Source organism: Hypanus sabinus, unplaced genomic scaffold, assembly GCF_030144855.1.
Source record: "Hypanus sabinus isolate sHypSab1 unplaced genomic scaffold, sHypSab1.hap1 scaffold_238, whole genome shotgun sequence".
NCBI classification, from domain to species: Eukaryota; Metazoa; Chordata; class Chondrichthyes; order Myliobatiformes; family Dasyatidae; genus Hypanus; species Hypanus sabinus.
In genome coordinates, this window is record NW_026780497.1 from 507333 (window position 1) to 579421 (window position 72089).

General features: G+C 43.7%; 1 non-coding gene across 1 annotated transcript; it reads right to left on the reverse strand.

Annotated features, from left to right (window-relative positions):
• Window positions 1-38457: 38457 nt before the first annotated feature.
• trnal-caa (transfer RNA leucine (anticodon CAA)) lies at window positions 38458-38571 on the reverse strand. The gene is made up of 2 exons: window positions 38534-38571; window positions 38458-38492 (listed from the first exon to the last, which is right to left on the reverse strand). It is a non-coding gene; the product is annotated as a tRNA-Leu (tRNA).
• Window positions 38572-72089: the final 33518 nt, after the last annotated feature.

The window sequence follows — 72089 nt, forward strand, 5'->3', positions numbered from 1 at the left end:
GAACAGTGGATTGATGGGGATGTACATGTTAACTTGTGAGACTATGTTTTGAAGTTCAAAAACAAACTACAGCAGTCCTATAGTCTAGCAAGACATCTGAAGAAGAAAAAGAAAAAGGAACCAGTCCCGAATGCATGTGTTCAGTATGTTGAAGCACCGATAACCCCACAGGGTTCTGAACATTCTGTTGAGACTCAGTTAAGGACTGAGAGGTCTGACTGACTTAAGAAGGGATTTGATTATTATATATCTGATGGGTTTGTATTAGTAAAGGAAGGGTCTGCGAAGGTACCAGTGAAAATTCTTCAAGATGCTGTGGCTTCTCCGTCACTTATATGAGACAGCGTTCTAAAGTTTGGTGATGAGACTGACACTGGTGAGGTAAATCTTATTAAAGGCTTTGGGGGCGGCGTGGTTTCTGTGCCATTGCACAAGGGACCTTTACAGTCAGGGTTGATTTCGGGACCTGCTAAGATCAGATTATGCTCCAGTTTACTGGTGGAAGATGTTACTTTGCTGTTAGAGAATGACCTGGCAGATGGTAAAGTTGTTCCTGCAGTGCAGTTGACAACTAAGCCAACCTCTGTCGACCCACAGATGGATTTTAACATTTATCCTTCCTGCGCAGTAACTCACAGTATGGCTAAAAAGTCTGCCGACGCAGACAGTTCTGTGCAGCATGATTCTGATACCCATGATAGCCAAAATCGGGATTCAGATTATGCTGACTTGTCAGGGACTTTTCTGCCTTCAGTGTTTAAACAGTATTCATGTAGACAGTCTGATGAGAAAGATTTATCCCTGTCTAGGAAGGAGTTTATAGCAGAACAGAACCGGGACCCTGAGATTGAAGCTTTAAAAGAAACAGCTCTTTCTGATGATGAGATTAAGAAAGTGCCAGTAGGGTATTATCTCAAGGATGGAGTGTTAATGAGGAAGTGGATGCCGCCTGCTATACCTGCGAGTGAGGAATGGCCAATTGTTCACCAAGTTTTAGTTCCTAAAGTTTACAGGACTGAAAATTTAACTTTGGCCCACAGTATGTACTTTGGTGGCCATTTTGGAGTGAATTATACTGTAAAAAGGATTATGAAGGAATTTTACTGGCCTACTTTGAGGAAAGATGTTGTGATCTTTTGCAGAACCTGTCACACTTGTCAAGTTGTGGGTAAACCTGATCAGGTCATACCAATGGGCCCACTCCAGCCTATACCTGCATTCGGTGAACCCTTTTCCAAAGTTATAGTGGGTTGTTTTGGCCTATTGCCAAAGACTAAAGGAAGCCATCGGTATTTGCTAACTATTATGAGTACCTCATCCAGATTCCCAGAGGCACTACCTCTCAGGAATATTAAAGCTCAAACTGTGACAAAGGCTCTTACCAAGTTTTTTACTTTATTTGGTTTGCCCAAAGAAATCCAATCTGATCAAGGAAGTAATTTTACATCTGGATTATTCCAGCAGGTAGTTTGTGAACTGGGAGCTAAACGAATTACATCGTCTGTGTACCATCCAGAATCACAAGGGGTTTAGAAGGATTTCATTCTACCCTCAAAACAATGATTAAGACATACTGTGTTGAAAATGGAAAAGACTGCGATGAAGGAATACATTTGCTTTTGTTTGCAGAAAGAGAGTTAGTACAGGAATCACTGGGCTTTAGTCTATTTGAACTTGTATTTGGTCAGAGAGTGAGGGACCTTTGACCTTGTTACAGGAACAGTGGATTGATGGAGATGTACATGTTAACCTGTCAGACTATGTTTTGAAATTCAAAATCAAACTACACCAGTCCTGTAGTCTAGCAAGACAAAATTTAAAGATTTCTCAAAACACAATGAAGTTTTGGTTTGATTAGCGGGCTTGTGAAAGAAAATACCAGGTGGGGGATAAGGTGCTTGCTTTATTTCCAATGTGGGTGAATCCACTTAAGGCGAAACTCAATGGACCGCAAGAAATAATCTCTCGTTAACTATGTGAATTATGTTATTAAAAGACCAGACCAATGTAAATTAACACAGGTAGTACACATCAATAAGATAAACCCTTATGTTGACAAGCAGGCACCATCTGTGAGTGTTGTCAAAACATATGAACCTGGCAACCCTGAGAATGAAACAGTTGACTCGTCCGAGACTTTTCACAAGCCAAACACTGTCCCAGTTAAGCTAATGAACTCGGTTGTTCAAGAAATCATTGATAACAAATTGGCTCATCTGCAGCCAAAGCAACAACAACTGCTGAAGGAATTAATTCTGAAGTATAAAGATTTATTTCCTATCGTTCCCAAGCAAACTACGGTCACAGTATATGACGTAGATATTGGTCAATCCAACCCAATTAAACAACACACATATTGCATGAATGTAGAAAAGTGTAAATTGGCTGAGCAAGAAATTGAATATATGCTGAACAATGGTATTATTAGGCCTGTGATTATGGACTGTGCCTCTAAGAACCATGTCTGTAAAAGAGAGAGAGAGAGAGAGAGACGAGCACAAGCAGCTTGTTACAGAGACAGATAGAGCGGAGGGCCTGCATGATGGACAGCTGGTGTTCAGCACAATGGTATTTAAAGGAGCGTTGCTGTTTGTTTCATAGGACAGGCAGACACACAAAGGCTAGTGGGAAGAGTTGTCACTGAAGTTTTAAATGCCCTCGCGTGTGGGGTTGAGGATCGGTTATGATGAATCGGTCTGTGACTATTAGTGCATGTGAGAGCAACCCTGTGAAATCTGCTGAAAACCTTTGCCTGGGTTGGTAGATTTCACTTGAAGATGAAGCTCTTTAGTTGGTCGCATTTGACTAAATTGGAAGATTCGGAGAACATCGACACCTGTTTACTTGAATGCCAAATTTCTCACTCACTTCAATCCTGTGAACTGAACTGAATATCCTTACCACACCAGCGTAAGACTGTATCATTTACCGCCTAAGTTTGGGACATATATATTTAAAACTATATATGCATAACACTGCTAGATTTTGCACTGATTATGGAAAGGTAAATGCAGTAACAATAACAGATGTCTATCCTATCCCTCAGTTGAATGATTGCATCGCAAGGTTGGAAAAGCTATATTTCTAACAAAGATTGATCTGTTGAGAGATTATCGATGTGTTCCGTTGACGGACGGAGGTAGAGAAATTTCTGTGTTTGTGACACCATCTGGGTTGTACGAATACAATGTTTTGCTGTTTGGAATGAAAAATGCCCCAGGAACATTCCAGAGAATGATTGATTCTGTAATTCGAGAGTTGGAACACACAGATACCTGTTCTACTGACGTAGTCACTGGGAGTGACACTTCGGAAGAGCATATCTCTGCAGTAGAAAAGCTGTTTGACAGGCTTTCCCAGGCCAGCCTTACAGTTAACTTAGCTAAGAGTGAACTTGGCCATGCCACTGTGACCTATGATGGCTATGTTGTAGGTCAAGTCAAGTTGGCTTCTGTTCAGGCAAAAGTCCAGGTAATTTTCTGAAGTTTCTATTCCGACTGGTAACAAGGCTCTTGGAAGGTTTCTGGGAATGGTTGGATATTATTGTAAGAACTTTGTAAGAGCTTTGCTGGCATCGCTCTTCCGCTGACTAATCTCCTGAAGAAGGGTGACAAGTTTGTTTGGACCAAGTCTTGTCAGGAGATTGATTGAAAATTATTATTTGAGATTAGGCCAATCAATGTAATGTCGTCAACAAATTGAATTCACAGATTTGAGCTGTGAGTGGCGACACAAGTCGTGGGTGCACAGAGAGTAAAGGAGGGGGCAAGGAGACACCCCTGTGGGGTATGTGTGCTGACGGTCAGAGAGACAGAGGTGAGGGAGCCCATTCTCGCGATCTGACAGGAAGTCCAGGATCCAGCTGCACAAGACAGGGTGAAGGCCGAGGTCTGTGAGCTTCTTGTCGATACGTCACGCCTTCGTATGGCTACTGCTCTGCCCATGACCGCAAGGAACTGCAGAGAACTTAGGAGAGCCGAGAACATCAGAGAAACAAGCCTCCACTCCATGGACTCTTCCTACACTTCCCCTGCCTCGGAAAAGCAGGCGATGTACTCAAAGCTCCTCACAACCTGGACATTCTTGCTGCAAAACCGCTCTCCCTTCAAGTAAGCGATACAAAAGCCTTAACGCGCGTACCACCTGGCTCAAGGTCGGCTTCCTGTCTGCGGTTATAAGCCAAATGAATGATAAAATGAACTCGGCCTCACAATGTAACTCGACGTGACCCTGCACCAGATGTCTATCTGCACTGCACTTTCTCTGCAGCCATAATGCTTTGTTACAGTTATTGTCTTGTCGTATATCAACTCAATGTACTGTCGTAATGTATTGATCTGTGTGGATGGTACATCAGGCAAGATTTTCACTGTAGCTCAGTACACGATGATAATAAACAATATCCCCATTTTAATTGTGTGGAAATATTAGACAGACAGAGCTTCTGCTTTGGAACCACAGAAGGAAACTTAACTATTGCCTTTTCTGAGGAATACCAATAAATAGAAAATGCTTCAATCTCACATTACGGTCTCTGCGGCAGCGGTAGAACCTAACTCATAACAATAACCAAACCAGAAATGTGGAGGATTCATGTAAATCAGTCCATGTTTATAAACACTAATTTCTATTCATATTCCTCCGGCCTCACTGGACAGGAACACTGAAACATCAAGTGAGAGACAGCAAGAGGAGGCCATTCAGCCCCTCTAACCATCAACAAAATGGCGGCTGCTCTCTCATCTCACCTGTTTCTGCACAATGCTCATTTCCTCGATCCCTTTGGTCTGCACATTTCTGCCGGCCTCTGTTTTATGTGAGGACGATCACCGAGTCTTCACTGCCCTCTGTCGTGTGTTTTTAGGGACATTCCCCACCCTCAGAGTGGAGACATTTCCCCTCATCTCAGTCCGGGACAGTCCATCCCCTTTTTCAGAGACTGGGATCCCTGGTTCAACTGGTAATGATGTTGTGCATATCAATATGTTCACCTCTCAGTCTTAAGTGAAAGGGTTATCGCATTTGATCTTTCTCCATATGATGACCCCACTACTCCAGGGATCAGTCTGGTGAATCTTCATTGCACTCTCTATCACAAATACTCTCTAACCTCTTTGTTAATCCTCTACGGAATTAATTTCCATCTTCTGCAGCCCCGTGTTGCCCCAACCACTCATCTCCCACCCCCGTCACTATTTCCAACTTCCCACCTCGCCCCTCACCTGGATCCACCTCTCACTCCCCAGCTCTTGCCCCATCCCCACCCCTCACCTCCTTTCTCTGACTATTTCCCGTCCACTCTCAGTCCAGAGGGAGGGTCTCAGCCCAAAATGTTGACGGTCCATTTCCCTCCACAGATGCTGCCTGACCCACTGAGTTCCTCCGGCAGTTTGTTCTTTCGTCTGTATAACCCGTGTTAGTATTGGGAGCGGGATTTTACACCATATTCCAGGTACAGTCTCAACAAAACCCAAATAATTGTCACTTTGCGCGGACCATTGGCTCCAATTGCAGGGTAACAGTGTGCCGGTGTTTGCCCCCCAATGTGGTGAATCCCTCTGCTCGCCACCACCATGGGTTTCAGTCATTTCCAGAGATGAGCCCCTCCTGTCCCCACCGGGACAAACATCCTGTCCGCCCCCCTCACACCATCTTCATCCTTTCAGTAAAATCATCCTCCTCTCTCCCGGAATCGCCGATGGGCCGAGCGGTTTCCTCCTACCTCTCAGTGATACATCAGACTCCGGCCTCAGGAGATGCTTCACAAACTCCGCAACTTCCCTTGGACGGAAATGGAAATAAATCAGAAAGCGGACATTTACTTTGGGATTTGTTCCGCCCTGACGGGAGATTGACACTTTAGTGGGAAAGTTTCCGCGAGGCAATGTCCACTTGGCTTGTCTGCCTCCATTACTGGTTGTAACCAGTGATTGACATTGCTTCGCATCAATGGGAGTAGCGCAGCCCCTGAAGCTTTGGTTTACAGCGGTCGGGGTGGGGACGGTCACGCGATTGGTGGCTCAGCCGTTAAACCGATAAAGCTCGAGCTCACCAGCGTGTCGGTGATGTAAGACACCACGCACATGAGGGCAGCCCATGTGTGACGTCAGGCGCGTGAATTCGCGTGTGTGACGTCACCTGTGTGGGAGCGCTTGTAATTAAAACACCTGAATGGACGTTTCTGATCATTCCAGTGGGACAACAACATTAATCTCGGGTTTCATCACTGAATCCAGTGTTGTGAGATGTAAAGTCCCCTGATATGTGTCCGGCTGTGCCGTGTTGTTGGTGGAGTGGGCAGCGTGGTGTTTGTCTCGATTCGGGTCACAACACCAGAATTGCCAGCGGGGTCCACACACAGTGTATTAGTCAACAGAAAACCTCTCGTCCCTGCAGTCTTTGTCCCTGGTAAACTCAACATCCTGACACTGTGGACCATAGACACCCCTTCCTCTCAGAGTCAGGGAATCACTCAGACAGCTGATCACTGAGAGGAATTATATTTATTGGTCATTAAAGTTCGCCCAGATTCGTTTGGACAGATTTGATATGGAGCTCGGGGTGTCACAGTGAAAGGGCCGGACGGCCGATCTCTCTCCGTTGTACAAACATCTTTCCAGGTGAGGCGACACTTCACCTGTGAATTTTCCGGGAACGCCTATTGTGTCCGCTGCTCCCGATGCGGCCGCCTCTACACTGGTGACACCAGCTCCTCCGCAGTTGTGCGGGGTAGGGTTGTTTTTTTGGGGGGCGGATCGATGTTATTGTTCCGTTTTGTGCGGGAGGGGTGGGTTTTGGGGGTTGATGATCGGGATGCCGTTCTTGTTGATGTGGGGGGTGGGGTGGGAGTTTGATTTTTCTCTCTGAAAGACTTTCATGCTCTTTCTTTGTTTTGTGGTTCTCTGGAGAAAAAAAAACGCAAGAGTTGTTTATGGATACCTGCTTTGATAATAAACTGACCTTTGAACTATCCGCTCCCGGCGGGACTTCCCAGTGTCCAAACATTTTCATTCTGATTCCCATTCCCATTCCCGTTCCGACGTGTCAACCCATCGCCTCCTCTTGTGCCAAGTTAAGGCCACCCTCAGGGTCCAGGATCTGCACCTTATATTCCGTCTGGGTAGCTCCTCCCCCTAACCTGATGGCATGAATATCAATTTCTCCTTCCAGTGAACACTCCCCCTCTTCCTCTCTGATTTTTCACGTCCTCTCACGTGCTTATCACTTCCCTCTGGATTCTATTTTCTTCAGCTCTTGAGCTTTCCCATCCACCTGGCTTCAACCTATCACCATCCCGGCAGGCATTTTCTCGCCCGCCCCGATTTTATTTAGATATTTCCCCCATTCCATCTCAATCTTGAAGGAGGGTTCAGCTGGAAACGTCGACTGTCGACCCTTTTCGATCGATGCTGCCGGGTCTGCTGAGTTCCACCAGCCTTTTGTTTGTGCTGAGCTGGATTTCCTGCATGTGCAGACTTTGTCACGTTTGTGATTTGCCTCTCCGTTGTCCCACACGCCTCCGGGCACTGGGGGCGCTGTATGGACCTCCGACCACTGGTGGTCATGTGTACCTCCGACCGCTGGTGGTGCTGCGGAGAACATCCTGATAAACGCATGCGCACTGCCGAAAGCAGCTGTCGTTGGCGGTTCACCGACTCGAGCGGGGGTGAGTGGAGTTTGATCCCGGCGGGTTTGTGTAAATCCGGGCCGGTTGCATTGGGAAAGGGCCGGGCCCGAGCTCTGCTGGACGGCTGGAGCAGGGGTGCAGTGCCAGTCTTTTAGCTACCAGAGCTGTACGAGGGGTGATTGATAAGTTCGTGGCCTAATGTTATACAGCTCTTGGTACCTGCACTCTTTGAGTCATTTTGCAGAAAGTTTGAAGTTAATCAGTTTTGTGCTGTTTCCGTTGCAGATAACTGAAAATTGCTAGGTTTTGTAAAATTGACTCCTTTCATCTTAGGCCATGAACTTATCAGTCACCCCTAGTATGTCACACCCAATTTGTGTACCTGCTCCTTTCGTGTACTGGGCAACTTCCTTGTCCCATTCATTTGATGAGCAGGTACCCAAATTGGGGGTTTGTATATGTATGTGTGTATGTGTGTGTGTGTGCGTGTGGAAAGCTGCCGGAGCTGTACGAGGGGTGATTGATAAGTTTATGGCCTATGTTAGGAGGTCTAAAGTTATACAGCTCTCGGTACATGTATGTGATGTTCAACTATTTGAGTGATTATGAAAGTTTGAAATTAATCACTTTTGCTGTATTTCTGTTTCAGATAATTGAAAATTGCAAGGTTTTCTAAAATCGACTCGTTCCACCTTAGCCACGAACCTGTCAATCACCCCTCTATGTCACATCCAATTTGTGTACCTGCTCATTTCATATACTGGGCAACTTCCTTGTCCCATTCATGTGATGAGCAGGTACACAAATTGGGGGGGGGGGGGGGCTTGTGTGTGTGAGTGTGTGTGTGTATATGAATAGAGCTTTTTATAATGTCAAGCACCAAACCAAGATGAAAGAAATATATATGATTTCCAGAGCTCCACAGAAATACAGTGATAAATAAGACATTAACATGCTTATAACCAATCAGTGCATTTCAGTATATAACTGGTACAATAAAGCATATAACACTTAATTTAATAATAATACAAATATTGCACAGTTGCATTCACTAATTATCATAAAATATAATTATCAAGCAAGTGAAATAACATTGTTTGCTTAGAAGCCATAAGGTTGTTAGTGAGAAAAATTTACTTTTGTATTAGCGAGTAATCCACGGACCACCACAGTCATGGCTCCAGGATTTCACCAAAAAACTATCGAATGTCTTATCTTAATGTTATTGGTAGTATTTTCCTCACCAGCCACCAACCCCTCTCCCTAACCCCAGTTTCCTTAAAATTCCCTCTATTTAATATGCGGCCGCTGTTAAATTCCCCGCTTTTTTTATTTTGACGTATTTTCTAACAGAAGTGCTGGAGTGGTGCTCCGGTGAGGTCCGGAGGTGCTCTGCACCCCTGTTTAGATCCAAGTAACATGGACCCAGGGATCAAGCTGACCGGGTTTACGAGGTGTTGAGCGAGTATTTCTGGTCTGAGATCTAGTGTTTTTTTTTCAGGAGTTCCTTTGGAAACGTAGCTGCTAATCTGAGGAGAGAATGAGTTTGTATTCCATCCTGTTCTGTGTTTGAACCAGTAGAAATAGACATGGGGGTTCAGTGTTCGAACTGTGTTTGGGAATTCCTCCTCGCTGTTACTTGTCTGTCAGACAGTAGAAATCAAACAGAAACTCAAGTTGCTGGAAATCTGCACTTAAAATGAAAAATTCTGAATCCAATCTGACAAAAGATTGTGAACCTGAATCGTTAAATTTGTTGCTCTCCCCACAGCAGTTCCTTACCTTTTGAGCGATTCTGGTGAATCCAGTTTCTTTTTATTCCATTCACTCTGGAGTGGTTTAAATTTCCTGATGGTCTGTTATACTTGGGAATGTGTTCAGTAAACTTGTCGCGAACAAGGTTTACAAGAATAGTCTCAGGGATGATCGGCTTTATGTATGAGGAGCATTTGATGGTTGTGGACCTGTGCTCAATGGAGTTCAGAGGGACAGTGGGGTTGGTGGAGGGATGTATGGTTAAGTAAACCTACCGAATGCTGAAAAGCCTGGATACAGTGGACATGGAGAGGATGTTTCCATTAGAAGGAAAGTCTGTGATCTGACAGCACAGTCTCAGAATAAAGATGCTTCCCTTTAAAACTGAGATGAAGAAAAAAAAGTGGCCAAACGATGTCTGATCTGTGGAATTTGCTGCCGCAGAGGTTGGTTGAGGCTGCCATTTGGGTATATTTATGGCAGAGATTAATATATTGATGATAGCTAAGTAGGTTCAGGGTTGCAGGAAGGCAGGAATATGGTGTAAATATGGAATAAATCTCAGCCATGGTTGAGTGGTGGGGCAGACTCGATGGATCGAATCACCTAATTCTGTTCCTGCATCTTACATCTTACCATGACAGAACGATTACTCCTTCCTATCCCATATCAGTTTTTGTGATGTGTCAGGGACAATTACAGGTTTGTTCACTGAGATCATTACATTTGTCTTCAATATTTAGATTTCAGTGAGAAAAAATACTTTGTTCTCCTTTGTATTGTTAACGTGCTTCATTATCATTTATGTTAAAGTTAGACCTGCGGTGAGAGATTTATTGGAAGAAAAGCCCACAAAACTGGAAGCAAACCACGACTGAAGACGAGGGAACAGCAGCAAGTGAACCAGCACGAGGACTGAGAGCACCGACTGGAGAGAAACCCTTCTGACTCAGGGTTTCCATTGATTCAGTCAGGAGCAAGTCTGGTGAGTCTCATTTACTCAAACACTGGTCCTTTAGACATTACATACCTGTAAAAGGAAGGTAGGGAATATTTGGAGTGAGCTGAATGACCAGAAATACCAGTTATACCTCTATCAGACCAGTTGCAATCATTCCAGGTCTGGTAATGTGCTGTCAGTATCCCAGCTCTTTAAAGTCCCTCACATTCCCTCAGTGTTTGCTCATTTGAAGAACTTGTATCTTCTGAAGTAGCTTTTGGTCGGTTCTAAGTGTGGAGAGGGAAAGAGGGGTGTTTATATTTACTATCCTGCAAAAGGAGGTAATTGTTTGCAATTACCTGCTGCAGACTCACTACCCATACCCTGTACATTCTCAACCAGATTATTGACATAGATGACAAGTAGCAATGGGTGTCACCCTGGGGAGCTCCAGGAGGCACGGGCCTTGACTCCAATAAACAGCCTCCCATCATCACCATCTGCTTCCTACCATCGAGCTGTTCCCAGACTCTGGGCTCTGTGACAAACACAATGGTAGCAGCAAGATTATACAGTGATTAATATAAAGAGAGATTTGTTGCTTCCTGAAAGCTGTCTGATGCAATGGACCAGATCCGTCCTTGCTCACAACGTGATCTGTCCTAGGACTCATCCTCCCGAGTCACACTGTATCTGATAACCCACATCCCCAACCTCCCTCCACCCCGCCAGTAACCCCACAACTTTCCCACCATTTACCCCACACCCATACACATAAACAGATCCTCGTTACCGACATCCACTCTCATTGCTTGGGGAACCAGAACTAACTGATCCTCCATTCCCGGAACAGACTGTCCAGCCGTCTGGCTCGGTCCTGACTCTTTCCCACTGCAACCGCCCTTCGATTTACACAAACTCGAGACCAGCTCCTTCCTCATCGCCGCTCAACCAGGCTCAAAGCTCGATAAGGAGCCTCATGTGTGGCACCTTATCAAAGATCTGAAAATCCAAGTACACAATATCAACCAATTCTCCTTTGTCTACCCTGCTTATTATTTCTGAAAGCATTCCAACAAATTTATCAGGCAAGATTTTCCCTTGCAGAAACAATGCTGACTCCGTCCTATTTTATCTTGTGCCCAAACTCACATCCTTAACAATCGACTCCAACATCTTTCAAACCACTGTCAGACTAAGTGGCCTATAGTTTCCTTTCTTCTGCCTCTCTCCCTTCTTGAAGAGTGGAGTGACATTTCTGAAATCTTAATGGGTTGAGCTCAGAAATTGCAGGGGTAAAAGGACCCTGATGGCAGTTATCTACAGGCCTCTAAACAGCTGCAGTGATGTGCACTACAAATTACAGCAGGAAATAGGAAAGGCTTGCCAGAAGGGCAGTGTTATGATCATTGTGGGGGATTTTAACATGTGAGTGGATTGGGAAAATCAGCTCGACACTGGATCTCAAGAGAGAGCATTTGCAAAATGTCTACGAGATGGCTTTTTAGAACAGCTTGTTGTTGAGCCCACTAGGGGATTCGGCTGTACTGGATTGGGTATCGTGTAATGAACCAGAGGTGATTAGCGAGATGGAAATGAAGGAAGCCTTAGGAGGCTGTGATAAGTTTGACTCTTGGTACAGTCACTACTTCCCACTTGATAGGGTGCACACTCATTATGGTCAAACCAACAAGTAGTACTAGCCACTGCTGGAGATGTAACTCTTATCCCCGGCCATAGCTTGGAGGGGTCTTGTGGAGGAGATCTACGTCTCCAACACTCAAAGCAACACTATCCCCAGTCTCGCCTTCCAGACCTGGATATGGTGCAATTGACAATGCTACCATTACGGCTATCAGAAAACACCAGAACTGAATTGACTGCGCTAGTATTCAGGGGCACCACTGGCATAGTCTTACCCTGTTGGAGAATTCGGGCACATTCCCAATGTGCTCCCCGCTCATCTTGCTTAGCATAGGTGTGGCAGAGGGACAGGAAAGTGTTAATCTGGGGGCCTCCCGAGACAGGGGCAAGTTCCCTTAGGGTCAATAAAATTAGCATTAACCAGTACATTTTTCTGTCATTATCAGTTCTGCCAGTAACGTGTTTACAGTCCGTTTGATGTATCCGCCGGAGCTGCCCTTCCACCATCACTGCAGGAGGTGTTGTCAGTAGCACTTGATACAGTCCTCTTCACCTCGGTCCCAACTTCTCACGATCCCAGTTCTTGAGCGGGACAATTCTCTAGGCTGGATGGTGGAGTAGTCACCTTTAGTTTGGGGTTCGTCCTCCCGATAGGCCTGTCGTACCTGTGAATGCAAGCTTTGGAGAGTGTTAGTTAATTTCCATAAGTATTTTCCCATCTCCTCCCCCAAGGTATGTATATCCAACGTTGCAGGTAAGCGCTCAGGGAGGAGTGGCAGACAAGGTCGGGGTCCCCATGGGGTTTTCATGGGCTTCCTGTAGATGATTTCTGCCGGTGATAGCCCTGTCTAACTTGATGGCGTGATTCTCATATGGAATAGGACTAAGGGTAAAACCTTCAATCAGGTCAATCCAGTTTCTTGTGTAAGTTTTGCCAACTTAGCTTTCAAAGTACAAAGTTCCACTGTGTCGCTACGTTCAGATGATGGGTGCAGTGGAACTGCTGTTTTATAGCAAGTTCTTTACAGATTTCCTCATTTATTTTGGCCCATTGTCCTAGCTTATCATTTCTGGAAGTCCATAGTGAGGAGTTATTTCTTTTAGCAATATGTTCACAACAGTCATAGTGGTATCATTAGTTGTAGGAACAGCTTCAATCCATCTGCTAAATGCATCTACTATCACTGAGCAACACCTATAACAATGTACTCAGGTGATTCTATAAACTGAAGTTACAAACAAGAAAAAGGTCCACCAGGCAAGGGGATAGTTCCCGAACCACAAGGCATCCCCTTCCCAGCATCTGTTTTTTTTTACAATTTAAGCATGCTTTGGCTGGTTTTTCAGCTGCTTTCTGGAAGTCAAGATTCTAATAATGTATTAACCATTCCCTCCTTGCACAAGCGTGTACAATTATGTACATAATCTATCAAAATAGGTACAAACACAGAGGGAACACAGACCTGTCCCGCAGGTGTCACCGATAAATTGGTCTGAGGTTCCAGGTGGCAACCCATTTGGGACCATAGTTTGTGCTCTCCTTCAGGGTTGTCTCCCTGTTAGTTACGTATTTCCCCCATGTCTGGCATACCCGTGCTTAGATTTTGACTAATAGGAGCTTGCTGGGTTCCCCAGGGGACTAAAAGTGTGGGATTCAAGGCTGTCTGTTTGGCCGCTGCATCAGCCCTAACATTACCCTGGAACATCTCATCACACGCCCCAGTATGGGCTGCACATTTAATAATAGTGAAAACTCGAGGTAGCTGTCGAGCGGTGAGTAAGTTGTTTACAAAGTTAGCATTACTAATGGGGTGGCCAGAGGAAGTCAGGAATCCCTAAAGCCCCGTAGTCAGTTCCTAACGGGAGTCCATGTAAAAGTCCACACTTTAGTTTGTTGCTAGGACACAGGCAGGAGTCAGAGCAAACAGCTCAGCCTTCTGGGTAGAGACAGCTGATTTAAAAGAGGCCTGCTCAATTACAATGGCATGCAAAAGCTTGGGTACCCCGTTCAAAAATTTCTGCTACTGTTAAACAAGTAAAAGTTGAACTGATTTCCAAAAGACATAAGTTAAAGATCACACATTTCTGTAATATTTTAAGCAAGGAAACTTTTTTTTTTAATTTCCATCTTTTACAGTTCCAAAATAACAAAAAAGGCAAAGGGCCTGAAGCAAAAGTTTGGGCACCCTGCATGGTCAACACCTAGTAACACCCCCTTTGGCAAGTATCACAGCTTGTAAATGCTTTTTGTAGCCAGCTAAGGGTCTTTCAATTCTTGTTTGGGGGAGTTTTGCCCATTCTTCCTTGCAAAAGGCTTCTAGTTCTGTGAGACTCTTGAGCCATCTTGCATGCACTGCTCTTTTGAGGTCTATCCACCGATTCGCAATGATGCTTAGGCCGGGGAACTCTGAGGGCCTTGGTAAAACCTTCAGCTTGCACCTCTTGAGGTCATCCATTGTGGATTTTGAGGTGTTTTTAGGATCATTATCCTGTTGTAGAAGCCATCCTCTTTTCATTTTTTGGCTTGTTTACAGACAGTGTGATGTTTGCTTCCAGAATTTGCTGGTATTTAATTGAATTCATTATTCCCTCTACTAGTAAAAGTCCCTGTGCCACTGGCTGCAACACAAGCCAAAAGCATGATCGATCCACTCCCCGTGCTTAACAGTTGGAGAGGTGATCTTCTCATGAAATTCTACACCCTTTTTTCTCCAAAGATATCTTTGCTCATTGCAGTCAAAAAGTTCTACTGTAACTTCATCAGTCCACAGGACTTGTTTCCAAAATGCATCAGGCTTGTTTAGATGTTCCTTTGAACCTTCTGAATTGAACTCTGGGCTCTTTGGCTTTCACCCAGGGCAAACCCAGACAGTGATATGGGGAAGCACCAGTTCTGTCTGTCGCCAAAGGAAATCCGGAACTTCAGGCAGTAATGCGCTGACCTCTTTTCCTTTAACCTCTCCAATCACCGTGACTGGGAACTTCTGTCCCTCGAGGGGTGCATAATATTGGCTTTCCTCAGTTCAGCACCTTGGAGGGTCAAAGCACAGAGTCACATGAGGGTCGGCCGCTGGCAGAAGGGGTTCAAACGCAGATAAAGTGCCCAGCACTGGGGGGGAGGGGGGGGGTGTCAGTAACTGGGGAAGATGTCCTTGTTCACTAGTCCCAGGGTGATATCCTCGTCCACGCAGAGAATCTCGATTTCCAACGGACAGAACAAGTCTCTCTCTGCTAGATTACACCCCGACTGGTGGTGACTGTAAATGAAGCCTCACACTGGGTGCCCTGGAATTCCACCTGCAGTGGCTGGGTACATGAATACATACGTGCCCTGCCTTTGAACCCAGACAGTCCATTTTTCTGATAGCTGTTTTCCATTTTCTGAAACCATTTCCTGATCGAGAGTGGATGTGGTTGCCCCCATATCAATAATAAATGGAATTCCAGCCACTTGCAATATTACATTGGGCTCTTCCTGAGGGGTGATACTCATGGTTGGAAGCATCCTTGTTTGTCAATTTCTAAACGGGCTGTTGCCCCCACCGGTTCCTTGGTATGTTTTTGTTCCCATTTCTGTTCCCCAGATATAGCCCGCTCATGTCCTTCGTCCCGCTGAGCCTATTTACCTGTTATATTAGTTCCTTTCGGGGTCGATCGGGATTCGAAAGTCGGGTCAAAGCTTGTCACATTCCATTTCAGTCTTTGTCAGGCCAATCCATATCATTTGTTTTAATCATGTTGGCTAACTTAGTTGGTAAGCATTGGAGCAGTTAGGCATTAAACGGGAGGGACGGATTCCCATCTTTAAAGACTCGGTCTCCTGTGAAAGTGCTCAGCAGGCCATAAATCGCTCCCAATAGACTGGTCCCGATTCTCCAGGCTTAGGTTTTCTTTGACGTACTTTAGTGATGTTTGAAGGTTGCTGGAGAGCCCTTTCCAAGGCTTGAATGATCCGGTCTGTCTGTTCATTCTCATCATGGATTCCTGCCTGTAACTCCGGATAGGTTTGGTATCTCAGTTCTGCCTTCCGTTTCCACCCCTCATCAGCTGAGAGAATCATGCAGCAGAGCGAATAAATCTTGCGGAGTCGTATTATGCACTCAGCATCACAGTCACTGTCCTCAAACAGGGTCGGTATGCCAGACATGGGTTCGGGATCCCTTGTTTCACTTATCACTTAGAACTTCAAACTGATGTTCTTGCCCTGCTCTCCTATCCAGGCCGGCCTTGATTTGCTTAGGTTGTTTTCCATACTCTCGTTTTCGGCGCCCATCCACCCATTCATGCTCCGCTTTCAGCCTCTCCCAACCTTTGGCGTTCCTTCGGCAGTGCATACCTCTAACGCTTTGTCACATGCATTATTCCACCAACTTGCTAATACTATACTGTTCCACTTTGCATCGGCCTTATCCTTCCATTCCCTTTTCAGTAATTCCCACTTCTTTCCACTGTTCTTTTTCCATATCAAATTTACTGCTTGTTCTCATGAGGTAATATCCCAGGCTCCCCCCCGGTGGCCAGATTTTGTTTCCCAATTTCTTACTCAGCGCTGCACTCAACATTCACAAATCTTTTCCCTTGTCTGGAAAACTCTCACACATATTGTGTTTGGCTGCTCTTGTCCCACCCATATCACTCGACTGCAATTGACCTCTGTTCTTTACCCGGCACAAAGCCTTCTGCTCAATTAACAATCAGATAAATTTACACGGCTGGCAACTCCTGTGAAATTGATAAATTTACCTGGGACCTCCTCCTGCCCACTTACTAAAATTTACCCGGCCCATCTGCCTCCTCAGTAAAATTTTGCCCACCTTATATGAGTCTCCCAACAGATTCTTTCCCGGTCCCGTCAAGGTATGTGATCAGCTTGGGAGAGGGACCGTACCTCGAAAGGAACTTAACGGAGAATGACAAAATACCTATTGGGCGCCTGGTCGGTCTCCGCAGTCCCCAGAGTGGTCCAGCCACTTACTCAGCCCGTCTGCATGGCACTCCCTATATTGGGATCCTGTTCGTGACACCAAATGTTAAAGTTGAATCTGAATAAAACACGAGAGACCAGCTATTGTCACCACAGTTTATTGCGCATTCTCCTGTAGGAGTTTGAGACCCAGTTGTCAAAGGGAAGGCATGTATGCAGTCAGGTTACAGTCGTGTATTTATACATACTAAGCCCCATACATTACTATTTGCAAGATGTTATTTGAACTGGTATGCTCACCAAGTCTGTTGGTGCAAAACTTAATTACTTAGATAAGAGAGTTCATAAAATGAAGGTTTTAATTGCAGATGCACGTGCTGTTCTGTCCTTATCAGTTATTCCCTTTGCAAGGCCCTGACTTAGTTACAGACAGATGTTCATTCCTGTCCTTTTCAGCGGGTCCTCCTCCCTTTACTCAAATATGGGTACAATGTATAATGTTATCAACTAACAAGGATATAATGTATAATGTTATCAACTAATAAGGGTACAATGTATAATGTTATCAGTTCTCAGTGTGTCTCTCTGCAAGCCAGAGAGAACTGGGAATGTGCCTGTCTTAGTTAACCGCTGAAAACAGAGTTTACTTAAGTTCCAAAATTCCTATTCAGTCCCAATTATTCTTTTAGCCAGAGGTTACAAAGGTTCAAAATGATTTTGTTATATATCCTCAATTCCTCAGGAGTGCTCAGGGGAAATACTCATGTTACCTGTGGTTATTGTGGCGATGCAGAAGTTGCTGGAGAATTTACAAGTGCGAAGTGATATTTGGAAATCTGACATTTTAAAGTGTAATTTAGCAAGCAAATCGCATATGGACAAAGTGCAAAAGCTCTGGTGAGAAAAGTTTTCATTACCCGTTACAAGCCTGCTACATAGGTTGTGTGAGAGTGCAGATGAACTTGATCTAACTCAGAGATCAAAGTTCTTATGGACAATGCTTTGCTAGCTGTTAAAATAAATACCTCTCTATATAAAATACACTGTGCACATGTTATCACTGGGTAAAGAAATGCACATTATGAGATTTATGTGCCCACTGGTCATTGCAAGTTAGAGGGGACATTGGTGGGAAGGTGGGGAGTCCTCCAGTGTCCTTGATGCCCTCACCTACAAGATGTGCATCCAGCTGCAGCCTGTAATCCTGCACTTTAAGGAGTTGGAACTTGAAACGGATGAATTCTGGATCATCCAGGAGTTGGAGGGGGAGATAGATATGACGTGAAGTGAGATGAGTTACACTCAAGGTACAAGACACAGGAAACTGGGTGAAAGTGAGGAAAGGGATGAGGTTAAACATTCCTCACAAAATACTCTTGTGACCATCCCACACAACAACAGGTGGACCACTTCAGAAACTGTTGGGGATTATTAGCAGAGGAAAGTCAAATGGGTGATAGGGGATTCGTTAGTTAGGGGAACAGAACAAGAAGGAATGAATATCCTCGTGGTAAGGCTTTCTAATGCTAGTGTGGGGGGAGGGGTGATGTGATTAAAGTAAGTTGTAGTGGGAACGGTAACCAGAATGACAGAACAGATAGTGGAGAGGGTTAATTGAATTGAATTTATTGCATACATTCTGCATCTACATGAGTAGTAGAAATCTTCACATTATGTCTCTGTTGAAAATGTGTCATTTATAGTAATTTATAAAAAATAGTATGTAGATAGGGCAGTCAATATGACATAGAAATCAATTAATCAGTCTGATGGCCTGGTGGAAGATGTTCTCCCAGAGCCCTTTGGTCCTTTTGCTGTGGTACCGTTTCCTGGATGGTAGCAACAGGATCAGTTTGTGGTTGTGGTGAATTGAGTCCTCAATATCCTTTTATCACACCTGCCTCTGCAAATGTCCTGAATAGTGGGAAGTTCACATCTAGAGATGTGCTGGGCTGTGCGTACCCCTCTCTGTAGGTTCTTGCAATTAAGGAAAGTGCAGTTTACCAGGCAGTCATTCAGCCAGTCAGGATGCTCTCATTTGTGTTCCTGTAGAAACTCCTTAGGATTTGGGTCCCCATCCCAAACTTCAACCGTCTGAGGTGAAAGAGGTGCTGTTGTGTTTTTATCACAACACAGCTAGTATATAGAGACCATGTCAGATCCTTGGTGACCCTCTCAACCCCAGATCCATTGATGCCAATAGGGGTTAGCCTGTCCCCATTCCTTTTGTCATCCACAATTAGCTCCTTTGGGTTTGTGACAATGATTGAGAGGTTGTTTTCTTGACACAAGTCAGATGTTGTTCAGACCTCAGACAGAGTCAGCAATCAAATGGTTGAGCATGGTGCGATGAATGTGCTGAGCTGTGTATATCACAATGCAAGAAGCATCGTAGGAAAGCCAGATGAGCTCAGGACAGGGAATTACGATATTGTAGCCATTACTGGGACTTGGTTACACCCAACAGTCTGAGATATTTAGAGCAACAAATTTGTAGAGAGATCGCAGACCATGCCAAGAAACAAAGGTTGATTCAGTTGGTGATTTTAACTTCCCAGATATTGACTGGGATTCCCATACTGTGAAAGGACTAGATGAGGCAGAGTTTGTCAAATGTGCCCTTAATCAGGACGTAGAATTCCCGACGTAAATTGTGCAATAAGCTGTTAGGAAATAACCCAGGGCTGTTGACAGAAACTAGTGATCATAATGCCATGAATTTGAAAGTAAATATGCAAAAAGTGGTTGAGATTCTAAACTGGGGAAAGGTCAATTTTGATGGTATCAGAAAGGATCTGACAAGTGTGGTTTGGGACAGGCTGTTTTCTGGCAAAGGAGTACTTGTAAGTGGGAGGCCTTCAGAAGTGAAATTTTGAGGGTGTGGAGTTTGTATGTGCCTGTCAAAATAGAAGTTGAAAGGTAAATGGTGCAGAGAACCTTGGTTCTCAAGAGATATTGAGGCCCCAGATATTTTGTTCCTCTAAATGCCTCAGACTGTTGGGTGCTGCCAAGACTCCTTAACGACTGACTCATTAATCATCATTCCAATTCCTGAGCTCATCTGACTTTTTTTTTGTCGTCTTCTGTTGGTTCCTAAAAGATTCCCAATAGTTTTTGCTCTTTTGTTTGCCCTCTGTTTGGCTTCTCATTTCAGCCATGGTTGTGTCCTCCTGCCTTTCCAATGCTTCCACTTCTTTCGTAAGTATCGATCACTCAACTCCCAATGCCAAAAAAACATTTAAGCTGTCGAATGCATCTACCTGCACCGGGACCATCACCCTCCATACCCCTACCATCCAGGCTCCCATCCAAACTTCTTTTAAATGGTGAAACCGAGCTCACATTCATCACTTGTGCTGGCATCTCATTCCACACTCTCGCGACCATTTCAGTGAAGGGCTTTTCCACATGTTCCTGTTAAATTTTCACCTTCCCCACTGACCCACTACCTCTGGTTGTCATCCCACCCAACCTCAGTGGAAAGAGCTGCTGGCATTTAACCTATGGTTTTCCTCATAGTTTTGTAGACTTCTAATAAATCCTCAAAGCAATGTGTAATTTCCTTGTTTATGTTTAGAGCATTTTTTTAGGTGGATAAGATGATGAGGGGCATTGATCGTGTGGATAGTCAGAGGTTTCTTTCCCAGGGTTGAAATGGCTAACACAAGGGGGCATAGTTTTAAGGTGCTTTGAAATAGATACCGAGGGGATGTCGGGGGTAAGTTTTTTTTACAGAGTGTTTCAGTTCCTGTGGGACCAGGCAATGAGCACCGATGCGGCTCATTGGGAACAGGGAATAAAACCAATGGAGAGAGACAACTGAGCCAGATCACAGGTTGGAAATGGCAGAACTGCCCCTATGTTATAGATTCAGGAAGAGCATCAGAGAGTGTGATGGTCATTCCAGATACCAGCACTGTGCCCAGTTAGAAGATGATTCCTCTCTCCAACTTGGATTGAACTTTACTGTAACAGTGTGATGTCAGCTCACACCTTGCCAACTCAACTGATCTCATCTGAAATGTTGTCCCACACCCATTGATCGATTTTGTATATGTTTTTACAGGTTAAATATGACAAGGAATTTGTCTATGGGAATCTCGAACACAACACGCCAGTTTTGCTGTCTCTGTCCAGATATTTAAGAAGAGGAGCAAGGGATTCACTCAGTCATTTCAACTGAAGGTACATCAGCAAGTTCACACTGGACAAGGCCATTCACCTGTTGTAAGTGTGAGAAGGGATCCAGTCAGTTATCCCACTTGTGGACACACCAGTCAGGTCACACTGGGCAGAGGCTGGTCATTTGCTGAATTTGTGGGGAATGGTTCACTCGATCATCTAACCGAATGGCACACCAGCATGTTCACACTGGAGAAATGCCGTTCACCTGCTCAGACTGTGGGAAGGGATTCACAAAATCATCTCAACTACTGAGACACCAGTCAGTTCACACTGGGCTGAGGCTGGTCATTTGCTGAATTTGTGGGGAATGATTCACTCGATCATCTAACCAAATGGCACACCAGCAAGTTCACACTGGTGAGCGGCCGTTCACCTGCTCTGACTGTGGGAAGGCATTCACTATATCATCTCACCTACTGAGACACCAGCAAGTTCACACTGGCGAATGGCCGTTCACCTGCTCAGACTGTGGGAAGGGATTCACTTGCTCATCTAACCTGAAGGAACATCAGAGAGTTCACACTGGAGAGAGGCCATTCACCTGCTCAGACTGTGGGAAGGGATTCACTTCTTTGTCCCAACTGAAGGTACATCAGCGAGTTCACAGTGGAGAGAGGCCGTTCACCTGCTCAGACTGTGGGAAGGGATTCACTTCTTCGTCCCATCTGAAGGTACATCAGCGAGTTCACACTGGAGAGAGGCTGTTCACTTGCTCAGACTGTGGGAAGGGTTTCACTTCTTCGTCCCAACTGAAGGTACACCAGCGAGTTCACACTGGGGAGAGGCCGTTCACCTGCTCAGAATGTGGGAAGGGATTCACTTGCTCATCTAAACTGAAGGTACATCAGAGAGTTCACACCGGGGACTGGCCGTTCACCTGCTCAGACTGTGGGAGGGGATTCACTTCTTCGTCCCAACTGAAGGTACATCAGCGAGTTCACACTGGGGAGAGGCCGTTCACCTGCTCGGACTGTGGGAAGGGATTCACTTACTCGTCCCAACTGAAGGTACATCAGCGAGTTCACACTGGAGACAGGCCATTCACCTGCTCAGTCTGTGGGAAGGGATTCACTCGGTCATCCACCCTAATGGCACACCAGCGGGTTCACACAGGGGAGCAGCCGTTCACCTGCTCAGAATGTGGGAAGGGATTCACTTGCTCATCTAAACTGAATGAACATCAGCGAGTTCACACTGGAGAGAGGCCATTCACCTGCTCAGACTGTGGGAAGGGATTCAGTAAATCATCTGACCTACTGAGCCACCAGTCAGTTCACACTGGCGAGCGGCCGTTCACCTGCTCAGACTGTGGGAAGGGATTCACTTGCTCATCTGAACTGAAGGTTCATCACCGAGCTCACACTGGGGAGAGTCCGTACACCTGCTCAGACTGTGGGAAGGGATTCACTCGACCATCCCACCTACAGTTGCACAGGTCTGTTCACACTGGGGAGTGGCCGTTTACCTGCTCAGTCTGTGGGAAGGGATTCACTTGCTCATCTAAACTGAAGGAACACCAGAGAGTTCACACTGGAGAGAGGCCATTCACCTGCTCAGACTGTGGGAAGGGATTCACTTCTTTGCCCCAACTGAAGATACATCAGCGAGTTCACACTGGAGAGAGGCCATTCACCTGCTCAGAGTGTGGGAAGGGATTCACTAAATCATCCTACCTACTGATCCACCAGTCAGTTCACAATGGCGAGTGGCCGTTCACCTGCTCAGACTGTGGGAAGGGATTCACTCAGTCATCTAAACTGAAGTTACATCAGCGAGTTCACACTGGGGAGTGGCCATTCACCTGCTCTGAATGTGGGAAGGGATTCATTAAATCATCCCACCTACAGTTGCACAGGTCTGTTCACACCGGGGAGAGGCCGTTCACCTGCTCAGACTGTGGGAAGGGATTCACTTGCTCATCTAAACTGAAGATACATCAGCGTGTTCACACCGGGGAGAGGCCATTCACCTGCTCAGTGTGTGGGAAGGGATTCACTCGGTCATCTGAACTGAAGGTACATCGGCGAGTTCACACTGGGGAGAGGCCATTCACCTGCTCAGACTGTGGGAAGGGATTCACTAAATCATCTCACGTACTGAGACACCAGTCACTTCACAGTGGCGAGCGGCCGTTCACCTGCTCAGACTGTGGGAAGGGATTCACTTGCTCATCTAAACTGAAGGAACATCAGAGAGTTCACACCGGGGTCTGGCCGTTCACCTGCTCAGACTGTGGGAAGGGATTCACTTGCTCATCTAAACTGAAGGTACATCAGAGAGTTCACACCGGGGTCTGGCCGTTCACCTGCTCAGACTGTGGGAAAGGATTCACTTCTTCGTCCCAACTGAAGGTACATCAGCGAGTTCACACTGGAGAGAGGCCATTCACCTGCTCAGACTTAGGGAAGGGATTCACTTGCTCATCTGAACTGAAGGTACATCAGCGAGTTCACACTGGGGAGAGGCCGTTCACGTGCTCAGAGTGTGGGAAGGGATTCACTAAATCATCTAACCTCCTGAGCCACCAGTCAGTTCACACTGGCGAGCGGCCTGCTCAGACTGTGGGAAGGGATTCAGTTGCTCATCCCAACTGAAGGTACATCAGCGAGTTCACACTGGGAGAGGCCGTTCACCTGCTCAGTGTGTGGGAAGGTATTGACTCAGTCATCTCATCTACAGACACACAGGCGAGTTCACACAGGAGAGAGGCCGATCAGCTGCTGAGACTTTGGGAAGTAATTCTATCAGCAAAATCAACCAAATGTGCATCATTGAGTTCACAGTGGGGAGAGGCCGTTCACCTGCTGTGAATGTGGGGAGCGATTCACTCAGGTCATTTAACCTTATGTAACTCTTGCTTCAGCTAGCAACTTAATATAGGGGGTGATAGCCCCTGAGCTTGGCCAAACCTAAGAAATCTCGTTTGTGTGAATGCTGCATGATGTGTCCCCTGTTACAAATCAGTACCCCAAAAATAACAAATGGTACACAATATGCGATTAAACAATTGAGCTATTTAATTCTTACTTTGACTATGGGATTAGTAAAGGAAACAAATAAAGGTAAAAGGGCCCTTTCTCTCCATTTGTGTCTTCTCATCTCTCCCTGGCAAAAGACCGTGAAAATCTACCTTCCAGACTCACAGGAAAGGACAATATCTTTATCATTGGATAGCTAGGCACTCCAAAACCCTGTTATTTCTAGTCATAAGCTAAACATTGCTGCTGCAGAGAAATCATTAGCTCAGCAGTGAAATATAACACAGACACCATTACATTAGCAGTGAAATCTCACAGCCTGTTACATTTGTGACACACTACCAGCTTCACACAGCGGAAAAAGTTTCAATAAACATGCTGGATATTTGTCCATCACTGTTGCTAAAGCTATTTTGAGAGTGACTATCAGTGCTGAACTCTGCAATTATTGCTGCTGCTCACCGCATTCAGTTCTGGGCACAGGAGGAGTTTCTTCTACTGCATATTCACCTTTAATGGGACTGGAGTTTAATATTGACGGGGGTGGCGTGTGGCCAGTAAAGAAGTGGAGCTTTGAGGCTTTGGCTCAAGTAGTTTTGGCAGATGGATTGTGCAATCAAGTCAATCAAGATGTGAATAGCTCCTGGAGGCTACGCCTGTCTGTGAATGGAGTAACATCAGTTTCTGAGCTGCTAGTTTTGTCCCTTTCCCCCTAGTTTAAACCAAATTTAATATCTTGAGTTGCTGATTTTTGAAGGGGAACAATATGTCTTTGAGGAGTGGGAAATACTTGTCTGAACCTAGTGATAAAGGCAACGGGAAAGGAAAGATGCAAAAGGAAGGATCTGATGAAATGCCATTGTGGGCTGAAGATATGGCTTTGAAACAGTTCATTTAAAGACTAACTTAAAAAGAATAGTAATGAAATGATGTCATTTCTGGGAAAACTTAAGGATCTGGAAGCTCAAGTCACTACACAGAAAGAGGAATTGAAGATAATTAAGCAAAAATTGCTTGAAAGTAAAATGAAGTAAAACTCGTTTGGAAAGATATCTAAATAATATTATAGACCTCGAAACTAGGTCTTGCCGAAGGAATATACAAATTGTTGGGCTGCAGGAAGGAGTTGAAAATGGAGATTTAACTGCTTACATTGGTAAGCTTTCTCATACCCTTATTTCCTTCTATATTATCACAGCCGCCTACTATAGAAAGAGCAGACAGAACTTTTACTTTGAGATCTCAAGATCCAGATAAAGCAAGGGCTTTTCTGGTTTGTTTTCATTATTTTAAGATTAAAGGTCAAATAATGTGACAGGCAAGAAAACAAGAGTTTTTAGATTTGAGACATCTGAGCTTGGTTTTTATGAAGATTATTCAAAGGAGGTAATGGAACAAAGATCAAAATTTGCTTTGGTAATGAAACAGGCATATGATAAAAAATTGTTTCCTTCCTTGCGTCACCCAACAAGAATTAAAGTTTTTCCTCCTGATTCTCCTCCTCGTATATTTTGTGATCAGAAAGTTGCACTGGCGTTTGTTTAAACTATATCTGCTGCGACTGCCGATTGAACTGTCTGGCATATTATCTGCATAATAGCATTTTGGAAAGAAGATTTATGAAGACTACTTGGACATTTCATTGAGAGACTATTAAAAGAAGATTAGGGGACATTTATTATTGCATATCATTTTTTTTTTGGTAAGAGGATTGATGGTTCAAGTATGACTGTTTAAATGGTTATTTGGACATTCGACGGAGGAAAAGAACATAAAAGGACTTGTTCCTTTAACCTAATATCTGGTTTGATTTTTTTTTGTGTTTTTTTCTTAATTAAATAACTGGCAGTTTTTCCTTCTAATGGGGCAATTTCCTTCTCTTATATATACTTAGCGGAGGTTTCAATTACTTGCATAATATTATTAGTTTTCAAGATTGTGTTGATCTGTTATTAAACACTATGCTTGGTTTCTCTAGGTAATATGTTTTAGATTTTAATAACTGCTTATTTTTTAAATTCTTTTCAACATATTAATATGTTTTTTATATAATGAATATTATTGCATCTTATAACTGAATTTAAAGCCTTTTTAGGGGATTTAATGTTAAGTTTAAGAAGGAGCTGTTTTTTTCTTTTTAAGAGATAACAATTTTTTGGTTTCCTCTTTGTTTTAAAAAAAGACTAAATATAAACATGGGATAGTTTGTAGATGCTGGAATGTAAACATTTTCCTTTGTTGAGACTGTCATTCAAAGGGATAGAGAACCTTTTTTAATCTTTTTTTTCAGACAGACAGAGCAGTCTTGGTTGCGTTTTCTATCATAGGGTGCCTCATTTTTCTGGGCTGTGGGGGGAGTGGGATGGGGTTAGAATTAGGGTTTTTGTCCCATTGGGTGGTTCCGGAGCATGTGTGTTTTCTGTGTGGTTGTACTGTCCATCGCCACCATTTTTGATCATCCCTTATTGGTATGTGCTCGGCACATGTGTAAAGTAGAATAAAATTATAGTTTGGAATCTAAACTCATTAATGTAATACGTTGGAATGTATGTGGTTGGAATCATCCTATCAAATGAAAAAAGACTTTTAAAATCATCAATCGATTTCAACCTGGTACAATTTTTTGCCTAGGAGACGCATATAAAGGCGGGAGATCAAAATAGGTTTTTTGGATCGTGGAAGAGTTTGCAATTTCACTCCACTTCTCAAAGTAAAACTAAGGGAGTGTCTATTTTTATTAAATCCAATATTTTGTTCATTCAAGAGGACATTAAGTCAGATTTTTTTGTTGATTTTTAATTGTTAAAGGAATAATTTGTAACAGAAAAGCTGTTTTGGCCAATTTGTATGGTCCTAACTTAGATGATATTTTTTTAAAAAATGTATTTGCTTTACTGCCTCATTTAAATGAATATATGTTAATAATGGGCGGGGATTTTAACTGTTGTTTAAATCCTTTGACAAGAGCTGAACCAACCAGCAACTTCCAAATCACTCCGCATTACTTATTAATTCCTTTTTGATCGATTTTTGGATTGATTGAATTATGCAGATATTTACAGCCTGATGACAGAGAATATTCTTTTTTGTCACATGTTTATAGAAAATATTCAAGGATCGATTATATTACAGTTGACCCTTACTTCTTGCCTACTGTTAAGAATTGTGAATATGACACTCTCGCTGTTTCTGCTCATGCAGCTTTCAGTTTGTCTTTCGAATTCGATGATGCCATCCTAGCCCACCCACCTTGGCACCTGTCTCAGACATCATTGCAGAATTCAGACTTTGTTAGTTTCATTGAGAAACAGGTAAAATATTTTTTTTTCTTTTTGATGTTTTAGGGGGTACATCTAAATTAATCATATGGGATACATTTAGAGCATTTTAAGGTGGTCAGATCATTTCTTATTCTAACCTGAAAAAAACAGACTAAATTAGAATTAGATATGATTACAAAACAAGTTAAAGTCCGATAATACTTATGCAATTTCCCGTAATATTGACTTATTTAAACAAAGGATGGAACTTAAATCACAATATAATTTATTATTAACTCATCCTATTGAAGGCTATTTGCTTAAGCTAAAAAGTCAATATTATATGTTTGAGATAAAAATAATAAACTGCGTGTCAATTAAAAACGGCCAGAGCCAAAAGGCAAATTTTGAAAATCTGTAAGGAAGTTTGTACCCTTGCTTGGGAATATGAAGACATTAATAAGATTTTTATACTGAACTTTATAAATCTAAATTTCCTGTCGATTCTTCTAAAATGAATTTTTTTTTACGAAAGATTGTTTTTCCTCGAATTTCTGTTAAGAATCAAAAACCTCTTGATGCCCAAATTACCAAAGCCAAAATTCATAAAGCTATTTTTTCAATGCCATCTGGTAAGGCCCCTGGACTTGATTCGTATCCTGTAGAACTTTATTAAAAAATTGGAAAATTGCTCTCTCCGTATATGTAGGAAATGTTTAAGGACTCTTTTGTGAAAGGCGATTTACACTTTGTTTTTTATGACACTTCTATTGCTTTAATTCTTAGAAAGGATAAAGGTCCTTCTGATTGTGCCTCATATAGACCTATTTCATTATTGAATGTTGACGCTCAGATCCTGTCAAAGATAATGGCCAATTGGTTGGAAACTTTTAGGGTAAAGTTATTTTTAAAGATCAAACAGGCTTTATAAACGGCCGTTATATCTTTTCAATGTTTGGAGATTATTTAACATTAGATACCCATCTTCTGTTAAAACTCAGTAATGTGTCATCTCTTTCGATGCTGAAAAAGCATTCAATCGAGTTGCATGGAAATATTTATTTAATGTTTTCGAGAAATTTGGTTTTGGTGTTAATTTAAATAATTGGATTAGAATGATATATAAAACTCCTATTGCCTCTGTTATTACTAATAATTGTAGATCTCTTTTTTCAACTTTCACGGAGGACAAGACAAGGTTGTCTATTAAGTCCTTTGTTATTTAATTTAAAATTAGAATCCCTTGGTATCACTCTTCGTGAAGCTAAAGATATTCATGGGATTCTTGTGAAGGAGATTTCTGTTTACGCTGACGATTTTCTGGTTTATGTATCTAATCCAGAGGAATCTCCCTGCCTTGCTAAATTTATTTCATGAATTTGGAGATTTTTCAGGATATAAAATAAATTTTAATAAAAATGAACTATTTCCTTAATGAATCTGTTTCTGAATATGATAATACTCCTTTCAACATTATGGATTTTTTTAGATATTTATGTGTTATAATCTCTAAAAAAAATAAGGATCTTTACAAAGCTAATTTTGTTCCCTGAGTAGATTCTATGAAGTATTTATTTAGTGGATGGAACCCACTTACATTTCCACTTGTTGGTCACATCCTTATAGTCAAAATGCTGATTTTACCAAAATTTTTATATTTTCTGAATATCCCTGTTTTTTTGATGATGTGTTTTTGATCGGATTGATTCTATTATCTCATCTTTTATATGAAATGATAACAGAACAAGAATTAGTAAATGTTACTTACAAAAATTGAAAAAGGATGGAGGTCTTACTTGGCCTTATTTAAGAATGTATTACTGGGCTGTTAATGTGCATTGTATGTCCTTTTGGTTACACTGGGTTGATAAGAATGAACGGCCAATTTGGGTTGATCTGGAATTGAAAGCTGTGAAACTGTTTTATTTAACCTCGGTATTGGGAGCTGCTTTACAATTGGCTAAAGTTGCTAATTTAAATTTAGACCCTCTGATTAAGTATTCTTTACAAATTTGTCTCCAGTTCTGTAATTTTTTAATCTAAAAAAAATTATACTTTATAGTTTAATTTATTATAATTTTTTAAAGCATTCTTTGAGTGATCCAATTTTTTTACTTTGGAAAATAAAGGTATTAATTCTTTTTTGGATCTATTTAAAGAAGATAGACTGATGCCTTTTGAACAATTAGTTGATAACTGTTCTCTTTCGTACTCACACTTTTTACAATAACTTCAAGTTAGACATTTCTTACAAAAACATTTAACTAATTTTCCTTACATATTGAATGCCGGCTTGTTAGGTACTATTACGAGTATGAAGCCTTTGATGAAGGTTTCCATTGGAAGAATTTATAAATTACTATCACAATGGGATAAGTGTCCTTTATTTAAGATTAAACAAAACTGGAACTTAATTTGACTTTTATGACGGAGGACTGGACACGGATTCTGAAGTTGGTTAACTCTTTTTCGATTTGTGCTAGTAATGCACTGATTCAATTTAAAGTTGTACATCATTACTATTTGACGAAGGAGAGATTGTCTGAAATGTTTCCTGATGTTGATAGTTATTGTGATAGATGTAAAACTGAGACAGCTACACTGACACACATGTTTTGGTCTTGTTCTACACTGGAACAGTTCTGGAAGTCAGTTTTTTTCTACAATTTCTAAAGCACTTGAAATTAGTTTACAACCTAACAAATTAATTGTACTTTTTGGAATAATTCCTCAAAATCTCCAAGCTATTTTTTTTGTCTGACCAACATGTTATTGTGCTTGTTACACTGATAGCTAGGAGGGCCATTCTGTTGAAGAGGAAAGATATGTCGGCTCCCACTCTGTTACAATGGTTCTTCCAAGTGATGCTATATCTTAGTTTGGAGAAAATTAGAAGTTGAACCTTTGAACCTGTGTTTGAATTTGAGAAAAGGAGGTGTTCATTTTCTCGTTATTACCATTTGAGTTAATTGATAATTTTCTCCATGATCTAATTGTATTTTTTTTTCTTGCTGGCGGTTTGCTGGTTATCTTTAGAAGCATTTTTTTATAACGCATGGCTCCGGGGTTGAGTTCTTAGTATTTTTTTCCTCACTTTTCTTTGCTTTAGTGTTTTTTTTTTCTTTCCTTTTTTTGTGTCACCATATTTTTCAATCTTTAAAACAATGTTTTTTTTTCCTTGACGCATTGTAAGTGTTATTTACTTTGATGTACGCTTGTTATTTTGGACAATAATAATGAAAAGATTTGAGTAGTTCAGACTCAGCAGAAAGCAGCTGATTGGGCAATCGAGGTCATGTGACCAAGCAGTCTGATTGGGTAATCGTAAATTGAATAGCTCAACAAACAAATAAAAAGCGGGGTAGATCAACTGGAGCGGCCAGTGAATGAGTGGGGCCTGAGCAGCAGTGGAGCTTTGAGGCTTTGACTCGAGAGGTTTTGGCGAGCAGAGGCGGAGGACGAACTTGCTCCCAGTGGGTTTATTAATTTAATTTAATTAAGTTAATTTAATTAACTTAGGAGTTGGTGATGGAGGCAGAAGATAGGGTAGTCCAGTGCTCCGATTGTAGGATGCAGGAGTCAGGGACAGCACAATTGTCTCTGATGACTACACCAGCAACAGAAGCATCCAGCTTCAGCTCTTGTCAAACTGAGTTAGGGAACTGGAGCTGGATGAACTTCGGATCATTCGGGAGGCAGAGGCAGTAATAGATCGAAGTTTCGGGGAGACAGTCTCCCCTAAAAGTCAGGAGACAGGTAACTAACTGGGTGACTATCCGGAGAGGGAGGGGGAATAGACAGAGAGAGCAGAGCACCCCTGTGGCCGTTCCCATCAACATTAAGTTTTATGTTTTGGAGATTGTTGGTGGGGATGACCTACCAGGGACAAGTTGTAGTGGTCGTGTCTCCGGCACAGTGACTGGCCCCTTTGCTGAGAAAGGAAGGAGGGAAAAGAGGAGAGCAGTAGTGATTGGGGATTCGATAGTTAGGGGGACTGATAGAAGGTTCTGTGGGAAAGATCGAGAATCCTGGATGGTGTGTTGCCTCCCTGGTGCCAGGGTCGTGATATCTTGGATCGAGTTCTCGGTATTCTCAGGAAAGAGGGTGAGCAGTCAGCTGTGGTCCGAGTGGGGACCAATGACATAGATAGGAGTAAGGATGAGGTCCTGAAGAAGGAATATAGAGAGTTAGTATAAAAGGTAAAAAGCAAGGGGGGTAATCTCAGGCAGAGAGAGTAGGAACTGGAAGTCATGGCAGTTGAATGGGTGGCTGAAGAGTTGGTACAGGGGACAGGGGTTCAGACTTCTGGAACATTGGGATCTCTTCTGGGAAAGGTCTGACCTGTACAAAGTGGACCGGCTGCACATGAAAAGGAAAGGGACCAATATCCTGGCGGCCAGGTTTGTTAGAGCTGTTGGAGAGGGTTTAACCTAGTTTGGCAGGGGGTGGGAATCAGAATGTGAGTGCAGGACAATGTGGGTACAAGGACAAGGTCATGAAACTATGTGTTCTGATTTGGTGAGGAAGGACAGGCAGGCGATAAAACATAAATGTAGCCACAGAGGGGTTGAAATGTGTCTATTTCAATGCTTAGAGTGTTAGGAATAAAGTGGATGAATTTAGAGCATGGATCAGTATGTGGAGTTATGACACTGGCCGTTACTGAAACCTGGATGAAGGAAGGACAGCATTGGCTGATGGAGGTACCGAGGTTGAGGTGTTTTAAAAGGAATAAGGTGGGAGGTAGAAAGGGCGGGGGGGGGGAGTAGCAGTACTGGTCAGGGATAGTTGCACATCTATAGAAAAGGGAGGACGCTGCAGAGGGAGTGTCCACTGAGTCGGTGTGGGTGGCAGTCAGAAATAGGAAGGGGACAATCACGTGTGCTGGGAGTAGTCTATCTGCCCCCAACTAGCCCTTCGGACACCGAGGAGCAGATAAGCAGGCAGATTTTAGAATGGTGCAGGAAATACAGGGTTGTACTTATGGGTGATTTCAACTTCCCTCATATTGACTGACACCACCTGACTGCACGGGGGATAGATGGGGCTGAATTTGTCAGGTGTGTTCAAGAAGGATTCCTGATACAGTATGTGGACCGGCTGATGAGAGGAGAAACCATACTGGATCTAGTTACAGGTAATGAACCTGATCAGGTGGCAGAGCATTTTGGTGAGAGTGACCTCAACTCCCTTAGCTTCAGAATTGCTATGGAAAAGGATAAACAGCCAATGGGAAAGTGCTTAACTGTGGAATGGCTAACTGAAGGGATGAGGCAGGAACTAGTGGGAGTAAATTGGAAACAGATGTTCAAAGGTGAAAGCACAGAAGTAATGTGAAGGAAGTTTAGGGAACACTTGGGCTGGGTTCAGGATAGGTTTGTCCCACTGAGGCAAGGAAAAAGTGGTAGAAAAAGGGAACCATGTCTGACAAAACGAGGCAACTCGTCAAGAGAAAGAAGAAAGCATATGTTCGATATAAGAAGCAGGAAGCAGGAGAGGCTCATGAGAAATATTGGGTAGCCAGGAAGGAGCTTAAGAAAGGATTTAGGAGAGCTTGAAGGGGGCATACGAAGGCCTTGGCGTCTAGGATTAAGGTAAACCCCAAGGTGTTCTATGCGTATGTGAAGAGCAACGATGACAAGAATGAAGGTGCGCCCGCAATAGGATAAAGAGGTCAACATGTGCCTGGAGGCACAGGAGGTTGGACAGTTACTAAATGGATACTTTGCTTCAGTATTCATAAGTGAAAAGGATCTTGATCAGGGTGAGGTCGAAATAGAACAGGCCTATATGCTGGAGAATGTGGAGATTAAGGAAGAAGAAGTGTTGGATCTTTTTAAAAACCACAAATCCCCAGGTCCGGACGAGATATACCCCAGGTTGCTGTGGCATTGAGAGAAGAGATCGCTGGAGCAGTAGGATCTTTGAATCCTCTTTGGCTGCAGGGGAGGTGTCGGAGGATTGGAAAACGGCTAATGTAGTTTCCTTGTTAAAAAAGGTAACAGAGAAACCTAGTGAGACCTGGTATAGACAAGTGAGTCTTACGTCGGTGGTCTGCAAACCATTGGTAAGGATTCTTAAGGATAGGATCTACGAGCATTTGGAGAAGTACAGACTCCTCAAGTATAGTCGACCTGGCTTTATGAAGGGAAGATCGTGCCTCACGGGCCCAATTGAGTTTTTTTGAAGAGGTAACAAAATAAATTGATGAGGGTAGGGCGGTAGATGTCGTCGACATCGATTTTAACAAGGCATTTGACAAGGTACTCCGCGAGAGACTCATCCAGAAATTCATGAGGCATGGGATCAGTGGATCCTTGCTGTTTGGATTAAAAAATGGTTACTGGAGTTGTGGAAGGAAAGTATTCCGCCTGGAGGTCGGTGACTAGTGGAGTGCTGCAAGGATCAGTCCTGGGACCCCTGCTCTTTGTGATGTTTATAAATGACCTGGATGAAGACGCAGGAGGATGGGTGTGTAAGTTTGCGGATGACACGAAGTTTGGAGGAGTTGTGGATGGAGATGTAGATTATCGAAGGTTACAAGAGGGTATGTACAGGAAGCAGAGTTGGCCAGAATAGTGGCAGATGGAGTTCAATCCGATTAAGTGTGCGATGATGCATTTTAGAAGGACAAACCAGAAGGCTGAGCACAGGGTTAATGGTCGGTTACTTTAGAGTGTGTATGAACAGAGGATCATTGGGGTTCAAATCTATTCATCCCTCACGGTCGCTGCACAGATTAATAGAATAGTTAAGAAGGCCTGTGGGATGCTAGGCTTCTTTAATAGGGGGATTAAGTTCAAGAGTAGAGAGGTCATGTTGCAACTCTACTAAACTTTGGTGAGACTACACTTAGGGTATTGTATTCCATTCTGGTCACCTCATTATAGGAAGGATGTGGAAGCTATGGAGAGGCTGCAGAGGAGATTTACAGGGAAATTGGCTGGATTGGAAAACAAGTGTTATGAGGCATGATTAGCAGAGCTGGGACTTTTTTCTTTGGAGCATAGAAGGATGAGAGGGGTCTTTATAGAGGTCTACATGATTATGAGAGGCATAGATAAGGTGCTAGCCAGTACCTGTTTCCCAGGGCACGAATAGCAAACACCAGAGGGCATGCATACACAGTTAATTTAAGGGCTAGAAGTTTATGGAGACATTTTTTTACACAGACGGTTGTGAGTGCCTGGAATGACTTGCCAGGGATTGTGGTGGAGTCTAAAACATTAGGGGTATTTAAGAGCCTCTTGCACAGGCAAATGGATGAAATACATTTATGGGTTGGCTCAAAATCGAGCGCCGAAGGGTCTGTATTGTGCTGTCATATCCTGTTGTCTAGTGTCTTCTAGTGTCATTTTCAAACCGTGTCCACTGGTGCCTGTTAGTGCCCGTGGAATTCTGGGGCTTAGTACTGATAAATACCCATACAATGGCTACTTTTCGTTGAAGCTGGCATTTATGGAAGCAGATGTTGGAGTAACTGAGACTATGGAAACGGATGGAACTTTTTTATTCTTGTGAGAAGGTTCCAAGGAGCAAGCAAAGAGAGAAGTAGAGAGAACTTTTTGAGCACTTTGTCCATTCACCATGTGTTCAGAGCTGCTTTTAAGGAGGTTCAAGTTCCTGCTAAGTAGGATTATGAGCGGAAAGGAGAAACTGTGAGGTGCATCCCGTCGAAACCTGTCATGTTACATTCTGGGAGCAGCTAGAGCGACCGGAAAACCTAGATTTGCTGAAATGTTCGAGGAAGGGAAATGGAGATTAACTGATAACGTGTTGGAACGTGAAGACGCCTTTTCCACTTGCAGTTCTGAGTTTGATTTCTCCAAGAGTACTTGCCACAGTATTAGAGGAACCGAGGGCATCTATTTCCGAGAGAGGTCTCGCTGATTGGTTCCAGCGGGGGTTCCTGACATTCATCCGCAGCTGATGAAACAGAGGGAAGCTAAGTTTAGTCATGGAGCAGGAGCGCCTAAGCCGCCGGGAGACACAAGTGACAGACACCGGGAGAGACGGTCCAGTAGTCAGCTGGGTGACACGAGTAATAGAGGCTCACCAAGGGGTGATTTGATGCGCGAACCACTCACTCTCCTGAATTCCCCTGAGTAGAGACCCAGAACCAGCACATGCATGACAAAGCTTTCAACCCTGGAATAATTTTCTAAACCACCTCTGAACCGTCTCCAGTGACAGCACAACCTCTCTCAGACAAGGGGCTCCAGACTGCTCACAATACTCGAGGTAAGGCCTCAACAGTGCATTTTAAAACCTGAAAATTCCATCGCTGCATCCATACCCCATTCCTCTGGAAATGATCGCGAACATCGCATTGGCCTTCCTCACCACTTTCGCAACCTGCATGTTCACCTACAGGGAATGCTGGACGAACAACGTTGAGTCCTTTTGCACCTCAGATTTTCCAACTTTCTCTGCGATGAGAAAATAGCCTTCCATTTTATTTCTTCTGCTCAAGTGCAGCACCATACATTTTGTGGCAGTGTTTTATGTCTGCCACTTCATTGCCCATTCTCCTCATCTTCCTCTGTCCTTTTGTAGACTTTCTACTTCCTCCAGATCTCCTACACCTCCACCTATCTTCATCTAGACCACAGACCTATCCGTATGATCATCAATTCCAGCATCCAAGTCATTAACACATAAAATAAGAGTATTCATCCATCGGTTGTACTGTATCCTGCAGTTCCGTTATATATTATGCAACCTCAAATGCAACTCTCTTTATGTTTAATCTAATACGCTTATTTTGCCCAGATTTTGTTTTTATAGCTTTTGAAATCATATTTACTATATGTATTGTGTTTCAGCTTTACGTGAATAATTTCAAATCGTGCATATTCGATCCTCTGTCAATGTGTAATTCATCTGGTTGTCTCTGAGAGAGGTTAAATCTAAACAAACTCCAGTGAGCTTCATAGTCGCCCTGGATTATTACGTAAAATAACAATTAATATTGCTATTACCATTATTCTATCACTTGACTTTACACAAATTGCTGTGTTGTACTCATTGAGTGTTTTGACCGTCCTGTTAGTGCGGTCCTTCATGGATTTTATTGTGTTTCTTGGATGCCCGCAGGAATGTCAATCTCATTGCTGCAAATGGTGATATATGCATACAGGTATGCTGTGATGCAAAATTTACTTTCGGCTTTGAACTTTGAAACAATTGGGCCGAAGGCTTTTTTCCATGCTGTACGACTTAAAATATCTGCATTGCAAAACAGGGAAGAGTGGCCTGTTAAACAATGGAAAGTGAATATAATCCAGTCCAGAATGAACAATCCGATATTCCCAAATCCAGAAAGGTGTTAAGCACACGCTACGGAGCTCCGCGGCAGATGCACGTTTGAGAACGTCGATGTAAAATGCCTTTTGAATATAGAGACCAGCAACGTGTCTGAATGGCCCCGATGTCATTCTGTCCAATAAACAGCCGCGGTTGAGAAGGTGATGCAGACACTCTCAAACAGGCCTCTTTCTCATCAAACACCGCAGCCCGAATCCCATGTAACCTGTTGTTCTGCTCTCTGTTGTGACTAAAACAAAATCTTTATGTTAATTGTGTCTTTCTCATACTCCCAAACATACCACGCTTTGATCGCTGCAGTAAAATTACAGTGATTACATTATAAAAAACAGCACATGGAAAACAGAGTATTTGTCGTGAGTGGGATTCGTACCCACGCCTCCGGTTGGAGATCAGAACACTCGCGTTTAATAGGAAGCGACTTACTCGCCTTAAGTCTGGCGCCTTAGAACACTCGGCCACCCTGACCGCTCTGCAGTACTCTCTCCACATGCCAGATAAACAGCTGAATTTCGGAATAGTCTGAATGACTGCTTTGATGAGAGGGTATACATACAAACACACACTATATCCTGGGATTCGAAATGAATATGGACGTGATGCATTTTCTCAGGTTGCGAGCATGTGCAAAATCAGAGCGTACAGCATCACAGCACTGGAATTGTGCTGCACCCCGTTCAGGCCATCCTCCAGAGAAAGGATGACGAGTATTCGGAGAGTGTGCGGAAGAGCATCACCAAGATGCTACCTGAAATAGGCGGTTTGTGCAATAACGAGAGTTTAGTCAAACTTGTTCTTTTTCTCTGGACCATCGGAGGTGAGGCGGAATCCGACAGACGTTTCTTAGATTTTCAGGCAAAGATATTGGTAGTGCATGCAAAAGTTATCTCCATTCCAGGGTTTACAAGTCTTTAAACGATCCTCTCTTAGGGCATACATTTCAACTAAGAGAGGATCGTTTCAAACACGATGTGCCAACAATCCATAACTTTATGTCGGCAAACCAGAAAGCCAGAGGTTTTTGAGCCAGTTCTCCTTGAAGGATCAGAGGCGGGGCGCGTCTGGAACTTTAAATTGTTGGAATGACTTTATCCTTTGCTTTCTAAGGAGACTGCGGAGATTCAGCATGAGATCAAAAACCTTGATGAGCTTCTATAGATGTTTCGTAGAGAGTATATTGTCTGTCTGCATTGAGACGTGGTACGGAAATACCGTACCTTTGAAGGAAAATCTTTAAAAAGTTTATTGAATTCTGCCCAGTCTATCACGGGAAAAGCACTGCCAAACATTAGGCACATCCACATAAAACGCAGTCATAGAAAAACAGCATCCACTGTCAGAGGTCGTCACCATCCTGCCATGCTCTTTTTTCGCTGCTGCCATTGGGTAGATGGTACAAGAGCCTCAGGACTCGCACCACCACGTTCAAGAACAGTTACTACCCATCCGACACCGGACTTTTGATCAAAAGGTGATAGTGTACACTACATGCCCACCCATTGAATATTCTGACGACCAATCATTTCACTTTAGAAACTGTATTGATCAGCTGAGTATGCCAGGAGGAGCTCAGCAGACCAGGCTGCATCTATGGACAGACGTAAGCAGTCGGCGTTTCGGGACGAGATCCTTCACCGTGAAATTGTTTCTGAATAAATCACTTACCCACAGTTCGGTGTACGGTGATCTATTGTAATGCGATGAACAGTGTCAAGAACATAATCTTATCTTCCAACAGTTTTTCTAATCCACCTCAACAACCCAGGGTTTGTTTGCAGAAATAACATCGCCTCGATTGAATGCTTAAAGACAAATTATGTCAGGAGTGGGATTCGAACCCACGACCCCAGATGGAGACCAGAACACTCCCGTTTGTCTGAAGGACTTTCATTCCTTGAGTCTAGCGCATTAAACCACTCGGCCAACCTGACAACTTTTGATGTGTGTTTGTGAACGGAATGAATGCCTGACTTGTAAGCAAAGTTATATACACACAATCACACATATCGTCCTGCCAATCGGAAATGAAAGCGAGAGTGTTACAATTTTCTCAGTTTAGGCAACTTCTGTGGAAAGTGAAGCTGTAAAACAATTCCAAATCGAAGACTCGTGAGACGCGTCTCGGTAAGAATTTGTGAAGGATGTTTGCTGAGATGGATGAGAATGCTTGGAAGACTCAATAATTTTACATTTAGGGAAGCAGAGAAACAAACGTTAATAATCAGGACTGAATCTGCAAACTGGGTGGGAGTTGATCGCAACAATGTCAACAGAAACTGATTACAGGTTGTTCAATGATACCGAGCAGCGCTGCTTTACAGATGGAATCTGGTATGTAGACGACAAGTCCCAATAATCTGATGCTTGTGGAAGAAAGCGAAGATGTGACAAGTTTCGCAAGAACATAAGACATCGTGCAGAAAGGCCGTTTGATCTCCTGTGTCTGTTTCATCATTCCGTCATGGATGAATTATTACAGTCAGAATGTTGTTCAGGCTTGTAGAACAATGTTTAATCTGTCGGAGAGGAAACAGAAACAATGTGTTTTGGACGACAGAGCAGCGGCCTTTCTGAGAGATGAGACGCTTTAGAGAACGTAATTCGCTCAGGTTCTCTGATCCAGTGTTAACGGTACTGAACACATTAAAATAAGGCAGGGACAGGCTCTGGATGCCATCGACTCAATAAAAGGCTCCTCGCGGGATGTGGAAGACGGGGAGGCCTCCAGAGTTCCTGATGACGACACCTGCGGGAAGTGCTCACAGCTGCAGCGTGTAACAATCCGCCCTGGGGTGCTGGTGTTGAAGCTGGATGAACTCCGGTTCATTCAGAGCCTCGGACGTGATGGACCGGAACATATAGAGTGATAGGACAGCCAGGGTGCAGGACACAGAAAACTGGGTGACAATCAGGAGGAAAAAGGTTTTAAAGACCCAGTGCAGACTATCTCTATGGCCATCACCGTCAGCAACACCTGGATGCCGTTTCTGGTTGGATGACCTGGACGGGGAAACACATAGAGGTCGGATCTCTGGCACTGAGTATGGTCTGTGACTCAGACTGGTAAGGGAAGAACAGATTCCTGGATGGTATGTTGCCCCCCGTGTGCCAGGGTCAGGGACAATTTCGATTAAGTCTTGAACATTCTCCAGTAGGAGCGTGAGCCGGCAGGGTTGGCTCCAGCTCGGTGCCAATGACATCGGTAGGAACAGTGACGAATTTCTGCAATGGAAATTCAGAGATTTAGGTGCTGAGATGTAGGGCAGGATCTTCGGGGTTCTGACAGCGACTCGTGCCGCGTCCTTATCAGGCCAGTACAGGAAATATGATGCAGATTAACACGTGGCTAATGGTCTGGTGCAGGAGGGAGGCCATACGATTTTTCGATCATTGATCTCTCTTCCAGGGAACCTGAGACCCATTGATAAAGATGATTTGCACGTGAACTAGAAATGATAATATCCTGCCAAAGGTTAGCTAGCGCTGCATGATTAAGTTTAAACAACATTTGTAGGGAGGTGGGAACGAGCGTGCCAGAACAGTTAGTGGAGAGATTGTACCGACATTTTGATAAGATCTCACACAACGGCAGGAAGGTACGACTAGTGCTCTGCACTGCGTATACTTCAGTCGCAGAAGTATCGGAGAATAAGTCGGTGAACTCTGGCTAGGATCAAAACCTGGAATCATGGTAACTTAGCCGTTAATGAGACTTGGTTGCAGAAGAGTCTGGTCTGTCATTTCAGTATCACTGAGTTTCTTTGTTTCAGAGTGATAGAGCGGGATGGACTAAAGCAGGAAAAGTAGCGTCAATAGTCAGCGAAAATGTCACGGCTGACTTCAGTCAGGACAGATGCAGAATTAAACTATTGTGGTTTTATGAGTGAAACTGAAAAAGAGGAAAGGTAAGATCACGTTAATGGTGATAGTTTACTACCCACCCAATAGTCAATAGTATTTAGACGGCCAATGTTGAGGAGATATCGCTGTTTATTGCAAATCATTACGGTTGTTAGAGTAGGTGTTTTTAACATTCCGCACGTTGATTGTTAATTCCACACTTTTAAAGGACTATATGACAATAGACAATAGACAATAAGTGCAGAAGTGCCCCGCGTTAGGAGATCGTCCAATGTGTTCAGGATTTTTTAAAAAATGTGCATTTACTCGCTGCCGAGAGCGTTTGCGATACTTGATATACTATTATGAAATTAATGAGTCGGGGCAAGAGATAAAAGCTTGATCTAACGAACTCGTAACTGGTGATCACAATGCCATTGGTTTCAATGTAAATATGTAAACGAGCTTTTTGCTCGTTGATGTTCGTGCGTTGAGAATTTTCATTGGAGAAAGGTCAATTTTGACGGTATCAAAAACACTTAACAAGTGTCGATTGGAGACGGACGTTTTCTGGTAAGTGGGACGCGTTCAGAAATGAGCCAAATACCTGTACATGTACTCAGTGAATGACCACTCTCCTTCGGCTTGCACTGTTCCAAATCGACATTCTTTTACAAACACTAATACACAAAATTCATGCAAACATACAATAGTTTTATTTGAGCAGCAGCCCCATGGCGTATATTATGGAGCTTGGTCCACACTCCATAATCGGGAAAAATGAAGTTCTATACAATTGATAAATGATTACAAATATTGAATAAAACATGAATGTTCAAGTGAAAACCAGGCTAAAGGCGTTACTGTGTGTGCTAATTATGTTAACAATTATTCCTTATCGCCTACCTAAACACGGGTCTCAGTGTCGACTTATATTCCCATCCTTTGCCAAGACGCTCGCAGATGGGTTGACGTTCAGAGTGAGAATTCACCATCGGGAACACTAGAAGTGGAGGATAGTACGAAGCTTCGGGAAAGCCCAAACAGAAGATTTTTGGCACAGTGTTTGATGTGACCACTGGAATTGCTTCTTACTTTGAGTTCCTATTGACATTAATGGATCTGTTGTTGAGCGGATGAACTGCTTCGAATTCCTCGGCATAAAGATCACCGAGGATCTCGAGTCGTCTGTACACGCCAGCTCTGTGGTGAAAAAGGCACAACAGCGCCTCCTTCACCTGAGACGTTTGAAAACGTTTGGTATGGGTTTCCAAGTTCTAAGGTCTTTCCATAGTGGAACGATTGAGAGCATCCTGACTGGCTGCATCACTGCCTGGTATGCACACTGTACTTCGCTCCATCGCAATACTCTAACATCCAGGCTCATCTGTACATATGGAATTCCCACTATACCGGACGTAAACAAAGACAGGTGTGTATATAGGTTTCTAAGGATCATAAGAGACCCGGGTCACGCTAACCACAAACTGTTCCAGCTGCTACCATCCGGGAAACTGTACCACATTTTAAATGCCGCAAACGAAAGCTAAGGGATGTCTTCCACCAGGCCATCAGGCGGTTTAATTGATGCTGACGCAACTGTATTTCTATGTTATAACGATTATCCTGGCGTACATAATTCTGCTTAGAAAATACAACAATTGTAAGTTGCTCATTTATACGAAGACGTATTCAAAAACGTTTTACCGTCATGTATATGAATGATGTCACTAATCAAGTCAATTTATTTCAAATAAACAATACAAAATAAAGAGAGAGTTAAAATAAAAGTGGACTTGTAATATTAATCATGGACTATAGCATCTGATGGGATTTGCCTGAGGATAGAGAGGCTGAGATGAGATTGCTCGGTCTTAACCAATGTATCAATGCCCCGGATTGCCAAGGACACTGTGGGACAGGGGAATAGCTATGTTGCTCCATCTTGCAGAAGGGAAATCTGGATAAAGCGAGTAACTACAGAGTGTGCGTTAATCGGCAGAGCCATAGAAGTCATAGGATTTTTCAATTGTTCCAACAAAACCACCATTTCCATCGCTAAATGAATGACATTTAACGCAAAAAAGAATAGACCCCAACAGAGTCCCCTGTGAAACTGGACAACGCCTACCAGTCAGAAAACGCTCTAGTTACCCCACCCCAGTCATCAGCCACTGCTTTGTCCATGCTAGAACCTTCACTGTATTACCATGTAGCTTGTCAAGCAGCCTCATGTGTGGCACTTTCTCAAAAGCATTCGGAAGATCTCATCTGTCTGGTTTGTTCCCCCTTGAAAGAATTCCGTTAGACTTCTCAGGCAAGATTTTCCCTGGATGAAGCCATGTTGACTCCGGCCTAGTTTATCATGTGTCTCCAAGTACACTGAGACATCATCAGTAATAATTAACTCGGACATCTTCCCAACCCCTGTGGTCAAACAAAATGGCTTAGAGTTTCCTTTCTTCTGTCTCTCCCTGCTTGAAGAGTGAAGTGAGATTTACAATATTCAAGTCTTCCGGAAACATTGCAGACCGAATGGTTGTTGCAAGATCATTTATAATACTTCAACCATGTCTTCAGCCAACTCTGCCGCAACTATGGCGTGTACACCGTATGGTCCATCTGATCTACCTTCAGATATTTGAGTTACTCACTAACCTACTCTCCCGTCATGGTAACTTCACACACCTCATACCCATGACACCTGAAATTTCCAACACACTGCTAGTGTCTTCCACAGCAAAGACTGATGCAAGATATCTTTTTAGTTCTTCCGGTATTTGATGGTCCCACAGTGCTACATCTCTAGCATCGTTGTTCAGCGATCTGATGTCCAGTCTTGCTATTTTTCTTACTTTTTATATATGAAGAAGAGATTGATGTCCTTACTAATATTATTCGCTATCATACTTTCGTACTCGATCTTTCCCTTCATAATCACTTTCCAGTGCTCCAACTTCCCACTAATCTTGCTCAATTGTTCACCCTCTCTTTTGCTTTTTATTTTCATTTTGAAATCCAGTATTACGACCAGATAGCCATAAGATATAAGTGAAAGTATTCCATTCGGCCTGTTGAGTCTGCTATACCAGTCAATCATGTGTTGATTCAAATCTTCCAGTCATCCTCACTTCCCTGTCTCTTCACCACATACTCTTTGATGACCTAGTTAATCAAGAACCTATCTATTCCTGAATTAAATACATCCAATGTCCTGGCCTCTGCAGACGCTCCTGGCAACAATTTCCACTGATTTACCACCCTCTGACTAAGCTAATTTGTCCTCTTCTCAAATCCAAATGGACATTCATCAATCCTGAAGTCGTGCCCTCTTGGCCAACCTATGCTTCCCTGGCTTCACCAACTTCCCTGTAATTCCATGGGCTCTTATCTTGTTAAGCAGCCTCACGTATAGCACCTTGTCAAAGGGTTTCTGAAAATCCAAGTACACCACTTCTACTGCATCTCCTTTGACTACCCTGCTTGTAATTTTCTAATAAAATCGCAACAGGATTGTCAGGCAGGATTTTCCTTTCAGGCTTTAGCCTACCTTGCTATGTGCCTCTAGATACTCAGTAATCTCATCCCTTTCAATCGATTCCAACAACTTTCCAAACACAGATATCAGGCTAACTGGTTTCTAGTTTCCGTTCTGCTGCCTCCCACCATTCTTAAATAGGGGAGTAACATTTGCAATTTGAAATTTTCCAGTCTTCCGGTACAATGCCAGAATTCATAAATTCTTGGAAGATCATCGTTAATATCTCTGCAATCTCTCCAGCTACTCCCTTCAGATCCCGAGGGTGACCATCTGGTCAGGAGATTTATCCACCCACAGACGAGGAAGCCTCCTGAGCACCTTCTCAGTCGTAATTTTCCCTGCACAAATTTCACTTCCAGGACACTTTTGAATGTCCAGTTTACTGTAGAGGTCTTCCACTGTGAAGACTGATGCAAAATTCGCATTCAGATCCTCTGCCGTGGCGTTAGCAATGGTTGTGTCATCATTTCTTTAAAAAAAATTTCTTTCTCTTTAAGATGTATATATCTTGTGCCTTCCAGATTGTTTCCGTGTATTCCAGACTTTGCAGTTCAGCTGTCATCCCTGCCAGTGTTTTTCTTTTCTTTCTCAATCAGTTCTGGCCAGCTCCTCACTCAGCCGCTGTAATTCCGATTACTCCACTGATATACTGATACATTTGTCCTGAGCTTCTTCTCAAATTTAAGGGGGAATTCGATCATGTTATGATCACTTTCTCCTAAGGATTCTGATAGCTGGAGCTCTCTGAACAATTTTGGTTCATTGTGCTTCACCCAGTCCAGAAAAGCCGATCCATTGAGCTCAAACACGCGGGGCTCTGATAAGCCATCTAGTAGATATTCTAGAAACTATGGATCCCGTAATGAAGCACCCACCTGATATCCACCAAACTACATGCATATTGAAATTCTCCATGACAATTGAAACATGGCCTTTCCAGAATGCATCTTCTACCTCCCGTTGTAATTTGTAGGCCACATCATTACTGCTGTTTCGGGGTCTGTACACAATTCCCAGCAGTGTTTTGTTTTTAACCTTGTGGTTCTTTCGCCCTTTCACAAATAAAGTAACCTTCTGGTATTCGGCAGATCCACTGCGGGGAATAGTCATCTACGCTGACTATTATCGCTATAATCTTATTGTCCTAGATCGAACTCCGACCCAAGATCCTTCTGCATATCAATACTCTCCCAGCCTTTCTCATTGTTGTGTTTGTACTTCATCTCTCAAAGGTTAAGGTTTCGTATTTGAGCAGCATAAATGTTATCTATCATTTCTTCGCCTATATGTTCTGTTGAGTCTATAATATTTCATTATTAGAGTGTATTGTAAATATGTAGTTTTATTATACTTTATTTCTCATTTACACAGTAGATTAAGTGTATTTTAAAGTAATTGGCTTTGGATTATTTTCCCGTGATTAGACCATCAACAGCAGCCATTCTAGTACTTAGCGCATGCCTTCATATTCCTAACAAAACAGCATCTTTTTTTGTACTTTTTCCTGTTTCATTAACTTAATCAACTTAGACCATGCGAAAAATTCTAACGGAGCAAAATTAGGTCATTTGGCTCACCGATTCTGTTCCGTGTTTAGATCATGCATGGTCTATTTTCCCTCTCAGCCTCGATCTTCTGCCTTCTCCCCGTAAATCTCTGCCTTAGGTACGCATAGAGAATTGACCTCCACAGCTTATTGAGGCAATGAATTCCACAGATTGACCATCCTCTTGTTAAAGATATTGCTCCTTATCTTCGTTCTAAAAGGACGCCCTCATTTCTGATGCTTTGCACTCTGGTTCTAAACTCCTCCGTGGTCAGCAGTAAGTTAAGTGGATGTACAGTACAGGGCAGGGGGTGGGCTCAATAAGAATGACTGCAAAACCCTCTTCCCGGCTGTACACCGTTCCGAACTGTCCAGTCGATCGTTGACCCCACCGCTGAAAGGGCCCAGCTGATTTGTATTCACTGAACATTCTGACTGGGGGTGAGTGCCCTTTCTCAGTCTACCACGCCATCGCAGTCTTGTCACCGGATATCTGCTGTAACTTGGATCGCTCTCCTTCTACTTTCCACAATATGTTTTAATTTCTACTCTACGCTCTACAACTGGTCATCAGCCTTCAATATAGAAAGCCGTTACCAATATACTTTAGCATGCTATTCACGGCTTTCTGTCACGCTCTCGGAGTATTCAGCATATATGAGGAGGAATAGACTCGACGTCTGATACTACAGGATGGATGTGGAAACCATTGAAAGGGTGCAGAGGAGATTTACAAGCATTTTACCTCGATTTGGACATGCCTTATGAAATCAGATTGCGTGAATTCGGCCAGTTCCCTTTGGAGTGACGGAGGATGAGAGGTGACCTGATAGGAGTATAAGATGATGAGAGGCATTGATCGTGTGTATAGTCAGAGGTTCCCCACTCCCACCCCAGGTCTGAAATGGTTGTCACAAGAGGACACAGGTTTTAAGTGCTGGGGAATAGGTACAGTGGAGTTGTCAGCTGTAAGTTTTTTACACAGAGGGTGGAGAGTGTGAGGAATGAGTTGCCTGCAACGGTGGTGGAGGCGGATATACTAGAGTCTTTAACAAAAACTTTTAGATAGGTACATGGAGCTTAGAGTAGGGACATGTTAGGCAAAACCTTGTGGGCGAAAGAGCTATATTGTGCTGTGGGTTTTCAATGTTTCTATGAGACACATCCATCACAGAATTAGCACTGACCCTTCGGGGCTTGGGTCAAAGCCTGGTGTCATGATATGGATCTATGAGTGCGAACATATTTCGGGGTTATCGTTGATCTGGTGTGTCTAACGAATTGGAGGTGAAAGTTGTTTCATTTATAGATACGCCAATAATAATTTTAACTTGAATTTTGATCTCTGTACTTGTGTTTTGCAACTCTGCAGAGTCCGCACTTTCCCAGAGAAATGAATCAAAAAGGGTAAACACACCAGGAAGCGTTTTCTTACAGCATTTGTCGTCAAATATGCATCATAATTTGGAGATGCGAAACGATTTAAGGGTCTGTATGCCAAACAGGGTACGTCCGAGTTTTGGGGTGTGCACAGATTTGCGTTTCTCTTGTAGAATATTTTGGTGGACTGGGATTAGGTGTGCGCACAGATTCGGGCGTGTCGCCGGGTTTAAGGCAGCGCACGGATTTCAGCGAGTCGGTCGACCTACGGGTGTGTTAAATCCCAACACTCTTTGAAGTTTGAACTTTGCTCTTGCTATTCTTTAAAATGGAGTCACCAATTTTTCTAACTGTTCTTGCTCTGGGATAATCTAATATGCAAGTGGCGGACCAGCAGATTTCGGCTTGTGCACAGATATCGGGATGTGCACAGATTAGGCGGTGCCTCGGCGAATATGGGGTTGCACGTGAATTTTGGGATGTGCTCAGATTTGCGTCTGCCGGAGAATATTGGGGGCGCACACAGATTGGCTGGTGTTCGTGTATTAGGAGGCGCATGCTACTTTCTGCATTGCATGTGTACTGTGTGGGGTACATGGATTTGGGGCAGCAGACATGATATCTGGCTGCGTGTGGATTTGGCAATGTACGCAGATTTCAGGGTGTTGTGGTGAAAATGGGTTCAAACGTAAAGAATATATCGGTTATTTTGGAGCTGTGACAATCTCAAGCATGTTTCATTTATAGATACCTTTATAATAAATGCATTTGAATGATGAACTCTATTTTCACTATACATTTTCATGTGGATCCAGCTATTTTCTCATCTGTTTGAAAGATTTGAACTGGTATAATCAATTATGCATGTGGTGAGTTTGATGCTGTGTAAAGATTTTGTGGGCACATAGATTTGTGAGTGTGTGCAGGATTGGGTACAGATTTAGGGGTGTATGGATGCACATGGATTTGTTGATGTCGGCAGATTTGGGCGTGCGACTGATTTCAATTTTTTTCATTTTGTTTGTTCTTGCAACTTTTTCAGGTGGAGGCGATTATTTGGTGAGCTGTTTAAATATATTTTCGCTGGGATAATCATATGTGCATATGGGGGTTTGAGCAGGGATGCATGCTGATTTAGGGTGTATCGTCGAATAGGTGTCTGCACACGGTCTTGCAGACTGTCCGTGCATTTGGGGACGTGACGAAACTCAAGATTGCCTCATTTATACGAGGGCTGATTGATACGTTCGTGGCCTGTGGTAGAAGCAGATGAATTGTAGAGCTCTCGTTACCTGCATGTCAACTCTTTGAGTGATTATGCACAACGTTTGTAGTTATTAATTCATCTCCTATCATTAATGGGATTCCTAGCACACAAAAAGTTAAGATCAAATGATGTATTGATCTTACACAAGAATATCAGTGCTGTTGGGGAAGAACGCTCACTGTGTTTTATCATTGTCATTACATCAGACTGTGGTTGCACTCCAAGCAGAGCGGGGAAAGGGAGTGTTTATTGCACAGAGCTACACATCCGTAAAATGAATTTGTTGAAATTACACCGAAGAAATTCATGATTTATACGCTCAAATCTAAATCTGATCCCTCTCCAGATGATCAGCAGATGAAAAAAATCACATGTGCAGCGTGTATTCAGTGGCTGGAAGGAATGGTGACAACCGAATAATCTAATACTATCTTTACTTCGACACCTACTGTAGAAAAACTGTGCTTGCCTGATGTTTTGTCTGACGAAGAAATCTGTTTTATTGTAACCTGTTAATGAAACCGTCTCCAGGTTTGAACACATTTCTGTCAAATGACCAATGTGAATAAACAGGTCCTCTCTGCTGTTTCTACATTTCTAAGCTTTAAGAGAAGCTCATTGCAAACCACAGCAGAGATTAATAACAGTCAGGAAGAGACGTGCTTCTTAGTTCTCGTTCGGCCTTTGAAGTCTTACAAATATGCCATGTTATTATTCAGGGGGAAAGGAAAATAGCACCCGTTTCCAAAGATTTGCAAATAATATATGAAGGTGGATTCTGTTCAAAAACACGAAACATTCCAAGACGGCACACAAAGGGGGAAAAAGGCATAGTAAAATAATCTGAATAACTGATCAGGAGCACTGGTGGCTGCTGGTTTTTGTGAGAGCTTCAATCGAGGGCAAATTGTACAAACGTAGAGCATCACCAATAAATACAAAGTCATTTCATAAGAAGGTGATGATGCCCCTGGATTAAAGCGTTTTCTATCATATCGACTGTTTACATCCAGCGGAAAAGCATCAGCTGCCGTACAGTGGTAATGTCTATATGACTGCGGCCTGGCCTCCTGTGTGGGATACGGGTACGGGTATGGACAGTAAGAGGACCATTTTTCCTTGTTTCTTTCTGATTTAACAGCATGAGGATTTGCAGTAAAGTGAGACAGAGTGCACATGTTGAATATTATTAAGCTACTATTATATCAGGATGACATGAGAAATACCAAACAGCCACTTGTGAAGGCACAAGTGCAAGGACTGCGTGCGAAGAGTACTTATCGACCACTCAGTGATATGATCTACATTGTGCCGGACGGAACCCTGCTGCCGACAGTTAATTCCATCATTCTTTGTCTCTCATTCTGCCTTTCTCTCTCACACCTCCTGCCTTCCTCTCCTCCGCATGTCTGACGTTCTTGCCTCGTCGCTACTCCCGGCTACCAAGATAACTCCTTTTTCGAGAAAGGCTGATAGTCTTTCTCTCTTATAAAATTGACATATCCTGAGCTAATGCCGCTGTTTCAGAACCGCTGTTTGCATTTCTCATTTTACACACATCACGAAAGAATCAAATGTGATTTTTGACTAATTTACCTCATTCCTTTCACGGGATTTTAAAAGTAAATACATACATTTGTTTATTATTTAAGGACCATTTTTCTACTTTATATTCAGTTAAGTCGACCGAAATCTTTTTAGTTATTTTTTAATTAATTTGGTAATTCCTGTATATGTAATAGACGTATAGCAGCTACTCGGTAAACCAAGGGTTAACTCTTTCTGTCATTTCATGGAAAATAAATAACATCTTTTCAAGTTATGCGGTTGACGTCACCGGAGGGTTTCTCTCTCTTATTAATAAGAGTCCCTTTCTCTCAGTTCCCCACTTTCAGTGGGAGCAGCCTCTCCTGCCAGGGACAGAGATCCGGAGCTGCACAAAGAGGGAAAGTAACGACAGACTAGCTAGTTCTGTCATGGATCAGAATTCTGGAAGGACAGCTTGGAATATAACAGGAAATGGGAAAAATATCTTCTGGGTGGTTCCATATGTTTTTGCAGATGATGAACGGATAACGGCAGATGTTCGAGTCATGAATGCATTAATCGCCATTCAGGTGATTTTCTACCCAGTCCTCGCTATCATTGCTCTTCCCGGTGAGTCCCTTCTAAAGATAATTTATAAAACAACAGTTAACCACACATTTTCCTTCTGACGTGTATCTCTCATAATAATAATTAATGCTGCTGTCACGCATCCCATTTGATAATTAAGCAAATCTTTGCTGCATGCGCTTTGATAACTTACTGAATCCAGGACTCCTGTCTAAGGAAATACGTGCTGACAGTTGCGATGATCCAGAGCGGGTTTACCACAACAGTATATCTTATTATCTGTCTCCTCGTAGGAAAAGAAACCTCATCGTGAACACTCCTCCTACATTTCTCCCTGGTCGTTTGAACCAACATCGGTCGGAATACTAACTGAATAAATTCGTTTATAACTTTCCAGCTTTCATGTCAGCCTGCGTTTCCACTGAAGCAAAGGAAGCATTCTCTCCGCGAATGTAATCAGGAGTTCCCTCTTCTACATCTGACCATCTTCCTCCCCACTGTGTTCTTAAAACTACATTTTCTATTTGGGATCCTAAAAATTATAAAATGCGAAGATCATTACTGTATACTTTCACACCAGTTGCATTTGACGGTTTTTAAAGCCCAAGTAACAGATGATAGACCACTGGAATTTCTTGAAATATTGATGATGACGTATTGTTATGGTGACAAATCGACTTCATTGTTGCGGAGAAAGTAAAGCCTAACTGAGACTGTAACAAATACCACACGAATATAAGGGCAAACATACAAGAGAGACGGGGAGGCTCGCGGTATAATTTGAAGGAAATGCTCAGTTCCAAAAGGGTAGGCAGGACACTGGAAGTTAGGTGCATTAATTGGGTTTTGGGTTGCTACTCCATTTGCCAATGCCGGTGCCCTGGGTGACGCGCAGTGACGGGAAGCTGCTTTTTATCTAATGGGACACTTAGTTCACGACAGTTGAGATGCCGCAGATTTAATGCGCCATTCAGTGCTTTTGCCTCAAGAAGTACGAAATCCACCAATCGCCAGACATTGTTATCTGAAATCTCCGCTCTCTGTTTCTTTACTGATAGTCGGTCCAACAGACGGCATTGAGTGCACACAGATTTGCAAAACTGTTTAATTTTACTTGAATGGTAGACGCGACGATTGTATTATTCTGTCGGATACGTACTGTTCTGGCTTTGTCAATTACTGAAAAGTGGATTACTTTATATGCTTGTTTGAAGAAAACGCTTCCTGATGTGTTTACCCTGATTGATTCCTTTCTTCGCAGTAAACACGGTGACCATATTCATCCTGTCTCGGGGAAAGTGCGGCCTCTCCAGAGTTGCCACTTGCTACCTGGTTGCCATGGCAGCGGCGGATCTTCTGGTTCTTATCATGGACCTGATATTGAGCAAGATTCCACTTATGTACATGCCATTCGACGTTTTCATCCGATCAATGAATAAGGGGTGTAATATCCACTCTGTTCTCCTTTACACTGCAACCGACTGCTCGGTCTGGTTCACCGACACGTTCACCTTTGATCGGTTTATCGCCATTTGTTGCCAGAAGCTGAAATCAAAATATTGCAGAGAGAAAACCGCAGCCGTGGTTTTCGGGACAGTGAGTGCCATTGGTTTTTTAAAGAATATTTACTGGTATTTTAGGCTCTCGGGGTACTACGCGTGGATACCTGTTCCATTTATATGTAGGGTAAGAGGGCATTATTTGAATATCGCGACACCAATTGAACTATTTTATTTCTTCCTTACCCCTGTATTCCCATTTGTGCTGGTTCTGCTGACGAACGGCCTCACCGTCAGGCATATCTTAGTCATCAGCAGAGCTCGCAGGAGACTCAGGGTTACCGGCAACAGACCGAGTTCCGGAGACCCGGAGATGGAGAAACGCAGGAAATCCCTGGTTTTATTACTGATCGTCTCCGGCAATTTCATCGTGCTGTGGGCACCTTTCACTGTGTACTCTGTGTGGCATCGGCTATATGCTTTTGGCACATATGTGCGTCCACCTAATTCGCTGCGAGAGCTGGGAGTCATTCTACAGCTCCTGAGCTGTTGTACAAACACTGCCCTTTACGCCATTACACAGACGAAGTTCAGGGAACAGTTGAAAAATGTGGTGAAATCTCCACTCGGTCCGATGTTTGTGAAGAACTCGTGACATTGCGGCGTCACCCGACCTGAAACCACTGAAGTTTTATCCACTACGGTCAATTTTTGCCCATTTGGGCCCTGCGATAACCTTGTTCCACTCACACCTCCCAAACGGTAATTACATGAAAGTGTCCATTATACAGCTGCAGTGCTCGTCCCTCATTCGCCGGCCTATCTTCTCATCTCTACGCGTACAGCACCTACATTCACGACTGAATTGGTGCTGCCTGTCCACTGACGACTGAATTGTGCTGCTTCCTGCACTCACGCTGAGCCCGTCAATTTTATCTAGAGATTGCCACACCGCCCTCAGATCAACTTGGTCCCATTCTGGCACCACTCTTGTCTCTCTGACCCCACACCATAGATCTATTAGAATTCCGAATTCTATAACTATCCCTTTATTGGGCTACACGCCCCTAAATCAAAGAGCGTTCCCGAATCGGCGTGCATCTCTACATTGGTAGGCACAGCACGAAATCTGCGCAAAGCTGAAATAGGTGCACATCACAAACACGCTGACACCCCATAATAGATCATTCCAGAGCAGGAATTATTTCAAAATATTTCAAAAATGGGGGAATTTCGAGATTAATGATCCGTACGCACCCCAAATCTGTAGGTAGCTCCAAATCTGTGCACAGCCAGTTATTTGATAACAGACTTTAAATCTGCGCACATCGCCAAATCCGCGAGTACCCCCTTGGCAGAGCGCACGCCTAAATCTGCACGCATGCTGAAATCCATGTGCAGCCCCCAAAACTCTGTGCATCCCATATATGCCGACTATACCTTAACACTGCGCAATCCCCAATTGAGTACGGATCCCAAACACGCTGCCACCCCCGAACGTGATCTGAACGGTATCCGGGAGGAAGAATCATTTGAAACCGTTCACAAACTGTCTGCCTCCACCATAAAGTAACAGGAATACTGTTGAAACGTCAAAGTGCATTGATTCTGAAAGTATCTATAAATTAAACAAAATTCATATACGTCACACTACAAATCCGCAGGCACCACATCTCTGTGAGAAACAGTTCACAAAATAGCTGCGTCTGCTTTCAAACGACCTTGAAGAAGAAGAAGAAAGCCCTTAACTCCGAGTGCAGTCATCACGACGCCGTCATGACGGTGTTTTCTTTTAGCAGGCTTTCTTGATTTTATGAGGCCGCGTTGCGAGCTCGATGCTGAACCGAGCACGGATGGGAGCCGGGTGGATTCGAACTGGAGAGCCATCGCTCCCAAGTCCGGCGCTGATGCCACTCCGCCCCGACCTTGGGTAATCACCAAATCCGTGAGTACTGAAAGTTGCCGTGCAAATCTCCAAATCTTTGTGCACCTTGAAAACCGAGTGCGGACCTGACAGTACAATTGCTGATCCCAGAGCGAGAATCATTTTAATCCTATTTCTTTCACGAGAAGGCTTAATCCGCATTGAAAATAACAAGAGCAAAGTTCACTGTTAAATTATTAAAGTATCTGTAAACTAAGCAACCTTGATATTTGTCATTACCCCAAATCCAGCAACACCCACAAGTACTTCTGGACACCCATATCACAGCGCACTATGAACCCGCTAACACCCTCCAGATAAACAATAACTTATCCGAGAGGAGGAATAATTTCAGATAATTCACGAAGTAGCAATCACCAAGTTAAAAATCAGAGTAAAAGAAGAGTAGAAAATTAAATCAGTATTTATTAATGAAGCGCTTATTATGATACAACCTTGACATTCCTCACCACTGACACGTCCAAATCCGTGAGCACCCTCAGACCGTGTGCACCACCAATCCAGCTGGCACCCATGTATGCACATTTGATTTTCAAAGATGAATCCTTTTTAAAAGTTCACAAAATAACAGCATTCTCCTGACATAATTAGTGAGAACAAAGTTCAATGCTTAAAGTGCGTTTATTAAAGACCTTAAAAATTGAACTACTTTGAGATGTGACAAAACCCGAAATCGACCGCCACGCAGAAATCCATGGACACGCAAAAGCACCGACACAAGCCTAAACCTGCGCACACGCTCAAATCCGAACACACTACTCAACCTGCGCACAAGCTCAAATCCGAACACACTACCAAACCTGCGCACATGCTCACATCCGAACGTACAACCAAACCTGCACACACGCTCAAATCCGAACACACTACTCAACCTGCGCACAAGCTCACATCCGAACGTACAACCAAACCTGCACACACGCTCAAATCCGAACACACTACCAAACCTGCGCACATGCTCACATCCGAACGTACAACCAAACCTGCACACATGCTCAAATCTAAACACACTATCAAACCAGCGCACACTCTCAAATCCGATCACACTACCCTACCTGCACACATTCTCATATTCGAACGCACAACCAAACCTGCGCCCATGCTCAAATCCGAACACACTGCCCAACCTGCGCAAACTCTCAAATCCGAACACACTACCCAACCTGTGCACATGCTGAAATCCGAACACATCACCAAACCGGCGCACACTATCAAATCCGATCATACTACCCCAAATGCGCACATGCTCACATCCGAACGCACAACCAAACCTGCGCCCATGCTCAAATCCGAACACACTGCCCAACCTGCGCAAACTCTCAAATCCGAACACACTACACAACCTACGCACATGCTCAAATCGGAACACACTACCCAACCTGTGCACATGCTGAAATCCGAACACACCACCAAACCGGCGCACACTATCAAATCCGATCATACTACCCCAAATGCGCACATGCTCACATCCGAACGCACAACCAAACCTGCACACATGCTCAAATCCGAACACACTACCCAACCTGCGCACACTCCCAAATCCGAACACACTACCCAACCTGCGCACATGATGAAATCCGAACACACTACCAAACCCGCGCACACTACCATAGCCGAAGACACTACACAACCTGCGCACAAGCTCAAATCCGAACACACTACGAAACCTGTGCCCATGCTCAGATCCGAACACACTACCCAACCTGCGGCCATGCTCAAATCCGAACACACTATCCAACCTGCGCTCATGCACAAATCCGTACACACTATACAACCTACGCACATGCTCAAATCTGAACACACTATCCAACCTGCGCACGTGCTCAAATCCGAACACACCATCCAACCTGCGCTCATGCACAAATCCGAACACACTACTCAACCTGCGCACAAGCTCAAATCCGAACACACTACCAAACCTGCGCACATGCTCACATCCGAACGTACAACCAAACCTGCACACACCTCAAATCCGAACACACTACCAAACCTGCGCACATGCTCGCATCCGAACGTACAACCAAACCTGCACACATGCTCAAATCCGAACACACTACCAAACCTGCACACAAGCTCACATCCGAACGTACAACCAAACCTGCACACACGCTCAAATCCGAACACACTACTCAACCTGCGCACAAGCTCACATCCGAACGTACAACCAAACCTGCACACACGCTCAAATCCGAACACACTACCAAACCTGCGCACATGCTCACATCCGAACGTACAACCAAACCTGCACACATGCTCAAATCTAAACACACTATCAAACCAGCGCACACTCTCAAATCCGATCACACTACCCTACCTGCACACATTCTCATATTCGAACGCACAACCAAACCTGCGCCCATGCTCAAATCCGAACACACTGCCCAACCTGCGCAAACTCTCAAATCCGAACACACTACACAACCTACGCACATGCTCAAATCGGAACACACTACCCAACCTGTGCACATGCTGAAATCCGAACACACCACCAAACCGGCGCACACTATCAAATCCGATCATACTACCCCAAATGCGCACATGCTCACATCCGAACGCACAACCAAACCTGCACACATGCTCAAATCCGAACACACTACCCAACCTGCGCACACTCCCAAATCCGAACACACTACCCAACCTGCGCACATGATGAAATCCGAACACACTACCAAACCCGCGCACACTACCATAGCCGAAGACACTACACAACCTGCGCACAAGCTCAAATCCGAACACACTACGAAACCTGTGCCCATGCTCAGATCCGAACACACTACCCAACCTGCGGCCATGCTCAAATCCGAACACACTATCCAACCTGCGCTCATGCACAAATCCGTACACACTATACAACCTACGCACATGCTCAAATCTGAACACACTATCCAACCTGCGCACGTGCTCAAATCCGAACACACCATCCAACCTGCGCTCATGCACAAATCCGAACACACTATACAACCTACGCACATACTCAAATCTGAACACACTATACAACCTACGCACATGCTCAAATCCGAACACACTACCGAACCTGCGCACATGCTCAAATCCGAACACACTATCCAACCTGCGCTCATGCACAAATCCGAACACACTATACAACCTACGCACATGCTCAAATCCGAACACACTACCGAACCTGCGCACATGCTCAAATCCGAACACACTATCCAACCTGCGCTCATGCACAAATCCGAACACACTATACAACCTACGCACATGCTCAAATCCGAACACAGTACCAATTCCTTGTGCGGCACCAAATCCCTTTCGAGCACATACCAGGCGACACTCTCATCAATCTGCGCGCATCACCAAATCCGTAAGCATCCTTAAATCTGCTGACACAACCACATGGACATTAGATTATCCCAGAGCAAGAACCATTTCCAGCAGTTCCCAAAATCGACTTTAAATAATCAAGAAAGAACAAAGTACAAGATTGAACGTGCGTTTATTAATAAATTATCGCAAAACATCAACCGACACGTCAAATACCCATTCTATAGGAGTAGGCCGTTGGCGAGAGTACAAGAGTTAGCCTTTGTCTCAAAGGGGCATTCGTCTCTGAGGACGCGTCGGCTCTGTGTAAAGCGTCTGTTAAGGTTTCATTTTTGTTTCCTATCTCTCTTACTATACCATTTAAAGTGCTATGGGGTGCTGTTCATGCCGCAAGTTGGTGAGCTGAAAGTCCCTGTGTCTCCCGGGGAAATTCATCTGCGTGAAGTGCATTTCGCAGCAGCTCCCTAAAGATCTATTAGCGATCTGGAGCAAAAATTGGATTACCTTCGGCTTTCAATGGCTTTCAAATCTCTTACTATCTTTCCCTTCGGTTAGTCCTGACGAAGGGTCTCGGCCCGAAACGTCGACATCGCTTCTCACTATAGATGCTGCCTAGCCTGCTGTGATCTACCAGCATTTTGTGTGTGTTGTTGTTTGAATTTCCTGCATCTGCAGATTTCTTCGTGTTGGACCTTCGGCTTGTATCGAGGGCGAGTGTATAACTGATCAAAGATATAGGGCAGTAATCACTCCGAAATAGCATGAGTCGGGGTGGCCGTCAGGAAAAATGGAAATAGGCAGTTATGGCTGAATACAACTGTGGCCATTCCGGAAAACAATGATGTCCTGAAAAGAAAATTTAGAGAACTCGATCGAATAATGCGAAATGTTTCTGCAAAAAATGAGAAGGTGCCAGGCATGTGTATTCCAAAAATGAATAAATGCCGAAATTGTAAAATAGTACAACCAAGACGGACAAAGGAAGTCAAAGCTATTGTAAAAGCTAAAGAAAGGGCATACAACAATGAAAACATTAGTGGGAAGATAGAGGATCAGAAAGTTTATGAAAGCATACAGAGAGCAACTATAAAATCATTAAAAGGGGAAAGATGAAATATGAAAGCAATCCAGCATGTAGTATCAAAGAGGATACTAATTTTTTTCAAGTACAGTATGTTAAAAATAAAAGAAAAATGAGACACTGAGAAATGAGTGACTAAGACATAATAACGGGGCAAGGAGATGGCTCATGAACTGATAAATATTTTACCTGAGTCTTCACAGTGGAAGGCACTAGCAGTTTGCCTGACGTTGTACTGTGTGAAGGGAGAGAAATGGGTGCAGTTAGTTCTGCAAGAGAGAAGGTGTTCAAAAAGCAGTAAAAAGCCCTAAAAGCACATAGGTCACCTGTACCAGAGGAACTTCAATCTACGGTTCTGAAAGAGGTAGCATTAGAGATTGTGGTGGCTCAGAAATGTTTTTTTTCTTTTCAAAAACTATTGGATTCTCGCATGCTGCCAGAGTGCTGGAATATTAAATAAAAAATATTACAGCGCTCTTTAAAAAAGGAGGAAGGCAGCAGGAAGGAAATTATAGGCCAGTTAGCCTGACCTCGGAGGTTAGAAAGATGCTGGAGTCATTTTTTTAAGAATAAGGTGATGGAGTACTTGGTTACACACAGGCCATGTAGCACAAAGTCAGCAAGGTTTCCTTCAGTGTAAATCCTGCCTGAAAAAGCTGTTGGAATTCTTTGAGGAGTTGACAAGTAGGATAGATAAGGGGGATGCATTGAATGTTCTATCTTTCGACTTTTAGAAGGCCTTTGACAAGGCACCACACAAGAGGCTGCTTACTAAGTTAAGAACACTTGGTATTACAGGAAAGTTAATAACGTGGTTGCCCGCCAATGACTAGTGCTATTCCGCAGTGGTCGATGTTGGGACCAGTTCTTCTAATGCTGTATATAAATATTTTTGATGATGGAATAGATGGCTTTGTTGCCACGTTTACAGATTATACGAAGAATGGTAGAGGGGTTCGTAACGTTACGGAAACGGATAGGCTGCAGAAGGACATACAGATTAGGGGAATGGACAAGAAAGTTGCAAATGAAATACAATGTTGGGAATTTGCGAATTAGAAATAAATGCGCGGACTGTTTTCTAAACAGGAATAAAATCTATGATCTGAGATGCAGAGGGAGTTGAGAGTCCTTGTGCTGAACATCCTGAATGAAAACTTGCAGATTGAATCGGTGATAAGGAAGAGAAATGCCATGTTAGTTTCCATTTTAAGAGGTTAGAAATATAAGAGCAAGTGTGAGATGTTGTGGCTTTGTAAGACACTGGTGAGGCTTCTCCTTCAGCATTGTGAACCGCTTTGTTCTCCTCGTCTTAGAGAAGATGTGCTGGCATTGGAGAGCGTCAAAGAAGATTCACAAGGATGATTACAAGAATGAAAGTGTTATCGTGCAAGGAATATTTGTGCGCTCTGGGTGTTAAATCGCAGGACTTTAGTCGGATAAGAGGGGCATCTCATTGAAAGTTTGGAATTTTGGAAATTCCTGGACAGAGTAGATACTGTAAATACTGTGTTTTATACGTGCTGCTTTAGAATGCAATCACTGTAATTTTACTATCTCAATCAAAGCATGGTCTGCTGGAGAGGATGAGAAAGACGCAAGAAAAATAAATATTTTGTTTCAGTCACAACAGAAAGCAGTACAACGGGTCACATTACATCGGATTTAGGCTGCAGAGTTCGATGAGAAAGAGCCTTCGTGAAGAGTGTCTATGTCACTTTCTCAGCCGTGGCTGTTCGTTGGACAGAATGATATCGGGGCCTTTCAGGCACCTTGTTGGTCGCCATATTGAAACAGCATTTTACGTCGTCGTTCGTAAGCACACACCTGCAGCGGAGCTCAGTAATGTGCATTTAACACCTGTCTGCATCTGGGAATATCGGAGAGATCATTCCGGACTGGATTATATTCACTTTCTGTGGTTTAATGGGTATTCTTCCTTCTTTTGCAAAGTAGATGTTTTAAGTGGTACAACACGCCCAACCGGTTGAAAGATCAGAGCAGAAAGCAAATTTTGCATCACAGCATATCTATATACATATATCACAATGTACAATGAGATGCAATTACGGCGCGCATCCAAGATACACAAGAAAATCAATGAAGGACCGCACTAATAGGACGGTCAAAACATGCAATGTATATAACACAACAAACAGTGCAATGTCAAGAGAAATAATAAGGACACACACACACACACACACACACACACACACACTCACAAGCACACACACACACACACACACACACACACACACACACACACACACACACACACACACACACACACACACACACACACACACACACACACCCTACCGAAGTGTTTCGGCCCGAATACATTTTCCGTGGATGATGCCTGTTCTGCGGAGTTCCTCCTGCGCTTTTTGCACATTGCTTGAAAATTACAAAATTGGTGTTTCCAGTTGATCATGACGGAATAATTAGCCTCAGCATTACAGGGAAATCCCTTTTGCAGTTGAATTGCCATCACGAATAAACCGTTAACCCTGCTTCTCGGTTCTGATAGAACTGCCTAATATTGGAGTATGTTTTCTGTCGGGAAGCGGCCTGGACGAGGGAGGTGCCTGGTGTGAAAAGTGCTCGTCTTTGGCTCGCGAGATTCAAGTATATTTTCAAGCAAAAACTGGCAGTTTTGGCAGTTGGAATGTGCAATCAAGAATTGATTAGCAGTTGAATGGCAATCAAGACTTGAATAGCTCAGCAGAAAACAGCTGATTGGGCAATGGAGGTCAGCTGACCAAGAAGCTTGCAAAACTCAAGCAAATAAAAAGAGGAGCGGCCATTCGGGAAGCGGTCTGGTCGAGGGAAGTGCCTGGTCTTTGGCCAGGGCGTTGATGGAGGAGACTGCGCCACAATTAGAGAGGGTGAAGACATGACCGCTAAGCTGATTCAGTGTTCTACGTGCATGATTTGGAAGGTCAGGGACACTGATGGTGCCCCTGGCTCCTACCGTTGTGGAACATGTGTCCAGATTCAGCTTCTGAAGGAGCATGTTGCTGCACTGAAGAGTGAAGTAGATGACCTCAGGTTCATCCGGGAAAACGGGAGATTTCTGGACAGGACCTACAGTGAGGTTGGTGCACAGAGGATACCGGAAGAGAGAAGTGGTCGACGATGAGGAAGGAAAATATGCTTGAAGTACAGGAGACCCCGGGGTATGTACCTCTCGCAAACTGGTTCACCCTTTTGGAAGTTGTTAGGACAGGAGATACGGCAGTCTAAGAGGCGGACAGGTCTGCGAGCCGAAAATTGGTGCAGAAGCAGAGCCGAGGACTCAGACATCAGGCCGAGCCGTGGTAGTAGGGGGACTCCATAGTGAGAGGTACTGAAAGAGGTTTCTGCGGCAACTGGCGAGATTTAAGGATGGTGTGTTGCCTCCCTGGTGCTAGGATCCATGATATCACGGACCGATTGCAGGGAATCCTCAAGGGTGAAGGTGAACAGCCGGAAGTGGTAGTGCATGTCGGTACAAATGACATCGGGAAGAAGAGGAAGGACATTCTGCAGCGGGACTTCAGAGAACTGGGAAGAAGGCTGAAAAGCTGGACTTCCAGGGTGGTTACCTCCGGTTTGCTTCCATTTCCTCGTGCTGGAGAGGGCAGGAACAGAGAGATAATGGATCTGAATGTGCGGCTGAGGAACTGGTGCAGGAAGCAAGGATTTACATTCTTGGACCATGTTCTTGGACCATTAATGGGCTATGTTTTGGGGTAAGGATGAATTGTACAAAACGGAAGGTATGCACCTCAATAATCTGGGGGACTGTATTCTGGCAGGCAGGTTTGCCACTGCAACACAGATGTGTTTCAACTAAGTAGTGTGTGGGGGTGGGGGACTGGATGAACTGGAAATATAAAGAGGGAATTAAAGGGAAATTCAAAATAGAAAAAGCTAAAAAGGACAACAGAATCAATGGAGCAGAAAGCTCAAGAAGAGATCATACAGTGTGGGCAAGTGAAATGAGAATTGATATGAAAGGTGAGGGGACTAACGAATTAAAATTATTATATATGAATTCACGAAATATAAGGAATAAAATAGATGAGCATGAGTTTCAGTTGGAAATTGGCAAGTACGCTGTTGTGCGAATAACAGAGACATGGCTTTAAGCAGACAAGGTCTGGGAAATGAATATTCAAGAATATACGTCTTATCTGAAGGACTTACTGCCAGGCAGATGGGGTGGGGTGGCTCTGTTGGTGAGGAATGATATTTAGTCCCTTGGAGGAGGGGGCACATAGAATCAGCCGATGTAGAGTCAGTATGGATAGAACTGAGAAATTCTAAGGTTATAAGGACCCTAATGGGTGTTATCTACAGGCCCCCAAGCAGTAGTCTGGATGTAGGGTGTAAGTTGAATGAAGAGTTAAAATTGGCATGTCGCAATGGTCTTGATACAGTTGTCATGGGGGATTTCAAAATGCAGGTAGACTGGGAGATAGAGGATGGTACTGGACCCCAAGAAAGGGAGTTTGTGGAGAGCCTCCGAGATGGATTCTTCGAACAGCTTGTACTGAAGACTACCAGGGAAGAGGCAATTCTAGATTTAGTGTTGTGCAATGAACCGGATTTTATCAGAGACCTCGAGGTAAAGGAGCCACTGGGAGGTAGTGACCGTAATATGTTTTAACCTACAATTTGAGAAAGAGAAGGGGAAATCGGATTTGTCAGTATTACAGTTGAACAAAGGGAACTGTGGAGCTATGATGGTGGAGCTGGCAAAAAAATAATGGAACAATACCCTAGCAGGGAAGACAGTGGAACAACAATGTCAGGTATTTCTTGAAATAATGCAAAGGGTGCAGGATCAGTTCATTCCAAAGAGGAAGAAAGATCCTAAGTGGAGTAAAAGGCGGCCGTGGCTGACGAGGTAATTAAAGGACAGTATTAAAAATATGAGAGAAGAAGTACAATATAGCAAAGATGAGCGGGGAACCGGTTGAGTGGGAAGCTTTTAAAGAGCGATGGAAGATGGCAAATAAGTTAATACGCTTAAAAAAAAACAGATACGAATGTAAACTAGCCAAGAATAGAAAGGATGATAGTAAAAGCTTCTTTAGGTATGTGAATAGCAAATAAAGTAGTTAAGACCAAAATTGGGCCATTGATGACTGAAACGGTCGAATTTATTATGGGGAACAGGGAAATGGCAGATGAGTTGAACAGGTTCTTTGGATCTGTCTTCACTAGGGGAGAGACAAACAATCTTGCAGATGCAATGGTGGTCAAAGGGACTAGGATAGTATTTGTACAAGGAAATTTATATTAGGCAAGAAGCCATGTTGGATAGACTCTTGAGTCTGAAGGCTGTTAAGTCCCCGGGACCTGGTGGTCTGCATCCCAAGGCACTTAACGAGGGGGTTCTAGAAATTGTGGACCCATTGGTAATCATTTCCCAATGTTCTATAGAATCAGGAACAGTTCCTGCTGACTGGAGAGTGGCTAATGTTGTCCCACTTTTCAAGAAAGGATGGAGTGAGAAAACAGAATTATGGACCGCTTAGCCTGACGTCAGTGGTGGGAAAGATGCTGGAGTCAATTATAAAAGAGGAAATTACAACACATTTGGATAGCAGTAGAAGGATCAGTCCAAGTCAGCATGGATTTACGAAGGGAAAATCATGCTTGACTAATCTTCTGGAGTTTTTTGAGGATGTATGCAAATTGACAAGGGGGAGCCAGTGGATGTAGTGTACCTGGACTTTCAGAAAGCCTTTGATAAAGTCCCACATAGGAGTTAGTGGGCAAAATTAGGGCACATGGTATTGGGGGCAGAGTCCTGGCATGGATTGAAAATTGGCTGGCTGACAGGAAACAAATGGAAGCGATTAATCGGTCCCTTTCGGAAAGGCAGGCTGTAACCAGTGGGCTACTGCAAAGTTCGGTGCTGGGACCGCAGCTGTTATCAATATATATTAATGATTTAGATGAAGGGATTAAAAGTAACATTAGCAAATTTGCCGATGACACAAAGCTGTGTGGCAGTGTGAAATGTCAGGAGGATGTTATGAGAATGCAGGGTGACTTGGACACGCTAGGTGAGTGGGTAAATGTATGGCCGATGCAGTTTAATGTGGATAAGTGTGAGGTTATTCACTTTGGTGGAAAGAACAGGAAGGCAGATTACTATCTAAATGGAGTCTATTTACGAAATGGGGAAGTACAAAAAGTTCCAGGTGTTCTTGTGCATCAGTCAATGAAGGAAAGCATACAGGTACAGCAGGCCGGGAAGAAAGATAATGGCTTGTTGGCCTTCAAAACAAGGGGAGTTGAGTATAGAGTAAAAAGGTCTTTCTACAGCTGTACAGGGCCCTCGTTAGACCCCACCTGGAGTATTGTATGCAGTTTAGGTCTCCAAATTTGAAGAAGGACATTCTTGGTATTGAGGTAGTGCAGCGTAGGTTCACAACGTTACTTCCTGGAATGGCGGGACTGTCATATGTTGAAGGATTGGAGCGACTGGGCTTGTATACATTGGAATTTAGAAGAATGGGAGGGCATCTGATTGAAACATATACGATTATTAAGGGATTGGACATGCTGGCGGCAGGAAGCATGTTCCCGCTGATGGGTGAGTACAGAACTAAAGCTCACAGTTTAAGAATAAGGGGTAGGCCATTTAGAACAGAGATGCGGAAAAACATTTTCACCCAAAGAGTGGTGGATATGTGGAATGCTTTGCCCCAGAAGGTAGTGGAGGCTGAGTCTCTGGATGTATTCTCGAGAGAATTAAATAGAACTCGTAAAGATAGTGGGGTCAATGCATATGGGGAGAGGGCAGGAACGGGGTACTGATTGTAAACGATCAGCCATGATCACAGTGAATGGCGGTGCTGGCTAGAATTTAGAATGCCCAAATGGTCTTCTCCTGCTCCGATTGTCTATTTTTTTTCGGATGGATGTTCACCCATCTGAACGATAAAGGCAGCAATGTGAGTCATGTTATTTATTTATCCGTGCTTTTACACCATAAAGCCGGTTTTACTAGGTGTAACCTCACGGAAATTCAGGTAGATTCTCCACTATTGTCCCCTATTACTGACCACATGTTCTGATGGACACAGAAAATGAGGTTACAGAGCTGTTTTTCAAACGCACAGGCAGCTCAGTGGACAGTCCATTCCCCATTCCTGTTCACCAAATACCTCGGACTTCCTAATGCAACCCGGAGTCCTGCCACCCACAGATTCGTCCGCTGTGGGCTGTATCAGACGTGGTAAGCGGGTGAGTACGGAAGAGTGGTACTGTGTGCTGAATCACCTGTTGCTCAACATCATGAGCACGAAAGAGTTGGTGTTGAAGATGAGGAAGGCGAAGACGCCCTGCATTCCCATCTGCATCAGGCAATAGATGTGAAATTCGTCTGGCACTACACATACTTGAGAAATCTCCAGGGACTGCACGGGACTAAAACTACAGAGGCCCTGTGCTTTTTTGGAAGTTCTTGCAGTTTACATGATAACAGCTACTCCGTCTGCTCCTTTTATAACCCGTCCATTTCTTCGCCCTCTTTCTTTCTTTTACATCGGTTCTCCTTCTCTCTGCTACATCCATGGAAGTTATTCACCACGTGCCTCAGTATTGACTCCGATTTGCCCTTCACTGATCATCTGACAAACTGAGCAATTTCACCCCATAACTGACGACCCACTGTCGTATTTCTGCACTGAGTATCTCGACATCACGAAAGGGTCTTCCTGTGAGCACTTCGGTTCAGCGCATGCGTACATCTCTGTGCATGTCAGGGGAAAATAAACCCGGAATCTAAATGTTGTGTCTTATTTACAGTGGAAATGCAGTTCAGATTGTCAAATGTGTAAAGGCAACCTCACTATCAACAATTCTACCTATGGTCATGGTTGGTAGAAAGATAATAAAGACAGATGTTCTGTCGGTTTATGCAATTAAACCAATTCGCGGGTCATGCCTAGGACTATTGTATTACTTTGCTTCATACCAGTGCGAACTTTCATGGGGCCCGGTTTGCTGTGAGGTACAACCTCAATCTGCCGCACATACAAAATGCAGGCAGAACACGGTCGCTCAGGAGGCATGTGTTGAAATAAATAAACTGTTGATGTTACGTGCCGGGACCCTTCAACAGCCCTGGAAAAAGGTAGACGCTGCCTGTATAAGGAGGTTTGCGGATGGGGGAGGACGACAGCCTTGAAGGTGGTAGGTGTTTCTAGAAGGTGAAACTCGATTGTGCAGGGTGGGGCACGAGGTAAGTGCTGGAATGTGATATGGAAAAGGCAAAGGCCTGGAGGAGGAATCTAATCGGGGTGGAGAGTGTATCGTGAGAGAAAGGGAAGGAAATTGTGCAGCCGCGGGAGGTGATAGGCAGCAGGAGAGAAGCATAGGAAGCCAGAACGGGAAATGAAGAAGAGGGAAAGTGGAGTGGAAATACTGGAAGACGGAGATATCCATCTTCATGCAGTGAGATTGGAGGTAACCCGAACGGAATATAAGGTGTTAGACCTCCAGCCTGAGAGGGCATCATCATGGCAGAATAGGAGGAAGTGTTCCGAAATGCCGGATCGGGAATGGGGATACACACTGAAGTGGTTGGCCACAGAGAACTCCCGCTTTTTGTTGACGGAACTGAGGTACTCGATGAAGTGTTAATTCATTTGAAGGAGGGTCTCGGCCATAAACGCCAAATGTTCGTTCAATTCCATCGATGCTGCCTGACCAATGGTGTTACTTCAGCATTTTATGTGTGTTGCAGTTAATTACATTCGCAGTTTCCGTGCGTTCAGTACCTCAATGCAACAGAGCATTCCAATGAGAGTAGAAGATTGATCTATGATTACTAAATCTGTGCATCTGAACAAGATCTACTATAACAATCATGAAACCCGGTGTGAGCCGGGGAATGGTTTACAGCGGTATTCACTGAATTCGTAAATCGTCATTCTTTCGTCTTTGTAATTTTGCAATTTCGTCTTAGGCTATCCATACTCATCACCCTTGGGATTTGACTTGAACTACATCATGTTTATTCATCCCAGCTGTTGGAAGACAAGTCAGCCTTGTGTAATATTAAATATTCACCGTGCTGGAGCGAGTATCAATCAACGACCGTGGAGATTGATCAGCACAGAGTTTCTTCAGCGAGATCGTGGGCAGCTGGAAGACAGGCTGAATCTCACTCAGCATGTTTGAAACAATTTTCCGTGTGAGAAAGATATATTACTTGATCATTGTTGAATCATTGAATCATTGAACGTTGAACATTACTTGATCATAGAAAGCAAAGGGTAGCAGTGAATAGGTGTTTCTCGGACTGGCTGGAGGTGACTAGTGGGGTACCACAGGGCTCTATATTGGGACTACAGCTCTTTACGATTTATGTCAATGATTTAGATGAGGGCATTGAAAACTTTATCAGCAAGTTTGCTGACGATACTAAACTGGGTGGCAGTGTGACATGCGAAGAGAACGTTAGGAGAATACAGGGAGACTTGGATAGGCTGGGTGAGTGGGCAGATACTTGGCAGATGTCATTCAAAGTGAATAAATGTGAAGTTATCCACTTTGGAAGCAGGAACAAGAGGGCAGAGTATTGTCTGAACGGTGTAGAGTTAGGTAAGGGAGAAATGCAAAGAGACCTAGGAGTCCTAGTTCACCAGTCAATGAATGTGAATGAGCAAGTGCAACAGGCAGTGAAGAGGGCAAATGGAATGTTGGCCTTTGTTACAAGGGGAATTGAGTACAAGAGCAAGGATGTCCTTTTGCATTTGTGCAGTGCCCTGGTAAGACCACACCTGGAATATTGTGTACAGTTTTGGTCTCCAGGTTTAAGTCAGTACATTCTGGCAATTGAGGAAGTGCAGTGTAGATTCACTAGGTTGATTCCTGGGATGGCAGAGAGATTGGAGAGTTTGGGCTTGTACACGCTGGAATTGAGGAGATTGAGAGGGGATCTGATTGAAACTTTTAAGATAATTAAAGGATTTGATAAGATTGAGGCAGGAAATATGTTCCAGATGTTGGGAGAGTCCAGTACCAGAGGGCATGGATTGAGAATAAGAGGTCAGTTATTTAAAACAGAGTTGAGGAAGAGCTTCTTCTCCCAGAGAGTTGTGGAGGTGTGGAATGCACTGCCTCGGAAGACGGTGGAGGCCAATTCTCTGGATGCTTTCAAGAAGGAGCTAGATAGGGGCTAGATGGATAGGAGAATCAAGGGATATGCGAACAAGGCAGGGACTGGGTATTGATAGTGAATGATCAGCCATGATCTCAGAATGGCGGTGCAGACTCGAGGGGCCGAATGGTCTACTTCTCCTCCTATTGTCTATTGTCTATTGCCGTCATCGGTGTTCTTGGTAAGATCAGAAGCGAGCTAACTTTTGCGGTTCTGTGTGCGCGGTCTTTGATGACCGACAGCGTTGTGATACCCCTGTATCAGCGAGTGCGGTACATGCTCTGGGAAGAAATTCTGCCTTCGTTCGTACGTTCCCTTGCAGTTTAAACCGTGGCCTCGGCTGAAAGTAAACCGGCCGTTGTAAAAGTTGCAGTATGGATGATCAGCGAGGTGGTTTCGTTCTGTAAATTCATAGCAGTCAGATTTGATTTAATAATGCAAAGCTACTTTCAAAGTAAACTCCCGTCATTCCCTGCGCTCCACACCTTTACTGGCCTCTTTATCCGAATCAATGGCGCAGTATGTTTTGATATAAACTTAAAGATGTTGCTCTGTATTTTAAGAAACTGCTGCAACTTTGAAGGAAATGCGGAAACGAAAACAAGTTGAATGTCAGGTTATCGCGGTACACATCACATCTGAGTCAGACACCAAACCAATGGGATTTTCTAAAATTGGAAACTGGTCTGTGTGCGTTTTAGTGTACCATGGTTGCTTCCACGCCCTATTGTCTGTCAAATGAAAAGGCAGTTAAGAGCCAACCCAGCTCAGTTGGATGTCAGACAGGGTAAGGATTATGCGATATTCCGCTCTGGAACAATGAGCATTCAGGCGTTGGCAATAGTGCTGTAATAATTTGGAAGTATTCCTGAAAGAGGCCGATATTTGAACCACTTATGTTGTCTTTCTTTTGCAAATTGAATGGATTATACACTAACGTGCAAAAATTCGGAAAATTCCACGGGCGAGCCAAAATATTTAAAAGCAAAAAATGAAACTTTCAGGTAGGATTTATTGACATAGGGCGGAAGTTGCCGAGGCATCCTGGCTTTGCACATCAGTCGCAAGCTTGCTGGTGGTGGAGTTAGATTTATTTTCCCAGAGCGCCCGAGTTTATACGTTTACAACGCCTCCTCCCACAAACAGTGCCCCTCCACCGGTAACGAGTACCGTACCCTTTCAACCAGCATGCACTCGCTTGAAGCAATCTGTGACTCCCACTTTACACTTTTAATCATCCAATAATTGAACGCTGAGAAAAGTTTTGTCGTTCACAATTTCAGACTTATCTCCGCCCCACGACCAAAGGAGAGGCGAGACACTAATTCACTCATTCTTTTCGTCGTTGCCCCAGTGAATTTAGTGGCGATTGTGATCCTGTCCGGGGGAAAATGTGGCCTCTCCACCTCCACCACTCGCTACGTGGTGGCCATGGCAGCAGCGGATCTACAAACCATCATCTTTGAGGTCCTACCGTGGCGGGTCAGTTATTATTACTTCCCCGGATCTTTCCTGGACATCACCCCGGTGTGTAGTGTCATCTCCTCCCTGGGAGAAACAGCCACAGACTGTTCTGTCTGGTTCACTGTCGCTTTCACGTTTGATCGGTTTGTCACCATCTGTTGTCTGAATCTGAAAGCAAAGTATTGCACCGGGAAAACAGCGGCTGCGCTTCTGACAACCACCGGCGTTCTGCTCTTTTTTAAAAATGTGCCCAACTTCTTTGTGTATAGTCCTGTGAAACTGATTAACAATATACCCTGGGACTGCATTCCAAAGCCGGGCTACTATACGTATCCCGGATGGGTGGGATATAGATGGGTCTCTACCGTTCTAACCCCGTTACTCCCATTCGTGTTAATACTACTGTTAAATATTCTGACAGTCAGACATATTATAGTTACTAGTCGCGTCCGTAAGGGGCTGAGAGGTAACGATAAGGCGGAGAACCGCAGTGACCCGGAGATGGAGAGCAGGAGGAGGTCTGTGATCTTACTTCTCACCATTTCCGGAAGCTTCATCACACTGTGGTCGGTGAATGTTACCGAGTTTCTTTATAACACAATTGCTGGATTGGATCAAAATTATTACAACAATTCGGAGTACATATTTCAACAATCCGGATACATGCTGGTGATATTAAGTTGCTGTACAAACACATTTATTTATGGGATAACTCAGTCCAAGTTCAGAGAGCAGTTCATCAGCGCAGCGAAATATCTGCTCACGTCAACTATTCAACTAATTCATAAATAAAATATTTAAGTTTTTTTAGAGGCGGTCGCAGTGTTTTCCACCTTGACACTGCAGATCTGGCGTACCTCGGAGAACGTGGCAGGGGTGGGGGTGAATCAAGCCCGTTTAGAGCCCGAGCGGGACAGAGCACACTAACAGACCCTTCGGCATCTGCAGCCCGCGACGTCCCCCTCCGAGCAAATATTAAACCCCCGCTACCTTTACTTGTTTACACTAAATTTCCGCTTCTGTCGCCGCCACACCCCTTTTGACGATGAAACCTGAACCCCATCCTAATACTCATCGGTCAAATGACCTACAAAGCCGTTGCTTCGCGGCGACGGAGGGGAAGCAGAGCACCTGACAGAAATATTGGCGTCACAAGGAGACCGAGGCGGAATTTACACGGAACGCGCGGCAGATCAGATCGGACCTGGTCCATACTCATAGTGAGGAAACAGAGCTGCAAAGGGATTCAGAATATTATGTACATCTTCTGCACGTCCTCCAACTCGCTATAAGCAGTCTGCATCCTCATATACAGATATGTTAACTTCAACTGTGAGTTTACCTGCATCGAGTGAGTTTGTATCAACTTTGTGATGCATTCATCTGCACAGGGAATAGCTCAACATGCCACAACTATCATCTGCAAAAAGTTTATTTCTGAAGTTTTCTTGCATGAAGCTGTGAGGAAGGAGCATTTATTACTAATTTCCTTGAGTGTTTTTAGGAAGTAGCACAGAATTTCAATGTAGAATCTCAATAGGCACTTGAGAAAGGATTTTAGCGAAAGGTGAATGGTTAATTCAGACGGTCAAATTGCACGGTAAAGACCATTACACCACTGGGTGTAGAAGCAGAATTGATCTATATTTTCCATCGAGGTCTTCCACGTTTCGTCCTTGGGTGAATCTTCCTCAACCCAATCTCTTTCCATCGCCCAGAAACACTTAGACCTATAAAAAACTTAGTTTCCTCACTGCATCTAATGTCTCTACAATTTATTTGTCATCAAATTAGAATCTGCTTGAAATAAATTCCAGCACTGCATTTGTCCTCGTTAATGCCGAAATAACCTGCAAGGTAGCTATCAGGAAATCAGGATCAAGGACATAACTCCATATGCATCTCTTATTTCGGACTTTTCTCCCCAGTTAAAACTTGCTACACAGAAGACTTCCGTTCCAAAATGCTTCCTCCACACCTTCATTCGCAGTATTTCACATGTCACTTATTTCCCCACGATTTCAAAGTGACTGCTCTGCCGGCGACATTAATTGTATTTGCGGGCAAATCCCGCCCAGCTGAATCCCATCCAATAGCTGACTCCCCACCGTTGAAAAACTCGTCTACCCTGGCTTATCTCTGCTTCCTTCATGTAATGGCACATCTTTAGATATCTCTCGGACTTTCGAAACATTAACGTTTGATCAGGAGGGCACGAAGGTCTCTGCAGAGGTCACAATGATCTCTGATCTTGTTTCCTATAATATCCCGGGATACAGATGGCCAGTATCCGAGGATATTCATGAAGAACTTCAACA